General features: G+C 39.0%; 4 protein-coding genes across 7 annotated transcripts; 3 read left to right on the top strand and 1 right to left on the bottom strand.

The window, feature by feature from the left end:
• Window positions 1-28,480: 28,480 nt before the first annotated feature.
• On the top strand, window positions 28,481-39,982 carry chrna1 (cholinergic receptor, nicotinic, alpha 1 (muscle)). Of its 2 annotated transcripts, none has more exons than XM_029520766.1 (10): window positions 28,481-28,695; window positions 33,880-34,022; window positions 35,584-35,628; window positions 36,382-36,491; window positions 36,599-36,794; window positions 37,058-37,295; window positions 37,538-37,716; window positions 37,825-37,939; window positions 38,100-38,224; window positions 38,582-39,982. In XM_029520766.1, the coding sequence occupies exons 1-10, from the start codon at window positions 28,641-28,643 to the stop codon at window positions 38,708-38,710; spliced, it is 1,335 nt and encodes a 444-aa protein (XP_029376626.1). In that variant the 5' UTR covers window positions 28,481-28,640; the 3' UTR covers window positions 38,711-39,982. The 2 variants fall into 2 exon arrangements, with proteins under 2 accessions (XP_029376626.1, XP_029376625.1); XM_029520765.1 differs by having other exon boundaries at window positions 37,493-37,716.
• Window positions 39,983-40,220: 238 nt separating this feature from the next.
• Window positions 40,221-50,622, bottom strand: lnpk (lunapark, ER junction formation factor). 3 transcript variants are annotated; one of them, XM_029521576.1, is made up of 16 exons: window positions 50,493-50,622; window positions 48,741-48,809; window positions 48,071-48,112; window positions 47,857-47,907; window positions 47,633-47,769; window positions 47,484-47,542; window positions 47,046-47,086; window positions 46,703-46,786; window positions 46,547-46,598; window positions 46,219-46,335; window positions 45,815-45,925; window positions 45,525-45,630; window positions 45,174-45,244; window positions 44,833-45,003; window positions 44,023-44,112; window positions 40,221-42,888 (listed from the first exon to the last, which is right to left on the bottom strand). In XM_029521576.1, exons 2-16 carry the CDS (start codon window positions 48,765-48,767, stop codon window positions 42,719-42,721), a joined length of 1,329 nt encoding a protein of 442 aa, XP_029377436.1. In that variant the 5' UTR covers window positions 48,768-48,809; window positions 50,493-50,622; the 3' UTR covers window positions 40,221-42,718. The 3 variants fall into 3 exon arrangements, with proteins under 3 accessions (XP_029377436.1, XP_029377437.1, XP_029377438.1); XM_029521577.1 differs by having other exon boundaries at window positions 45,815-45,907; XM_029521578.1 differs by lacking the exon at window positions 44,023-44,112.
• Window positions 50,623-60,538: 9,916 nt separating this feature from the next.
• LOC115055813 (homeobox protein Hox-D11b-like) lies at window positions 60,539-63,547 on the top strand. The gene is made up of 3 exons (XM_029521840.1): window positions 60,539-61,184; window positions 62,222-62,363; window positions 63,454-63,547. Exons 1-3 carry the CDS (start codon window positions 60,539-60,541, stop codon window positions 63,545-63,547), a joined length of 882 nt encoding a protein of 293 aa, XP_029377700.1.
• A 4,734-nt stretch (window positions 63,548-68,281) lies between these two features.
• Window positions 68,282-70,642, top strand: LOC115055486 (homeobox protein Hox-D9b-like). The gene is made up of 2 exons (XM_029521333.1): window positions 68,282-68,966; window positions 70,398-70,642. Exons 1-2 carry the CDS (start codon window positions 68,282-68,284, stop codon window positions 70,640-70,642), a joined length of 930 nt encoding a protein of 309 aa, XP_029377193.1.
• The last annotated feature ends 1,447 nt before the right edge of the window (window positions 70,643-72,089 follow it).

Genomic DNA, 72,089 nt, shown 5'->3' with positions numbered 1-72,089 from the left:
GCTACAACAAACTTTTTTAGTTTTATAACGTATTCAGCTTTAGGTTTATCCCTGATGTTGCTCAAAATTAATTTACCTGTACTATCCCAGTGAGGATGTCAGTGCAATTCTCACAACCTATTCAGACAATGGAGTGAGCATTGTGCGGACAGTGTTAACGCGAATCGGGGAGAATGTCTGAGATGCTGAGTCAGAGTTTGAGACACTCAATTGCCGGTGTGAGATGAGTAGGAGGGAATGATCAGCGCTGTCAGCAGATGCATTAAGATCTATAGCTAGAACAACAGTCATTCATCACTTTAAGAAGAGCTGTCTCCAGAGATGTGAAAGCCGGCCCGCACATCTCAAATGATCTAACTAATCTCTAATTTAATGGGTTTTTGCTTCATTTGATGTAACTGAATCTAAATAGACACATACAGCTGTTTGAGCGGGCAATATACTGTCCGATGTTTGAATTGTTTTGAATTGTTGACTGCATGTACGTCTAAAAGTACAAACATTTAGTGGATTACACATTCTAACATTTGCACCGAGGCACCATAAGACGAGATGTTATGATTATTCTAAAAGCTCAAAGATGATTTTACGCCACAGTTTTGAATTTATGACAGCTGTATGGATATTATGATGTGCACTGACAAGGTTTTTTACTGTTACAAGCAATTTTTATTTATGTTTTTTATTTATTTTAATTTTTTTTTACTGCGCTGATGATTCATCCTTGGCAGCTCATTAGTTCAAACAAATTGCTAGTTAAGGCAATAAAAATTTAAGGTCAAAGAAGATTGGACAAAGGTTTGGTCAGATTCAGACTCACAATATTCTTTCAACTTTGATGTCATGCTATATAGCTTTTCATTCTGATTTACTGGTTATTGGGTTGTTTTTTTTTTATGATTTCAAGAATTGTAATTAACTCTGCTAAATAGCATCCTGACACCGTGATTCCATGTTTGAGCAATGCTAAACATGAATATTTAATGTTTTATAATACACATGATTAACGCCCTAGGCAAATGAATTAGACTCTCTACTCGTACATAGTGTGCGTGTGTGTATGTGCAGACACACAAAGCACACTTTCATTTGCTTTCACAAGTATGCACAACACAAGGATATCATATATATGCAATCGATCTTAACCAAATATTTTTTAGCTACAACTATAGATGGATAGTAACACTGCAACCATCTCACATCAGAAGTTGTGTAACTGGTGGATGTCCATAAAACAGTAACTATAAGATCAATGCCTACGATGTGACTGGTTTCTAAATGGAAATGTATATATATATATATATATAATGGAAATAATGAAATATCCATTTGCTTTAAAGGGAATACTCACTTCTATTATTGTATTTTGCGATAAATACTTAGCTCCCACAACTGCATATGACCCCCTCATGGTGTCAAAATAGCCATGGATACAGTGGCTCTGTAACAACCCCTAATAGTGAAGTGGGAATGATGTGACATTTTCTGTGTATTTTTGGAGTTGACATATATGCGCCTTCTAAACTATAAGTTGTCTAATGTGACCTTTTCTTTTTCGCATAGGACTGAATTTGTTATTCTATCAATAACTAGAGTGATATTGCCTGTGTGCTTATGAGGTACAGTAATAATCTTTTGATAATGCCTGTCTCTGTCCTGCAGCCTGTTTGTGTCTGCTTTGTTTCGCTCCCTTTTTATCTCTCCCTGCTACCCCGTGCCCTGTTATAATTCAAGCCTCATCTTAGCCTCAGAAATTAATCTGAAGGTTCCACAATGAGCTTAGATGGCATTACATATGCAAACAAAAGTCTGATATTAAAAATCCAGCTTTGCGGCAGAAGGGGCTGTGGAAGAAAACACTGTATTTATTTTCAGCAGTGCCCTGTTGATTCGCATTTAAAAACACTGGATTTATATTTGGTGAAATGAAATGCTTATGTTTCATGGCTTTCAATATGTGAACAGATGTCCTAGTGCTGGAAAGCATCCCTTCAGTCCTCCAGTTTCCTCTGCAGTTCGATTTTGATATTTTGTCACAGTGAAATCTGCACAAAAGTGCTCAAGAGGGTCTATTTTGGATTTGCAGATAATTCATGGTTGAATTATTATTATTATTATTATTATTTATGCGTTTTCACCAAAATAACAATGTGGAGATTACATTTCTTGGTCACACAATGTAACATTTAATATTACTCTCTCCAGGAAACATGCCATTTTCGATAGAAATCAACCGTGTCACGTGTGAACTTTTACTTACTACATAGTTGTGATTTAATTTTGAAGTACATAGTGCTCATCCCACTTTGCGATTACAGGGCGGTCAGGTGTGTGTGTGTGTGTTTAATAACTGTGTTTAGCGCTGTACTTTGAAGAGATGCTGTTCGTGGTTGAATGTTTTCTCCTCCCCTTTCCACTTAACCACCCAACTGTGCCTTACACTGCTGACTTTTTTCTGTGTTAGATATAGCAGATATGTACAGTAGGTTTGTGTTGTCTGGGCTGGGTGAATGGGAATTTGCTAGCGATGGAGACCAATGTCACCAGGCTCCCCGAGAGTTTTAGCCCAAGCAGGAAGCTATTTATATATTTTTTCTTTTACATGTTTTTACATGTTACATGTTACTTGTTTTATTATTTTATTTTGAGCACATTTTCTTTAAAGAAAACTGCTTGTGACTTTGTGTAGCGTAGCTTTCGGGTCATTTGCACACATTCCCTCATCTACACACCACTGTCAAATATAAGACTATCACTATAGTTGTATTAGCTGAAATCTCGCAAATGAGGCAGGGAAATAACTTCTGGAATCTGTGTCTTTATATTAGGAATAGCAATAATGTACAGTACTGGCCCATCTTGTCACTAGTTTCCTTTTTTTTTTTTTTGTATTACTAGCTCATACTTGCTCTTCCTGTTCTGTGAAGGCATTATTCATTACACCAGATATAGATTCTTTCACTTCAAGACAAAAACACCTGTGCCTTCTCTATAAGTCCAACAATTCTACCCAGGACCACAATTACTCACTGAGACAAAGACAGTGGGATAGCTAGAGAGATGAAGAGACAAAATGAGATGTTTGTAAAAGGTAAGGGAGAGAAGGAAGGAGATAATAACTGATACAGCAAAAAGTAAAGTGCTTAGGGGAGTAAAGGTGGATATAGGGGGGAAGGAGGAAATTTCAAGGGAAGTTTCAAGGCTTTGTGCACTCCATCATGGAGGCATGGAGTGGGGTATGGACAAAGGTCAAAGGATGGATGAATGAAGTTTCAGGTAATGGAGGAGTACAGGGGAAGTGGGAGTCATAAACATAGACAGTGGGTGTAAGGGGATAGATGGATGGATATAGGCAGAGAGAGGGGATCTTAAACAGTGTTTGTTTTTTTTCTATCTGAGAGGATCACACTGATGGCTCATAGTTAGCAAATTTAAATTTAATTCAGCTTTTCTGGATGTTTTTTTTTTTTTTTTTTTGAAACCAAAAAGCATAAGTGACTAACACTGTAATGACTGGTTTGTTGTAATAATTGTAAAGCTCACAAGAACTGAGAAAGCAGAACCATCACCACGGCACTCACTTGTGGTCGACTACTTGGATTCAATATCCGTATGTAAGACTGGTGTACATATCTATTGTTTCAATATTTCTTATATCTTTCCCATAAAACCATATGGATGTGAGGCAGAAAACAGTACTAGCCAACAGGAACAGGATTTGTACAATACTTAGATAAATAAATGAGCCGTGCCTTACTGAAAGTTACTGAATTATCGTATCGTAAATAATCGTATTATTCAACACAGGATTAATGAAATTATAACTTGCATTTGCCTGTTACGGCAACGACTGTTATGGTAATCTGACACGTTTTGAGTATAACATATTCTTATTATAAAGTCAAATGTCTGTTTGTAAAAAGTGTGTAGCTATCCTGGCATAGAGGGCAATGTTTTTGAAAATCCTGTCACGTTCAGACTTCATTCACTGAGAGATAGACGCTTTCAATATGTGCGTGAAGAGCCCCAAAAGTGAGGCCTTTGCTTTTTTTGAGTTCTAAAGTTTATCGAAGGAAACATCAGCACAAATCTTCCCTGGCACTGTAAACCTTTTTGGACAGCCATGAAAACACCAGATTTGAGCCAAACGGTTAGACACAAAGCCAAATGCATTCTCATAGCAGATGCTTTTTTCTTTCTTACATCGCGTGCTTCCCTATGACTGTGATCCAGCGCTACTAGTTGCCCCCTTTCCTGTTAGGGTTAAAGTGATTTGTCCGCTGGCAGATCTGCTGCTCATTTACTTCTATTGGAAGTCGTCCATCTATGGCTAATTAGATGGCTTCTCACTGAGGCTGCTGCTGAAACTCCCATCACAAGGAAAATCCCCAAATAATAAGACAGAGGAGATATTAAAAGAGGAGGTTCCATTTAAGACAAGTGTATCTGATGATTATTTTTACTTGACAATGTCTGTCCAGTTTAGTTTTACAAAGCTTTATAGACTCTGAATGCATAGCTGTGTTGCCAAGAGTCTCCATAACACCTCCTCTTATCACTGCTCAGGAGCCGCAGGGAGGCAGTTAATGCTTTCCTATATTTTGCTGTCATTATGGCAAAGGAAGAATAACTACTATCACAGTAACAGAATAACATAATATCAGGGAGAAAGTAAGAAAGAGAAAATGGAAGAACTCACTGGTGGCTCCTAAAGAAATTCTCAATTGCATCTGAACACAACAGCAACACCAGCACCTGGAGATAAAATTATGAAAGAGCATAAAGGCTAAAATATTAGGGATCTCAGACAGAGATAGTCCATCTTGCGGCATCCCAGTGAGTCACCAGGTGGGGTTATGTCTTACCATAGCAGCCACAGCACCCACCTTTGGCCCTGAGCTGCACACCAAACCAACCCCTACCCCTCAACTTTCCAGTCAATCTTTCTCAAACAATGAATGTAGTAAAGGTCAAAGCTGGAAAAAATAAATAAATAACTTAGAAATGAGAAAAACTAATTTCTTTGGTGCTTGTGTTCGGTCACATCGCTCCATCGATCAGAATTTACATAACAAAATGTGAATAAAGGGAGAAGCTCTGAGTGCTTTCCAAACGCGCTGTCCCAGCTGACATCATTATTGTGGCAGCAATAAACACTTTGTAGCAGTATGTTTGGATGTGTTTAAAAAAGACTGTAAAGATGAACTCAGTGAGAAATACGTTTGTGGAGGTGTTTGAGTCTGAAGCAGGTGGGAATAAGAACGACTTGTCACCTGACAAAGTTTAAAGGAAAAAAAGGGTATAATTGGACAAGATTTCTGAAGAAAACATTTCCATGAAGGCATTTATTTAGCTGGTGACCTTGGGGATGTGGCAAAAGCTTAGAGCAACAGAAACAACATGATAAGAGCTTTTTATTCAGATATGCCTCTCTGTCACTCTCTGTCCTTTTCCCCACTCTGTATAACACTGTACAGTCTACTGGGTGATTTTTCAGCACTCCAAATGGAATAATAACAGTTTCTGCTTTTTGGTGAAAAACACCCTTAATTACCACAACCTTGCGGTGCTGGAAAAAGGGCAAAATACTTACTTAGACTACTTTTGTGCTGAGTACCTCTTGACTTATAAAATTTTTCTGCATGAATTTGCATCCATATTTGCTTGTGAAGCATTGATACCTCGGTTGATAAAATGATGGTCATGGTGTAACAGTTTTAAATTCTGTCATCTTCCCTAAGTCAGTCTTTTAAATGAGGATCTCAAAGAGAGCATAAACCTTTGACACCACCTCCCGGTTAAATTATTGTGAAAAGTTTTTTGCCCCCTCAAAATACAGTGAATCAATGTCAACAAAGTTTTTCACAGTTAAACAGATGTCTTAATGAATATTTTGCTGAATTTCAATTTCTTTGATAGATTGTTTAATGAACCGGAAAATGTTTCATATTCCTGCATTTTTTAAAAGTATTTATTTATTTATTTATTGCCAAATAGTAAGTTATTGTCGCACATTTGTGAAACTGCAATTTGACCTCATTACACTCCTTTGACCTGGCTTCCCTCCGTTTGTCAGAGAACATTTTTTGAACTTGCTTCACTACAGAAGCAGTGATGATCCTCCGAAGCGTGCGCCACACTGCTGTATGAACACTGAAGACAACACGCAAATCACAAAGTTGCTGTGGACTGCTTTGGAGACAGTTGTTACAATCTTTGCTGCATCTTTGTTCTGTTCCTTTCTACATCACCATTCCTGTCTCATTTTTGCTCTCGATGTCTCCCCAGTGTGAACTCTCTTATCTGTCCTCTATTTCTCTTCTTAATGGTTACTGGGAGCATCATGCTCCACTGATGCTGAAGGCCATTACAACTATACAGTGTTTTGTTTCTGTTTGTTTGTTTTTTTTGGCTAAATAATAGTAAATATTGTATTGTTGTTCTCAATGATCTACACAGGCACCAACTTAAATGTACATTCTTCACTGTACGGGTGTGTTAGATTCTTCCTTTTCTTCTTCTTAAATGCTATCGATATTGGTTTTGTCTTGTCTTTATTGACAAACCTGTGATAAAATAAATAATTCAAAAAATGAACGGAAATGTGTCAATTTAAGGTTAACTGCTCACAAATTTTGTTTTCATTATGCCAAGTGGTTATAAAAGGGCTCCTCTGAAAACTCTGTGTGAAGACTGGATAATGGTCTGCTCAAAAGAGTCAAACTAATTTCTCTTGAGTTGATATGAACTGTTCTAAACATGCCACCCACTGACTTGCTTTCACTTCCTCCCGTCATGGTTCTTATTTTTGCTTGCTGTTTTGTTTTGCCTTTCCTGTTGCTCTCTGTGCTCCTGCTTCCCCTCCCCCTCCTTCCTGCATTTTTCCTCGTGGCTGATGACACCTGCCCTGCATTTACCGGCAGTAAACCCACCCATATATACCCTCCTTGGACTTCTCTTCAGTGCCAGAGTATCCTGCCTGTTCGGTGATTGCGTGACTGATATATTTTTTTTGTGTGTGCATTTTCTGATCGTGCCGTTTTTCTGTTTTCATTCAGGTTATGTGGTGTGCTTCAGTCAGCCTCACCTCTGCCTCGCCCTTGGTTCTTCTTGTTATTTTTGATTCACGCTTGTTTGTTCTCTCCCGCTCTTGTTCCTTGGTTAGTATTTTAGAATGCCAAGCTCAGTCTCCATTTGTTCTTTTGGTGATACTGTGCATAGGTTACCGGTGTCTTTGCAGACTATTTCTGTTGGACTTTGTTAGCTGTAAATAAAGACTTTGTTTTACCTGATCTCTTTCTCTTTTGTGATTTTGTGATACCACCCCGACTTGGCCTCTTTCCCTTTATGTCTCTCCATCTATCTTTCATCCACTTGCTGTCTCTCTGGATAATCATAAACTACCACACTGGGCTCATTATAGCATCAAAGAGGGTCTCCATGAAAACACTGATCACTCTGGTGGGAGCTAAGCACTCAGCTTTGATTCCTTGTAACACCCGAATGAAAAGAAACAGCTGAGTAAAAACAAGAAAGAAATCCAGTTCAGAGAATATTCTTCATGAAATTTGTGCTGTCTTTGAACATGATAAAAATTCAACAAAGAAACCAAATGCAAGTCTGGCCAGTTTCAATTGACAGCTGTTTTTGATGTTTGTTTATGATTTTGTCCCTGTCATTCGCAAATAGCGCTTTATTCTGTTTGTGCTGTGATTGTTGTCTCTACTATTGCAAGAGGCTGATTTTATTCTAATCACATTATGCCATGCTTCTGTAATATAATCACTGTACGAAGAATATAATAATTTCTTGGCAAGGTTACATACTCAAGTCAAAACAAGTGAAGCATCTTGAATGCAGGTTCACATGATTAACCTTTTAAATATATGGAAAGCATTGCAAAGAATTGCATTTATTTCTGAGTCTCTTTCATGTACATAGTAATATCACTGACTCAACAAAACAACTTGATCACAGCTAACAGAATTAGAAATTAAGTCTATGAAATTCAAACAGGCATACTATTTTTTTGTTTGTTTGTTTGTTTGTTTGTTTTGATCATAGAACATACATTAATGTGCATTTGGAAGTGACTGAACTAACTTAGACTGGAAAAGCATTAATAAATATTTTTTACCCGTTCCAACAACCAATTTTAACTCTTCTTTGTTAGACATTGACTGGACAGATCATCAAAATAACAGTTGCTCAAACTTTAGCACGCCTTCAAGACAGACAAGTCTGACGGTTGAACCCACCACACTGAAATGGCTGTGAGGGAAGCCAGTGTTCGGTACTCACACACACACAGAAAGAAAAGAAACTGACCAACACTAAGCACGTCTGAATTAGCATGGCTGTTAAACACTGAGGGAGACTAGTTCAGATCACTGTGGGATAAAAAAAATCACCTTCGTTTACAAAGACACAATCACAAACAAAAACAAGTAGTTGTGCTTGTTCCACATGACTGGCCTTTAACACTTTAAACATGGGCACAACAACCACAAAGGCTGATCCAGCCAGCGAGCCAATCCTTCTATCTGCAAGCTGGGTTTATTTCACCATACCAGCATAACCTGTTTTCTTCTTCTTCTGTGGAGTAAGCCCTTGTGGGCCCAACCATCAGTCAAATGCATGTGGTGCTATGCTTTGAATTACCTTCGGTAATGTGCTATGAGAGGAAAAGCCTAGTTCTTTCTTGCGCTTCTAGTTTGTGTGTGTGTGTGTGTGTGTGTGTGTGTGTGTGTGTGTGTGTGTGTGTGTGTGTGTGTGTGTGTGTGTGTGTGTGTTTTACTGAGCACAACAAGTATTATCTCTCCAAAGATGCCATTCATCCTAACCTGTCACCTCAAAAAAATGGGCAAACACTTACAGGTGACTGACAGGCTCATTTGCCAAAATCTTTTTCTCTGAATAACTGCATCATTTGCGGGAAATGCAATTTAAGAAAACAAAAGTATTAAGAAATCAGTGAGGTGAGGAGACGCGCACTTGGCTGTCTTTTGCCATCCGTTCTTGGCCTGTGTCCTCACTGTAAGTAGCTCTGGATAGAACCATCAGTTAAACGCCTGAAACGTCAATTGGAAATGTCTCCAGCCAATAACTGATGTCTTAGGCAACTTGCTATCTACATGTCTGCGTTGTTATTATTACACCGCAGGACCGTTTTATTATGCATGAGAGTGATTATGCTCTCGCAGATTACAACCTGACCCCATTGCCTTTGCTTTACCTGACGTGTAATTTGGATTCAGGAGAGACGGGATGAAATGTTTGTACCATCAATCTCTCTGATGTCTGGGGATTGAATGCAATAGAACAGAATAGAATGGGTCGGCTCTTAATGACGTCCTGATATCATTTTAAAACGGAATGGGACAACAACATGATGAAAATGCTTATTTCCCTTGCTGACAACAAAACCAATACAAATTGTATCCCCCACACACACTCATTCACACACACATTGTCTGACAATGTTTATAGTGGAAATGGAGGCAGTATGTGTGTGCATGCTGCAGTATGATGCATTTCAAAGCTAATGTAACAGGAATGGATTCGGACTGACTCAGAGTACCAATTGGATATGGCTGAGTGAAATTGACCACTGCCCTCGCACTCTCTTAGCAGTCTTATATTTTCAGCCCTTGGACGTCAAACAAAATAAGAGGCTTCCTTCTCCTTTTCTGGTTTACGATTCTGGCAGCATAAGTATCATAACAAGAATTTGAATCTGTAGTCTGCCTCAAGATATGAAAATGCCATTATCCCCCCTGAGTGCCAATAAGAATTTAAAAGATGTTCAAATATACACTCGTATTTTAACTTCTGTTCTTTCTCATTAAAGTGCAAAAAGCAATGTATAATGTTTATTCCTTATTTACTGAGGAGTTCGATTAAATTTCAGACAATATTGTCGCTGCTGATAAACCTCTGTTATTCCATGTGTTCATTGCTTTTCATCACACAGCTTTTAAAGTAGATTTAGTTCACATTGTTTGTAGGCTCATTGTCTTGATTTAGGGTAACATAATTTCTTCATTTCCTGTAAATTATGCCCCAGATTTTAGCAGTAAGCGCCAGGTTCTGTAAAATTTCATCTTTGATTATGCCTGTTTAGACAAAATGCCTGCAGTGTTCCATTGAGATGGTTGAAAAAAAATGTGTTGGTATGAAAACTGACTGCATCGTAGGTGCCTTTGTTTACCCTTCTTTCATGAATGAAGTGAGAGCGAACTGATTTCTTATCAAATCTTTATCATTTCTTCTCCAGAGCTGGTGCTAATTGACTGCAGGAAATACACTGTACAGATAAGCACCTCACGGAATGCCACATTAAGTAACTCAGAAAAAAAATGCTAAATCTTTTCAGTAACTCATATTGAATAAAGCTACTCTTGTGAATTTTGTATCTCCATGTCTTTCCCTCTACAGTCATATTTTTTTATTGTTTTTATCCCCTCCTTTGCAATTGCCACTGAAAAAGACTTGAGGTTTCCAGTTTCAGTGAGCTCTCCACATGGTAACAAACACACGCAGGCTACCCGCGCCCTCTCCTCATTCAAGGTTAGGATGAAAAGGCCATTTCATACCTGTCCCTTTTCTCTCTCAAGTGTGTCTCTTCAATGTGGTACATTCAGAGCAGAAAGCACACAAATTCTCAGTTTCACAGACAAACTGGGTGCCCACACAGGGCGGTCAGATCAAAGGTGCCATGTTTACCTTTTTTCCCTTTGTCTGATCATTCTTTACAGCCACATGTTGACAGAAGAAGGCTGTGTTAGCATGTTAATCAGCTGTTAAAGGACTGCCAAACAACTTTAGCAACAGAGGAGGATTAAAAAAAAAAGAGAGAAAAGATTTGCCATTCAGGTATTTATTTGAATAAACTGATATCTATTCTGAAAATATCAACATTAATCTTCACAAGATGTACAATTGCATTTCAGATTGACGCCCAGTTTATGGGATAACTTTACAACCTATATTTATTTTTCAGGACATGTTGGTTATATTAAATAGAAAGTGCATTAAATTGATAGTTTTCATATATATTTCTTCTATATATTTCTATTTCTTTGTTTCTCTGTGCCTTTTAGATAAATAACAGTTGTTAGCCAGCAGGATGTAGAAGATGTCTTGTCACAACAAGGAGTGTGGCGGGAGTTGCTGGAGCCAATCCCAGCTCCCACTGGGTGAGGGTGGGGTCACCCTGGACAGGTCACCAGTCCATCACAGGGCTGAAATACAGAGAGAGACGGACAATTTAGAGTCACCAATTAACCCAAACATGAGGTCTTAGGACGGTGAGAGGAAACCCACACAGGCACAGGGAGAACATGCAAACTCTGTACAGAAAGGCCCCAGGCCGGGAACCGAACCTGCAACCTTCTTGTTGTGAGGCAACAGCGCTAATCACTATGCGGCCATGGTGCCCCGACTTTCAGTTTTATCAATTGGAAATATGTTTCAAAATAAGCCTATAATACTACACAAACTACACATATGGCTCATTTGTTAACTGAGTGAGCTATGTTGGTTTTTCTCTGATGGAACTATTTCTACTGAATTTAAGAAATCAATTCCAGACACGATGAATTAAAATGTAATCATGATATGGTATGTGGTGTCATTGATCCAGAATCATTCTGCAACAAGTAAATGAAAATGTGTTTCTGGTCTTAAAGACTTACCATCTAATTTTTAAATGGGAACAGCTGGTAAGTGAGTGAATTTGGCGCTGCATTCTGAATCTGAAAGTGGGGCTGAATATGTATGTCTGTCCATTCATGTGAAGATGGGACTGTTTTGTTCCACATGGAGCAATCTGTGTTTGACAGTTAGTGAACTGTCCAAACCCGGAGTGCCCGCATATGCACGGATGAATGCTGCTGTGGTAAAATTATTCTAAAGCATAAATTACACTTACAGCAATTTCTCATTCCTTCCCATCCGGCTAAATTGAAAGGGCCTAGAGGGAGGAGCAGCTGTGAATGGAGCAGCGTCCCTACAGAGAGTAAGGATAAATACGCTGAGAGGCTTGGGCCATCAGTGACTGCTGATGGATGAACACACACACATGCCAACAGAGACAAAACAAGTGTGGCACGCACAGACGACAGTCAAGTTTGGCTGTCAATCTTTAAGTATTAATTATCTCTGAGTTTCAAGTACACACATTGGCAGAGGCCTTTCCCAATGATCAACAGGTTACATTAGTCTAAAGGAGATATGGATAGACAGGGAAAATGACTTCCAGGGTCAATGCATTGCACAAAGTACCGGAATCAAAAATAATGTGTGACGTTAATGTGGTGGCCAACATGAAGTAAATCTTGTGTGACTCCAGCTCCAAAAATGCTAAATGCAAAATTTCCTTTCATTTACCTTTATTTTTTCTCTTGAACAAATTGTTAAAGCCTAGTAAAGCCACGCCTGAGATTGTAATACAAGCTTTCATTAAAAAAAAATATCTCCATAGCAAGTCTCATGGCATCAAATGAATGCTTCTCATGAAAATAGCCGGGGATGAAAAAACACTTTAAAGGAATATCAAAATGGATACCCAACCAACCGAACCACAACCTTCTTGTTGTGGGGCGACAGCGCTAACCACTATGCCGCCATGCTGCCTGCGAAATGCTTTAAAAGAGAAGAAAAGCTTAAAATGGAAAGATGAGAAACTAATTTGAGAAGGGGACATACACAAAACCTGAAGGGCTTCTAAAAATACCTGAAGCTCATACCAAACAAAACAAGCAATCAACGCATTGCCGTAGGAGAATTGATATCAGAGATTGCAGGCACTGTTAGCAGAAAAAGGCAAAGGAATTCAAAAGGGTGTGGGTGACACACATAATGGGGTCGCAACAATCTATTCAAAATAACCGGATGCCTGCTTTAAAAGAAGAGTTAATGCGCTATGTTTATGATATTGTCAATGCAGTCATGATCTCAAAAGGACCTTGTGATCATAAATATTTACATTATTCCCATTTTAATACTATTAATATTCATTTCTGAAGTTTGTCTACAAAATTGGGAATTGACATTGGATTTCAAATAAACATCTGGTAGATGAAATCTTAGCTCTGGATTTCTCGGCCCTTTGTGTGAAGGTCTGGCTGGGTGCCAGCTGCGAGGATGGCTGTGTCCACCGCAGCCCAGTGTCCCCTGTCTCCAAACTAATTGTCAGGGACAGCCTGGTAATTCGACAGGTAATAGCAAAGCAGCCCTCTGCTAATGGATTCCTGCCCAGGAAATGAGACCTTGGAACTACTATGACAAGATGACTGACAGTTAGATTAGAGCACAGACAGGGAGAGGAGGGGGGGAAGAGAGAGAGAGAAAACAGTATGCAAACAAAAAGAGTGAGCAGAGAAGAGAAGGGAGGAAAGCAAGGAAAAAAATGTAGCTCACAAACTTAAGCTTTCAATCTGCATTCCGGATTTAGAAACACCTGAATGTAGAGCTGGGTGACGAGTCAAATTACATTTTCGATCACAATTTGGGCTTTAGCATTTATGAAAAATAAATAAATAAATAACTAAAATAATTGAGACAAAACTATTGTTCAGGTTGGATTTCTGCTGTGGAGTGCACAACAAATCTGTCAAGAGTGAACAACACACTCGCAAGAGAACATTTGTGCCTGTGTGAGTATGCAGCTGTGACTCTTGAGCCTCTCTACCAGAAACTGTAGTGAAAGTTTTTACAGTTTTCCTACATGAAAAGTGCGTTCACATTTGCAAGGGGTTATGATTTTAGTCGAGGGGAGAAAGTTTCATCTTCAGTTACTTCATCAATGTCAGTGCTAAAATGGCCACTATTGAATAGCATGGTTCTCAATTTATTAATCATTTTTATATATTTAACTATATATAAATGATGAGCTCATCAGTTCTATAATTTATTATATGATTATATATTTTTATAGATTTTATTTATTCATCTCACTTTCATTGTGTTTGTTTTTCCATTCCATTGTCCAATGTCAAAGAGACACTGTTCGCCTCAGTAAGTGTTTGGTGGTTTCAGTCAAGTCAATGAAAAGTTGTGTTAAATAATCATGATCTCAACACGGATTGAAATACTTGTGACTTTGATTAAGATTATGACTTTTCCCATAATCAAGCAGTCCGATCTGCACAGCTCCTTATTGAATACAGCTATCCAATCAGCCGCAGCAGAGCAATGTGTAAAATGTCAATGCATCAGAGGCAGAAGTGCTCTGAATGTCTAATTACACGATACACACTAGATTTGTGCAGTTATGAGCTTTTAAACTTAGGTGTCCAAATCTTCAACAGTCTTCTAATGCGAGGGGAACTAATAAGTGAATAAAGAACCCTTCATCTGAGCCTGCTTGCAACAACAAAAACTATTATTTTCAAGAAATTCCAGTTTAACAGTTTAAAGTAGCTTGTGGATAAAAGAGGCTAACATGGCATTAGCTTTTTGCAACCTACACACTCAAACACAGATAAATAAAGGTTATGTAAAAAGCTTCAGAACGCAAATATTTTACCAGCATATTCAAGAGGTGATGGAAAATCAGAGAATCACGACCGGGAAGGTCAAACATCTCAATAAACTCCAGATCTTCTGATCAGTCTTTACTGAGGAAAAAGCAAACAATGATGGGGATAAGGTAAAATGCATACTGAAATAAAGAAACTGAAAGCAAACAGGGAGTCACTGATAGAATGCATTAAACACTGGGCCCCAGAAATGTGAATGAAATGTAAGGGTAAACCTGGATTAACAAAAGAAGATAAACTGATTAAAAAAAATCCTTCATACAAAAGTCTGCCATAAGAAATTATTCAAAATACTGACTTTGGGGGTCTGAGGTTCCTGGGCTGAGATGCATGCAGTATAGTAGCTGAGGAGCCGAGGTGGCCCCATCTGGGTTTGACATCTGGGCTGAACATCAGGAGCAGTCTGATCAAATGTTAGAAATGTGACCAGACTCAAGAATTTACTGATAACTTCTGATGCTTGTGTGATTCAGTGATTAGACACTAGGATGCCATTCTTGTCTCGCAGAATAAGTTAAAAGCAAAGCAGGTGCATTTTGTTTCAGTTTTCGGAGACATTGTACTGAAGTAGAGATCATGTTGCGGGAGGCATGTTTGAACTGATAGTCACTGGAATATATGACTGCACAGGGCTATTTGCTCTGAACTACAAAACTACTCTGTTTGAAAAAGTAGTGATTCGGGCACCATACATAAATTAAAAATAGTGTGATGCTTAATATTAAGTTATTATTCCAGGAGGCTTTTCCTCACTGTCAAGGCAACATCACAGTGTTAGACAAGGCGGTACCAAATCTGCCAAAGGATTTTCCTCCATTGAGTGCATCCTTCTTCCCGACAGCAGAAGAGTGTCTGCCAGTGGCAGCTCGATGTTTCTGTTCAAGCACGTGAACATGATTTTATTATTTCTTCTGGATCCAAAAAAAAAAAGAAAAGCTTCTTTTATTAATGTTACGTCCCAATCCACACCATATTGTACACTACTTTCTGTGACCTGAAACAATTTGAACTGCTCTTTGTTGTATTGGCTCTTCCTTTTCCACAGTTTTTTATTTATTTTTTTATTTTTTTGCACTCAAGGCCAACATGTCAGCATACCCTTTAAAAGCATCATTCAGCATGAAAAGCAACATGATGCATGTGTTTCTTCTGAAACCTCCTTGCTTATTATGTCCATGTTAATGTTTTATTAATAATCTGGCCTTTAAAAGTGAGTGTGTTTGATTTCAGTTCTCATGAGTCAACGTGCTGTCCCCTCAGAGGCACTGAGAGGCATTTTTTCAAACACGCCATCACCCCAAAAAAAAGGAGGGGGAGGGGTGCGGGGGTTTTCTGACTGAGCTTCAGGGGGTAAACACTATTACTGCTGGGACATCATTTGACAGCAGCGGATGGAACAAGCATTACAGTGTGACTCACTACATGGTTTGACCTGGGTAGGTGTGGTGTAACCGTGATTGGGGCTTGATTGCGTCCGTTCCCACTACAAAGGAAATGACAGAAGCAGCTGTACATCAAGGAAATCAAATATGGTTTCTTTCAGATCAAATCCCCATTGCACAAAAGGTCTGTTACAAGCACGTGGAAAAATAATCCAGTTTTTATCACGTATTTGTGTCTGAACTCTCCTCTCCAGGCATATGTTGCCTCTCTTTACTTTTTTCATCTCTATTACTCCTCCCCTTTTCCCCTTCCAGTGCATCTTTTCTGCTGTGCTCTCCTCCCCCTCATCTTTTCCCTTTTAAAGATCAGATTAAATTGTCTCTTGTTATCTTTCAAGTCCTGTTTTTTTGGCCCCCACTCTGTTTTGTCTCTGTTCACATCTGTCTCTCTTTTCCTCTTTCCTCTCACTTAACTCCCTCGCACTTTCAACTCTCTTTTTTTCTCGACAAGAATAAGAGGATATGTTGTTTGTTTCCCTGTTCATCACCAGGCTGTCTTGACTTTTTTCCCTCCCATGCTTTGGAGTCTGATTTCTGTCTCTGTTCTCTCCCTTGCTCTTTCTGGTCTTCTATGGTAAGATGAAAAAGATCACTCTTGGCTGCTATTTGTTGTCTTCGCTCTGAGTTTTTTCTTTTTTTCCTCTGGTTCTTTCCCACATGCTGCTCGTCTGATGGCTTGGGTCAAACGAACTGACCCACTGTGCATTGCTAATGTGCTCTGAGGGAATCAGTTAAATTATGCTCACTGCGGGGGTGAAGACATACATAACGCTGGCATCAAACTCCTCAAGGTTACACGCTATTTAGCCCTACAGCGTCCAGCTGTTTACAGAAGATGAGGCATGTTTTGCCAAACTGACAAACACATCCATGTCCATGTTGGCCATGAGACAGACCGAGGGCAAACCTCAAAGTGGTCTCAGCAATGATGTGAGATGACACACAGATAAACCACACAGCCATAGATATCTAAATGGGTTTTGTCATGAAAGCTATAACCAAATATGAGCCATATCAAAACAATGTGGATATTTCCTTATTTTGTCTCCAGCGTCAGGAGTTTTGACTCTGTATGAGCCTGGTTTTGGAAGAGGAGATAGACTCATTCATTCATTCATCTTCAGCCATTTCTGGGTCCAGCGTGGTGATAAATTTCATATTTAAACAAAGCTTTAAAGGTCTATGTTTTTACTATGTACTGAAACAAGCAGGTTTTATATCATAAGATATTCATCTATTCACCATCTTCATATAAGATTAGCCAGTTTGGAAACAATGATATCAGAGATTTTCATCTTTAGTATTAGATTTTTGCTGCCCTATTGAAGAAAACAACCATAATTTGATAAAGTAATTATAATATGACCATATAAATAACATTTGGAAACATGCTGAGATCTCTGACTGAATAAGACTCACCTCCCACACACAATAGTAAGAAAAAAGGCAGGTGGATGAGCAGAAAGATTAGCAGGCCCACAAGTGGCAAGCAAACATGGAAAGCCCCAGGGAGATGCTGTGTCAAGGAGAGGTTTTACACCGTGCAACATCACAGTGCATCCATATCAAACATCAAGAGCTTTTTTACAGTAACTATCACCTGTCATTTCAGTTTTCCTTTTTCACAAAAATCTTTCTGCAGCAAGCCCATCTGCCACCTTTTGCTCACACCGGTCCTCTTATCCAGGACGGATGGACAGATAAGTGCTTCTCTTTGGAACAAAAGTGCTGACCTCAGTCTGAACAGCCATGCAATCCCATGTTGTACAACTATTAAGTCACTGTAGATCAACAGTCGTCATAATTGCACACAGGCGGGAGTCACAAAACATCAAAGAAACAACAAAACATCACATAATTAAGAACACTAAACCAATGGTGGGAAGAAAGAGAGGAGACTGGTGACCCTCTCACAAGCATAGAAATGCTCCAAAGCTAGCGGCTCCCCCCACCTTCACAGCCACCTAAGGCGCACATGGCACCGCACCGATAATCGCATCCTACACCTTCATCCCAGGGACGTCTGGCGCATGGGCCATACCTCATGTCTCTCTATATATGTGATCATCCGTTCACTTTTAACACTTATTTATGAGTGTCCTTGAAGTCTTTTCCTCCTGTTTCCAAACAGAGAAAGAGACAGAAAAGCAGCACTGTCAGGTGTACTTAGCTCGGAGTCCAGTGATGAGTCCTCCACTGTGGTTGGAGGAGTCACAACCCCATTATACACAGGTCACACGCTGCCCTCATAGATGTGTGAGAGTGTAGGGAAGTGAAAGTCCTGTAGTGGTCTGCTGTGTGTACATCATGGCTTACATAAATATACACACGCGCACACACACACGCATACACACATATATATATATATATATATATATGTGTGTGCGTGTGTGTGTTTGTGTTGTGTGAGACACGTAAATGTAAGAAAAAAGTAGAAGTTCAGTTTGTCGAAGCACGTACAGCATATAATTTCAGTTTGAGAAAGAGTACATAATGTATACTAGATAAAGTGTAAAACATAATAAGGCTTTTTTTTCCTCAGAGGCCATTTGAGAAAAGAACTACGCAACAGAACTAAAAAACTGTACACAGTGTCATTGTCTTACAAATTCGTCAGTGACAGCAAGTTATCCAACAATTTGTGCACACCATGAAACTAAATCATCATCCACCCTTCCTTGTTGTGAAATATTCTTTCTCCTTTTATTTTGGTCTCCTCTACCTCCTGAGGAAAAGGGCTGTCTCCTACAGCTGCTGGCCATTGGACTGTCTTCACCACCTTGTTGCTAACTTTATCAGCTGTCTGCTGCTTGAAGCAACTTTAGTCAGAACAGTGAGACTGACCTAAAATTAAACAGTCGGGTGATAAAGCTATGTGGGAAGTGACCTCTTTTTCACGAGCAGGACAAACTGCCCAATTTCTGCCCTCGCAGTCACTGAAACAATGTCAATTTCATCCATATAGCGTTTGTCATGTTCCGCTTTCTCTCTAATTCCACAATTTTACCTCTTATTGTTGTTGTTGTTTTGGCTTTTTAACAAACCCAACGTTATGTTGGTATCACCAAACCAGGTAAAACCTTGCTGTGCTTCCAGACCCAGTCACAGTAACTCTTATGCATTAGGGACCAAAACTTAGTAAATGTAGGTAAATTAAAAACACATCATTGCTCTCATCATACAAGGACTTAATGTATGTAAATATAGTACCTAGACCAAGAATCCAGGTCAATTAAAATATATTAAGACTCTTTGGGGACTTACTCTAAGTAATCATCTCTCACCTGAGGCTAGTTCAAGGGGACATTTCTGTTTTGAATTCCCCACTCATTTAAACAGCAGAGCAGGTAACACTTTGTTGCTCAGGAAAATCATTTCCAAAGGGGAATAGCAGGAGGATTGGGGGGGTGCCCTCAAACAAAAACAAATTACACCTCTGTTCCTGTATGTCACTTTTTTCCATCTTCTTCTACTTTCATTCTGTGTTTCAGCCAACACTTCATGCTGAGGACTGAGACTGCTGGGCTGCTGAAAAACTTTCTAACAGAGTCCGCATTATTTGCTCTCCTAGAATATAAACACATAACACCTAAAAACACATTCTCAAGTTCATGGATGCAGCCCCTTTACAATGTTGCTTCCACCTGGACCCCAACTATCTATTTGTGTGTGTGTGTGGGTGTGTTCGTGTGTTGTCAATAGCAATACATCACATAATATTTTCAGAGCGGAAAATAAACAATTAATTTAGTTTATTAGTTTATTAGAATTAATTCAGAAAGATACGAAGTCAAGGAGGGCTTCATGAACCAAACCTTCATGTTGTCTTCACTATATTCAGTGTGGTTTATAAAACTACTGCAAAAACACAGAGAAAAGTAGGAGCAAGCAATACATTCATGCTTTTAAGATTTTGGTCAAAATGTTCTTGAAGCATATATTTTTTGAAATTCTATGTAAGATACAGCATCATCACATTTGCGATATGAGCTGTCAGACCCAAACAATCAGGCAACGGTTTTTCATGGTCCATTTCTCTGTTAGATCTAACACCTAGTTAGTCCCATTTTATTTCAATTAACTTATTTTGGATACCAGTATTCCAAAATAATGAATTCAGGGTCACATGGTTTGACGTACATCTTGTCCAAACAACATGACACGAAACTTTTAGAGGTGGCTCAGACATTTTTGTAAGAATTATTGCCAGGGAAAAACATTTGAAAGAACACATCCAAGCCAGGCATAGCTCAGATCCAAGAAAATCATTTCAAAGGCACAAGGATGTAAGGGTGTTCCCATAAATGCAATGTGATAACATAATAGTTGAGTCGTCAGAAAAAATTCTATCCTTCACAGAGAAGTCAGTAGTCCAGAATGAAGAAAAAGAAAAATCTCAATTTTATTCAATTTTTCAACATCCAGTACTCATCAAGACATATTCCTATCTTTACTTATAACTATCCTCGCAAAGCAAATCTACAAAACTGCATTTACAAAGACCATAATATGAAATAGATCTTTTTCGTCTCCTAAAGACTCAAATTCTCTTGGGGAAATTTCACAACAATAATAATTTTACAAAAAACACCTGTTGTAAGTTTTGATTCTGAAAATCTCAGGCTGTGCTCACCCACGGGGCTTGTTCTAGTTCAGGATCTAAACCAGTCCAAATCTTTTCTGCGCCTGCCTCTTTCTCTTTTTTTTTTTTTTTTTTTTGCTTGCTATTGTGATATCTATTATGTATAAATTGTTCTTTACTGTAAATATGTTTTCACTTATCCTATGTTGTTTGATGTCTCTGTGTGTAATGCTGCTGCTACACTGTGATTTCCCAGCCTGGGATGAATAAAGTATATCTATCTATCTATCTATCTTTTTTGGCTGTTATTAAAATCCACACAATAATCGATTTCTTTTCAAGGTAAAGTACACCGATCAGGCGGAACATTGTGACCACTGACAGGTAAAGGGAATAACACTGATAATCTCTTCATCATGGCTCCTTATAGTGGGCTGGATATATTAGGCAGCAAGTGATAATTTTGTGCTCAAAGGTTTTGAGTGAGTTTGAGGGTCATGGCTAATTGTTGTGCGTGGAGAGCGGAGGCTGGCCTGTGTGGTCTGTTCCAACAGATGTGCTGCTGTTGTTCATATTGATGAAGAAGTTAATGATGATTCTCACAGAAAGGTGTCAGAATACACACAGCATCGCAGTTTGTTGCACATGAGGCTGCATTGCCACAGGCCGGTCAGGGTGCACATGCTGACCACCGTGCGCCACTGAACTTAGAAAAGGGTGGCCTGGTCTGATTGATCATGTTTTCTTTTACATCATATGGATGGCCAGGTGTGTGTCCATCGCATTCGTGGCACCAGGATCTGCTATGTGATGCTTTGGTCAGTGTTCTGCTGGGACATTTTGGGTCCATCCATGTGGAACTTAGTTTGACATGTACCACCTACAGGAGCATCGTTGGAGACCATGTTCTGCCTTTCATGGAAACGATATTCCCTGATGGCTGTGGCCTCTTTAAGCAGGATAATGCGTTGTGCCGTGCATGTTGCGGACAAGCTGGTCAAATCAACACAGGCCCCACCTCCGTTTACAGGATCTGCTGCTGGCATCTTGGTACCAGATGCCAGTGGAGTCCATGGCTTGGCATGTCAGGGCTACTTCGGCAGCAAAATAGGAATCAGCACAACATTAGGCAGGTGGTCATAATGTTATGCCTGATCAGTGTATATGAAGGCAAGGATAATCCGACTGCACTGGCCAAAACACATTTCTTTATTAATCAGATTGGAATGTGAGCTCTTCACCCGTCATCTTTCAGCCAGCTGGAGAGTTTTGCCCTTTCTAATGTGAAAGTATTTGAGCCATTACATCCACCTCCAGCGTTTCAGTCTGATCAGCAACCATGAGCATCAGCACTTCTTTTTACTGAAATTATACATTTAACTATATATCCTAGCAATTAATTAATTCATAAAAAGTACATTCAGGAATTTGAAGTCACTGCTTGGCCCCTTTCCAGGCCACAAATTAATTTGAATTGCATCTTCAAGTGTAAGTATCTCAGTTAACCATAAAGCCAAGTCATAGATGCGAGAACAACAAAGTTAACAAATAAAAAACTGTGGAAATTCATTTCTCTTTTCAGATGTTGCATGGTGTAAAGAGTAGTCTGATAACAATGGTTACAGACATTGCATTCTCTGTTACAATACAGTAGTTTGACTCTAAAATCCATCATTTATTCGAACAATTCCTCTTCTTTGACAGTTAGCTGTATTCATAAAGGATAAATGTCAGACTAGCGAAGACTTATGCTGCCATATTTCAGTCAGCGAAGAGGTGCCTTCAAAGTCGGAGTGGCATTCAAAACTGGAGCAAAGAAGTGTTGCTTGAGCATATTTTTCACAATTTTTGTTGGCAAAGCTGCTACCAGTACCGTAAATGTGCAGTCAAAGGTTTTCCAGCGTATCGTTGGGCGGGCATGCCAGCTTCCAGGTCGTAGCAAGCATGTGAGCATGATATCTATAAAATAAAGAGTATTTCCAATCAATGTGAATTCGTCTTGCACCAACAATGTATGAGACCTTCTGTGTCTGCATACAAACAAAGCTCTTTTCATTCTCAAATTCAACTACAGCAAGGGGTGAGACACGGCACTGGCCTACTGTACGCTTCAGAAGGATAGTTAATTGGCAAAAAGACAAGATGGATTTAAAGGATGAGATGAGCAGCCAAAGGCTTAAAAGCCATACAAAGTCATGAACAACTTGCAGCACTTCAAATCTCACTTCAAATTGCAGTATGAAAAGTGAGTTCAACTTTGTGCTGCCACTGTTGCAAGCATCACCGCAAAATCTTTACAGCCTGAAAATATTGTGGATGGGGAAATTTTCAACGCAGGGTTGTTGTTGAGTCCGGCCTTTATTTAAATGGGATATTTAAAAATAAAACAGTCAAGATGGCGTTGACATTCAGCTACACATTTAGCACACTTTTTTGAAAATACCAAGATATTGTTCAGTTTGTATTCATTGTTTATTGGAGATCCCCATTAGTCACTGCCTCAGCAATGACTATTCTTCCTGGGGTCAGAAATTAAAGTGCAATTAAAAAGATTCACAAGCAAATACTAATAAAAAAAACCATAACATATTGAAGAATAAATATAATATGTACATTCACAAATCCACCAGAGGAAAACAATCCTAAGAGACAAAGAATAATAAATAAAAATATAAGTAATTAGAAGTAAGCAAAAATAGAACATTAATCAACATAGTAACAATATCCTCACTCACTCACACACTAAATTGAAATTAAACAAAATATAAGTATAAAAAAATCAAGCATACATAACTCATAACAGAAGGCAGACAAAAAGACAAAAGTATTTTCCTAAAACAAACTGTGCTGGAAATGAAAACTAAATGCTGCAGTATGTAATTGCCCTGTGCATCACAGTCGTTTTCAGGCATCAGTTTTTGTAGGCAAGATGGCGTGTAGGGCCACAGTTGTGACTATCACGAGCGAGCAGTAGCTGAGACTGGTAGGTTTACGTGAGATATAGATGTTTTTTTTTTTTTCAAAAATACCGCTACAAGCTAGTCCCTAACCAACTGATGAGTTTTTTCTAGATATATATTGTGTATTCAATCTAAAAAAAAAAAAAAAAAAAACTGTGCTCCTTAATGCCCAGCCTTATCTGACCTTCACTGAGTGTACATAGACTAGCCTGACAACTTCTTCTCACAGCAAAATGAATCCCTCGCGATGCACTGGCTGCCCACCATCTTCCCCAGCAATTTAAATCTCTTCTTTCCCAATTACAGCCATGTCTGTGTCTCATTCTCATTTTCAATATGTCGAACTTAATCTCTGGGACCATGTCAAACTGATACCATATATTTGCAAGCAAATCACACACAATACAGTAGCTCTCCCATTTGAGCTTCCGGTAAATGGAGAAAAACACCATTTCTGGTTGTAGAAATAGTTTTTACCATTGTTTTCTCACTTGGTGTGTTTCCTGCTCAGTCTGAGGAAAATATAATCAATACAATAATAATAATAACAATAATAATAATTTTTGAAGAAGTGACACTTAATGTGAATTCAAATTGGATTTTTGAAATTTTGATTATACAACATCTTGAATGACAGTGTCTGGGTGCACTCCATTATTCCAATGTGTTATATACTCAGATTGGAAATCAACAAGGATTTTAGGCCAGAATGTTGTGTAAATTGAAATGATGACATGTCTACATGCTGGTAAAATCTCAATTATAAGTGCATCTTAGAAATGCAAAACAGATGGACAAATAGGCAAACAGCCTGAGCACCCCTGAGATGTAGACGCATACAGATTCCCTTATATGTACACATCCATTCTAGTGCAGCCCATAATCTCAGCAAACCCTGAGCCATGTGCTCTGCTTTTTCAGGCTTGTACTGCCATCTAGTGGGATTAGCAGTTGATTCATTCTGTAGTCTTTAAGTAAATTAATTGTGCATGTGTGACTTACAAACTAACAAAACAAGTCTCGTGGCAAGAGTATCCTCAAAGAGTAAAACTTTGACGTTAGAAATGTGATGCCTATATGAACAGCAGAAGGAGCGTGTATCCAAGTGTATCCAGTTTCATAAGTCATGAATGCACAGTACGTTTAAGCATTAGGAATGAGTGTTTACAAAGAGAAACTGGAACGTATGCAGCCTGAAGCCATTAACTAGTACTGAATTGGGTAACTGGGTTGACCTTCACACTGAATGTCCACATTTACATCTCGCATAGAGGAATTTACAAATAGTGCTTCTCCTTTTGCCAAAGAAATTTACACACAAGTGTACGTATTGTATCTGTGCAAAATACTGTCCGTCTTCAGTTTCAACACGGGCCTCCAAAGCCTCTAAGGTTTGAATTTCTAAAAAGAAGACTGATGGATAGTGCACTTATACTTTAACTTATGTAGTAGATTGAATGGTTTCACTCTACCAATCTAATATCAACCCACAAGCCCAAATTCTATACTGTGCATTTTGGTATAGTGAGGCCGAATTTCCTAAAATGTTTCCTACCATCCAGCAGCTAAAAATCGACTTAACAACCTCAGTATTGTTTCAATTTCATTAATATTTTTCTATTAAATTCCTTCACTTGTCACACATTGAAGAAATTCAATTTTTTGACACAAAGAGGATTTTGCCATCACGAATATTCCTCCAAAAAACCGAGGCCCAGATATAAATGACCGACAACCGTTTCTGCAAAACTTAAGATTAAGCTCAACCTTAAACCTTTGCTGTCATTGTGCGATTTATAACTGGTCAGTTGTTCAGTCACAGTCACACACACACACTGGTGAGTTTCCTGTTGGCAGGGTGGTGGGTACCGTGTGTGTGAGCATGTGCAGACATGTTTCTCATTCCATTAGTGACAGCCCTCAGCTGTCCTCCTGTCTGCCTTCCTGTCTCTGTCTGTCTCCCTTTCTCCTACTCCCCACAGTCTCTTTTCGTGTCTCTCCCTGTGCCCTATGCTGGTGACAGGATAGGATGTTTGATGTGAAGAAAATCTTGTGCACTAAGGGGAAAAGGTTTTGAAGAGATGGCAGCTGTCTTAAACAGAGGCATTTATTGCAGTTCCTCCTTGACTTTGCCTTATTGAAGAAAGGCACTGTCCCCAAGACTCTTTGACGCAGCATACCTTTCTTTGATTGTCTACCACTCCCCACAGATATTTTGCTATATGCCTGGGTCACTATTGCTACTGCTGATGGAAACAGAGTAGCTCATACAGGCTCCTTCTTGGCCACTGGAAGGAATATTGCCGTCCCTGAATGTGACGCAAATCAGAGGCTGCTGTCTCTGGTGACCAAACAGAACACCTCCTCGCTATTCGGGCTGGGTGATTTGGGGAAAATATCTTATTGCGATTTCATTTGCAATTTAATTCTGTGCTTTTCCAAGTGCTGGTGGAGGTTTGCTGTATTTAGGTCATTCCTGGCATTTGTCATCTGATTCCCCGTGCCATTATACAGTATAATTTGTGTGAAAATGGACTCACACATTTCACTGAAGATATTTCTTACAGCTCTTCTACAATAGAACTAAATCACACGTGTGCAGGATTTATAAAATTAAAATTCTTCAGAATTTTTTTTTTTTTTTTTTTATTATTATTATTATTATTCTTGCATTTTCAAGTGCTGGTGTCGGTTTGTTGTATTTCCTCTGACATGACTCCCAGTTATTAGATCACTGAATAATAAAGCTGGCAAGATCGCAGTGCATTTCAGACATGAAGAGAATTTTTCAAAAGAGTAACTCGATCTGCTCTACAGAGACACAGCTCCACGAGGACAACACAGACACTTTAGATAGATACTGACCTACAGACCAGAAAAACCCCACAAGATCGGTGTATATTCGCATACACTGAGTCCATGAGGTCCGCCAACAACACAACTTGACAAATAGGCTACAGCCTAAATTGGACAAATGAATAGAAGTTAAACACATCACTCAAGGTGAAATGCAACTCGGTTACAGCTGCCAGGAAGGCAGGGAGGGATTGGTAGTTTTTTTCTATAATTTTTATTAATCGGGTTAAGTGAGTCAGCGACACTGCCTCACCACACAGAACAAGTGAGGTCCACAACCTGCTCTCCCCCAGCATTATCAGTCTTTACTTTTCCTGTTCTTCTTCCCTCACCCTCACCGCTGAACAAGCACACCACTCCTCAGGGACAATTCCAGCCATTCTCTAATAGTCTCTGTTGTTAGATTTCTCAGTTATCAGTGACTTATTCACTTGACGAAAAATGAAATGGTCCACTGCCAAGCAGTGCCAATTTTTGATGATTTAATATTAACAATGTATTTGCCCTCTCTGATCCTTGTGCTATCAATCTAATAATGTTGATTAAAGTGTTAATTCTCGGACTGAAACGATTGCTAGAACAATTTGATGAAAAAAAATGATCGAGGCCCTGAGATGGACCCTGCCCTAGCCTGCCCTTGACCAGAACGTTGGCTGGGATGAGAAAAGAAAATGATGAAGGCATTTTTCCTTGAATCAAAGCTTCATTTAATTTGCTTCACTGGCATTATACATGCTAAACTTGTGCTTCACACAGATGGCTATTACTGATGCACAATGTTTCCAAAATCACTGGGGCAACCATAGATGAGATGGAGCAAAGAAAATGTCAAAGGTGCGGGACCATTTCATACTGTAAAACAACAAAAGCACTGTGCAGTGCAGCCACGGCAAAATGGAAACTGGAACTTGCAGACCATAACAGCATGTCTTCAATGATGTAGCTCTTACTTCAATGATGCAACAAAATGCAATAAAGTCTACAGAGCAGAGTAGAAGCAAGGTGACACAAGCATGTTCATATAATTGGTTTTTCTTTTCCATTGCTATTTAATAAAGCAGAAGAATGCTTTTGATTACTCCATTAATGGATGAAATCATTGATAGAATACTCAATTCCAAAAATAATCGATCACAGCAGTTATTTCTATTACACAAGCCACTAGATCTGTGAATTTCCTGGTATAATGCCAGGTTTTGCACTGGAACACAGTCTCAATGACAGTTTAGAATTAACTAAAAGTCATATTTCATCCCGGGAAAGATCTCTATGTCCAAAACAAATTTTCTATTGTCCTTTGGTCTCAAACACATGCCTTTAGAGCTTATAAGATCAGTCATTGTCGGATGATGAAAACAGTCTACAAAAGTACAATTAAAACCATTTTGTTATTGCTTGGAGCCAAACAAATCAAAACAACAACAAAAAAAGACATGAAGAGAGGAGGGAGCCATCCTGCAGGTGCAGATCCCTGTTGGCAGAATAATTAGGGCTGTCCCATAAAGGAAGGGATAGAAGTGGGAGTCTCTTCAGACCCTACAGGGTTTGTCTCAAATTAACCCATTGGCTTGTTAATACAACATTTATATATACACTAATAATTATTGAGAGGGCAGCATATATCTACTGAAGCTAGCATGCCACACCTGCAACACACAGCTGAAAAAGCTGATGCTTGGGTAACTCCCACCTACGAGAGTCTATATCCAATCAGTTATAAAAACTTAACTTGCCCTTCAGTGAAGAGACTGTCAAAGTCCAAACACTCCACAAGTGATGAGGCCATTTTCAAATTGATTGGTCAGGAAGAGGGGGCTTTTATACACACTGAGGAGCAGGTTTGAGCATAAGTGAAGCATAAGTTAAGATAAGCGCCTACGTAAACCCCTGAGAAGAAAATGTATTTATGAGTGTTCGAGAAATGATGGCATTGTGCATGTGTGTATTTTGGAAATGCTCTACTCCCACACACACACACTCTCTCACTCCCAGCTGTCTCTTGTGCCTTGATGTGTGCTGAGAGGTTGGGATGTTGTTGGGTGGGGGAGGTGAAATAGAGTTTGCCATGAGAAACCAGAGCTCAGAGTTCACATGCTGTCCAATCCACCTTCCCACGATTCACTTTAACTCCAAAGTAGCTGCTAAGACTTTAGTTGTGTGCCTGAGTAAAGTCTGTTATTGCGTTAGCTTGCGATCTGATTCACAACAAATCATCAAACGGATGCTGTAGATTTCAGTGCTCTTCTCACAAAGAGATATGAACCTTCGTAAGATCCAAATCTCACTTGCATGGATTCTCAGTGTATTTGCTGGTAAGTTCTCTATTTTGTGTGCGTGTGTCTGGATGCAAGTGTGAGAGAGAGTTGGTTATGTTTTGGATGTGTTGTAGCAGTGCTGTCTAAGAGGAACTGACCTGTTGTTTTGATAAGTCTTAATTAAATCTAAACTACCTATACTATTCAAAGGAAGCTGTACCTCCTTCCTCCTTCAACAAAGTCACTCAGCATTTTATTGTGAACACTGTATGTGTTACGTTTACTGAGGGACAGTATTTATTCTCTATATCAGTTACGAAGTTCCTGACATGTGGCCTGCTAACCAAAAAAGGTTATAAAACACACTGACATAAGAGTCTAAGTACTAAGTAATTGAATCACCATCTTTCTCCTGCAGTCCTACAGCTGGATATTTCAATATGTGGCATCCATCCTGTTGCTTTCTGTCCAATGCATTAATATAAATCTTTGTTAGCATTTGCCCTTCAGGGCCCCTGAAAGAGGTACCTCAGCATTATTAGCATTCATCATTGTATTTATATTTAAGGCTTTTACTGTATTTTAGTATATTCATTTCCAGTGAGCTGGTATGGGATAGTCTTTGTTCAGGAACAATTGGACCCGACACATGTTTGTTGATGCCCAGTTTTGAGAGAATTAGATGGATGACCTTTCAAGTACTAGACAGTTTAACACCTGAGCCTTTGTGGCTCAAACTCTAAATGTAGAGCTTTTTTTCTTCTTCTTCTAGGTTTGATATAAAAATACAAATAACCATAATTTACTTTCTATTTCCATTTGGAAATGAATGAAATGTTTTGCTTCTGAAGTGAATGGTCAACTTACCATCATCCACCCACACACTGAGTACTCTTTTTGTTAAGCAGTGAAAAGTAAATGAAGAGGCTGTGACTTCAATTACTGAAAATATGTGCTTAAATTCAAATTGCATGAGCCACTCATACCTGTTATTAAAAGGCCACATTTTGACAGTATCTTAAAAGGAACATATGATTAACAGAAAAATAAATTGCGCAAGCCAATAAATAAGGCAGGGAACAAAAGGACATTCTTCCCAGTGCCCTCTTTACTGGTGATAAGAGTGGGATTAAGTACAGCTTGCTATATAGAGTTGGAACTGATCCTGATCTACAAAGTTTTGATCAGATCTTATTAGGAAGCCTTAACATTTTGTGAAGCAGCTGTAGTCAGTGTTTTGTGAATAAAATGTTTTACATTTTACCTGCAGCTGCCAGATGGAACATTAATCATGGTAGCTTACCTGATTTTCGATGCTCCTGCACTGAATCAATGGCAATTTCAACATTTCACTGTCAATATCAAACATTCTGTGTCTGCAAATCTCTTCGTTTCAAAAGAAATTGCTTTTATTAATGCTTTACAAATGAGTAAAGCTTTACAATTTCTTTTGAAATGAACAGTCAGAGTGCTGGCACATTTTAGGATACACAAATAGACGTGATAGTGAGATAGAGCTGGTGTGCCAAAATGAGTCAGTGTTGCCTGTTAGCTACCAGATAAACATTATATGCATCACCACAGATGCGCAGTAAAAATGGCGTGCACTAAATCATTTTAAGTATTTTATTCCCAGATGGCATGCATAGCTTTTGAAAAATATTTACTAGTCGAAAGTTGTATGTCAGTATATCAAACAGATTATCCAAGCCTCCAAACATGATTGTTTTGTTTAAGGCTGAATAAATCAAGACCCTCAGATGGCATAGCATTAAAAGGAAGCCATATCGCAGGCTTTAGGGGCCATATTTAATGATTTTTTGACACCTTATTTTTCAAGTTGAACTTAATCAAATTCAAATCACTCATGTGGTCAGCTAAGCTTACCTTGCCATTACCTAAGCATTATTCTGCAGTGTGAAAATCATCAAGCCAAAAACATCAGGACACTTTTTCTGCTTACATTAACAATATTTGTACATGGTTCAGACAACTGACCGGGCATGCTGCATCAAACAGACCCTGAACAATGATATTAGCCCATATCTGTTGTAGCAGCATCTCTCTCTAACACAGTACAGATACAGGTTTCAATGATATGAGCTTAAGGGCATGTAATCGAGATCCCAGGCTTATCCCTGTGTGATATGCATCATCTGAAGTGGACTAATGCAAATCCTTTGTATCCCAGAAAGGAAAAAAAAACTCACCAAGAGCAAGCAGCAGCAAAAAACCACGTTTGCAGTTTACTGGCTAAAACTAACCAACTTCTTAATCTCAGCAAAAGTAAAATGAGCTGGTCAGTTTGTACAATCTGTACTTTTTGCCTGCCTGTAGCAGGTCCAAATGTAGATTCAATGAGAACTGTAGTGTCACATGGCTGCTAAAAAAAAAAAACAAAACAAAACTGTGTGATAGGTGAAGGCTAAATTTACAAATGTAACAAATTTGCAGTCTCACAGTAAAGATGCAGTTTGGTGGTTTTGGAGAGGAAAACAGACATATACAGACATACAGGTAATTGCAGCGACTAACTGCTGGATTTCAACTACAGAAATGTGTGTTAAACTGCAGCAGGAGGAAATGCCACATAGAATTACCTCACACAGCCAACTTCTTACACTGAAAATACTGTAATAGTTTCATGATTCTGTTAACTAATATGTGTATAATGATTTAAAGGATGTATCTAAAAGATTATCTTTGGCAGATAATGTTGGCTAAAAGATGTGACGAAAAAAAATCAGGTTTTTATTTTATCCACAAACATAAAATGCAATACTACTGCCACAAGAAATTACTTGTTTTGCATAGGTCATCAAATGCAATGCCATGATCAAAGCAACTATACTCAACTATACTCAACCTTAGCCAACCATATTTGGCTGAACGCAACATATAAAGTCTTTTTCCTCAGGATGACAAGGAAAACAGACACAGCAAGATGAGACTAAGTGGAAATTGTCCGCCCACAATGTTCTGCTAAAAAGTAGCAGGAAAATGAAGAGCTGGAGTTGTGGCTCTGGCACTTCAGTGTCATGGGGAGCTGAACCTGGGAAATGATTGACAGCTCCATGTGGCTCCTCTGTCCCGCCTCCGTTCTATTTTTGTAAGCAGCCAGATCAAAGCATGTTAGGAGGACAACGGAGAGATAATATGACACAACCAGCAAAATGAACATCAGTGTCTGAATGCAACCACACTTACCATGATCTAAAACAAACCCTGACCCTGTGTGTGTGTGTTTCCTCTGCTCTTGTTGGCTAAATGAAACATGATCCACATCTTCAATTCAGGCAGAGTGTTGATCACTAGCAGATTCCAGAAATAACATCCAAAGGCTGTCACTTCGGTCCCAACCTGACAAGTAATGTGTGTATGTTATATTTTCCTAATATGTATGTAAAAATTATTAAAATGTCCATATATAGTTATGTAATTATAAAGTTATCTTGGTATCTTTCTCTGCCATTGAACTAGCTAACCTCTCTGTCACCATCAGAATGACAACATGGGCCATCAAACCATCCTGCACGGTGTAAATTCATGGTTTTCTTGAGTGTGTTGAGGCTCATGATGAGGTTGCAGCTGTGAAACAGTGGAGGCTCCCTCAGCATAACATAACGTGTGGTCTTATCACACCAATACACCAAACTTTACCGATGCTCATTCATTCATTCATCTTCTACCGCTTATCTGTTTCTGTGTCGTGGGGGGTGCTGGAGCCAATCCCAGCTCACTCTGGGTGAGGGCAGGATGCACCCTGGACAGGTCACCAGTCCATCACAGGGCCAACACACAGAGACAGACAGAGATCAACAACCACTCACACTCACACAGTTAACCCAAACCCAAACATGATGTCTTTGGACAGTGGGAGGAAACCGGAGTACCCGGAGGAAACCCACACAGGTACGAGGAGAACATGCAATCTCCACACAGCCCCAAGCCAGGAACCAAACCTGTGACCTTATCATTGTGGGGCAGCAGCACTAACCACAATGCCGCCGTGCTACCCCACCGATACTCACCGATACTCATGTTGGTTACTATACTACTATCTAAAAAGAATCAACTTTATAAGAGGTTTAGAATACAAAGAATATGTTGCTAGAGCAGCAGCAAATTTACTTTTATTTATTAAGGTCTATTTGTAAACTGATAGAAATTGTCAATAAACTATAAATAATAATTCTGAGATGAAAACACTGAGCCAAGCTGAATGGTGAACACCAAATGACCAATCACCAATCACTGTCAGTCATCTTAAAAAAACCCTTACTGAATCTTCTTCCCTTGAAGATTTGAAGGCTGCCAACATCTAGACATCAGTTTCAGGAAACAATTTGATATACAAACATTACAACCTGGTTCTTGAAGAGAGGGAAAAAAATATGCTTTTAAAGAATGATGTAATGTTATTGCAATGAACACGACATAACACCGAGTTCATCAGCATGCTGGAAAACATTAACAACATAATATACAATTTTTAGCACTGTATTGAAAACACTGAACTGCCAAAGAATCATATACCATTAAAGTTTCTTATGTAAGTCAGCTAGTATAAACACAAAATTATTAAAACCTTTCATTATTTGTTTTTTTTTTTCTCTCACTGACACTAAGAAAATCTGTGAAGTGAGGGGAGTGGCTCTTGGTGATAGTGGGGTCATCATACATAATTTACAGCTAAATAAATGTATGTCTTTGGTAAGTCTGTGAGCTGGAAACACATTTTGCATGAGGAGGCGTTAACTCTGACTGATCCAGCCTTAATGTCAAGTGGAATTGCCATGGCGAGTTTTCCCAAACAGCCTGTTAGCACCCAGATTAGGTTTGCTCCAAGGACATGCAGAGAGACTTGATTGCAGGGCTTAGTCTGTCTGTCTCTGCCTCTCCCTCTCCCTCCCAGTAACAGTAGATCGTTTCAGGTGGCTGGTTGTTAGCCAGGGAAATGTTTGATGTGTGAATCATGGTTACATGCAATCTGTTGGCTTTCCTGTCATTTGGCCTATGATTTCATTTCCGGTCTAAAGACCTTTGTGGGACACTGGCGACAGCTGGATATGACAACATGTCATACTCACTATGTGCTTCTGCCAAGATGCACCAGAAATAAGCATTAATGTGTCTATCAATGTGTGTGTACAACACGAAACTCGCAAACCTCATTGTGCTATTCATCGACTAAAGACTACCAAAAACACCAAATCCTTAAGTACGCCTTGTGTGCCCTAGGTCCAATATGCTGCTCAGAAGATGAGACCCGTCTGGTGAAAACCCTGTTTACTGGTTACAACAAAGTGGTTCGTCCCGTGAACCACTTCAGTGAAGCCGTTGAAGTCACAGTGGGACTGCAGCTAATACAGCTTATCAGTGTGGTAAGTGAGCAGGAATGACATTGCACTGACGAACGCAAATTGTAAAGAAAGGAAATGAATGACTTAAGTTACATAGCGTGACATTACACCCTATATATTTGCATACGAGCCTTTCGGGTTTCCTCCATATTAGGTTCGGCCTTTTGTTTCTATAGAAACAAAACAGTGCCTGCTAAGAACGATATAGATGAAGCAATTTCTTTTTTACTGTCAGAACCACTTTCTCCATCCCTCCTTAATCCGAACGGCAAGCATGTGAAAACCATCCCCAAATTGAAGAGTGCTACAATATGGAGAGTCAGGGCTTATTCTCAAGGACTTGTCCTAAGCAGCACAATTCTATGAGTCAGTCAAAAAACTGCTTATTAAAAATACTGTAGTACAATCTTTTTTTTTTTTTTTTCACTATTTCAAATTAGCACTTAAAAATAGACAATTACTCATAATTTACTGACTTACTGCCAAAACATGACGCACACATTATATGAAGGAACACACAAGAAATCCAACACTTTACGAGAGGGGCCCTCCATACCATGCTGTGTAAATCACTGTTTTAAGGATTAGGATTGCATCATCTGGAAACACGGTAGAGACTTGAAGTAAAGCTGTGCTGCCAGCAAGTCTTAAATAAGATATGAGGTTTATGAAATAGATAGGAAACACATAAAAGTATAAGCAGACAGTCCCACTGACGAGAGAAAAAGTCACAACAAACAACAGATCATAAAAAGTAAACCTATCCAACTGTCCTTGGCACTAACCTAAACAAAGCAAGTCTGACAACCTCATCAGTCAACACTAAAAGGACAACATGCACAATGCTACAATAAAGCAAAAATACCATTAATGTGGGTGGTTAGATACACCGTTAGGACCAACGCCACTTCACACAAATCCAGTCACACTTCCTGAGAACATAATGTAACAAGATGCCAGTGAACTAAAAGACAACAAGCTGTTGCCTTCAGGTCACGTCCCCACACAATAGGAAGTTACAGCATGTATGTTGGTTTAGTGATGGCATGGCAGCCACACAACACCAGCAACGTAACACAAGCAGCACATGAGCCACACAACACCAGCAACATAACACAAGCAGCACATGAGCCACATAACACCAACAGCACATCAGAAGCACAGTTTAGTCCTTCTGTTGCTCTGGAAGCTGGTGCCCGGGCCCTTCATTACTCCATGATGATCCTCTCTGAGTGTCACTAGTGGACAACAATTAACCAACATTGGCATAAAAATACTGCTGCTGTGGCTGTAGCATTTACATTAGCTAGCATCCACCTAATAGTTTCAACTGACACTGGAACAGACCTTTCATCTTTCCGATAAGCTGGGGCTGTTCTCTTCATCTCCAAAAGCTTGCGTTTACCTCACATAGTTCACATTCATTCCACAAAAATGTAAGCCGGTTCAACATGAGGGGAAAAAATGCCTGGATGACTTTACTTAGGATTTGTTTGTCAAACGCCTCTTGAAAAGTCAATTAACAGAATATCTCAAGGATTAAACTCCATTTAATCATGAAATCTGTTTGCTGTCTTCGTAGGATGAAGTTAACCAGATTGTGACCAGTAATGTGCGTCTCAGACAGGTAAATGTGACCTGAATATTTGTGGAAATAAACTTTCAACTATGCCAGATTGTTATGCCACAATGAAGAATTATTGTATAACAAATACAAGTCCTGTCTTCATTTCATTAAAATATCATCATCATATATTGTTTCATTGTTTTTTGAACAACTTTTAACAACTTATGGGTGTCTGTCTGATTACCCAGCGTCTGCACTGTAAAATACTGATTTGAGAAGGAGGTCAAATGAATGTTTGCAGAGTAGTATAAGTATAATGTTTCTATTTGAAAAGGTGGAGTATAAACTTGAAGTTGATAGTTGCAGAAAGTGTCTTGACTAGGCCACACTTATCAAAACTGCATTTTTTATGCAGTATTTTTTAACAATGGCTGATAGCGCACAAAAATGTTGATTTCACTGGGTTCACTACATTGGAAGTTGGTAGATTCATCAATATGCACAGCTTAGAGGCTCCATATAAAATATCTAGATTATCTAGATTATCTTTTACTGTATTAGTACAGTAAAGTGGGTTAGGGTTAGGGTTAGTAAAGTACTGTAATAGAAGGCCCTTCATGCAATGTTTAGTTTTGCTCATAGCTCTTGGAGTTTTTACGAACAAACACTATTGGTGGTCATTTTTATTTATTTACTTATTTTATAAATATTTGCATACTGTATCTGTACTGTGCATGACTGGACCTAAACCATGCTTCTTTATCAGTGTATTATCAAACCAAATAATCTAAGGTTTTCCAAATTGTAACCCAGAAATGGATAGATGTGAACTTGAAGTGGAATCCAGATGACTATGGAGGCATCAGAAAGATCAGAGTTCCTTCAACTGACATATGGAAACCTGACCTGGTGCTGTACAACAAGTAAACACACATTTGTTGTATTTGCAACTTATACTGAAAAACATGCACACATTTAGGATTCCTTTTAAGTCTCTCTGCTCTTAGCTGATTTTCCTTCTCTTCTGCAGTGCTGACGGTGACTTTGCTATCATTCATGAGACTAAAGTCCTGCTGGAGCACACTGGGAAGATAACATGGAACCCCCCAGCCATCTTTAAGAGTTACTGTGAGATTATTGTCCTCCATTTCCCGTTCGATCTGCAGAACTGTAGCATGAAACTGGGTACCTGGACATATGATGGACTGCTGGTTGTTATCAACCCGGTGAGTCTAGCATTTTCTTTTGACAATGCTCGGGGTCAGACAGTGGCGATAATTAACATAAGTGGTCATTATAAACAGCAGTTACAGTGCAAAACAAGTGTCATAAAAAAATAACCTTCCTCATCTCTTCAATCAAATTAGAACAGCCAAAACATATTAGATGATAAACTACAAACCTCCAATTCCTAATGTCCATACCATTATATTTGTTTTAATAGTCATCTATATTACATTAGCTCATTTTGTCCTTCTCTGCTTTTTAGGACAGTGACCGACCAGACCTCAGTAACTTCATGGAGTCAGGAGAGTGGGTGTTAAAGGATTACAGGAGCTGGAAGCACTGGGTTTATTACACCTGCTGTCCTGACACACCGTACCTGGACATCACCTACCATTTCTTAATGCTGCGGCTGCCTCTTTATTTCATCGTCAATGTCATCATTCCCTGTATGCTGTTTTCATTTCTCACCGGACTGGTCTTCTACTTGCCCACCGACTCTGGTACTTAGATCCTGCACAGTTTTTGAACATTTTAGGAATTCAAATTAGTGTAACCATGGCACACATTAGGCATGTATTATGAATGTGGAAACTGTGAAAAAGAACATCCACACATTATCAACACCATTTATCCATCAAGTTTTGGGGTGTAAAAGTAGCCTGACTGTTTGGCTTTATGTGTCCATCTCTGTCCTTAGGTGAAAAGATGACTCTCTCCATCTCTGTCCTGCTGTCTCTGACAGTCTTCCTGCTGGTTATTGTGGAGCTGATCCCCTCCACCTCCAGTGCTGTTCCTCTCATTGGGAAATACATGCTCTTCACCATGGTGTTTGTCATCGCCTCCATCATCATCACCGTCATTGTCATTAACACACACCACCGCTCGCCAAGCACACACACCATGCCTGCGTGGATCCGCAAGGTTCATATGGATAGTATATCATATCTGTAATGATTATCAGTTGTTGAAATATGTGATTGATTTTTTTTTTCTAAAGGAATATAAGTAATACCTTTCTGTCTGCCTCAGGTGTTCATTGAAACCATTCCCAACATGATGTTCTTCTCAACAATGAAACGCCCCAGCCAGGAGATCCGACAGAAGAGACTATTTCCCACTGACATGGACATCTCTGACATCTCAGGCAGGACCACATGTTAAAAAACACAATTTTATATCCTGTAGGCTTGTTAGTTCAAAAACATGTTAGCATAAAATCAGTCAGTAATGGAACAACTATTGGGGATGTAGTTATTGAGGATGTTGTATCTCTCACCAGCTTGTCCCTACTTACCTCTCTGCAGGTAACCCCACCCCTACAAGTGTCACCTACCAGTCTCCCATCACGAAAAACCCAGACGTCCGCAGCGCTATCGAAGGGGTGAAGTACATCGCTGAGACCATGAAATCAGACGAGGAATCTAACAATGTAAGACAGAGCCCACATCAGTAATAGATACCAGGTTGGCAATCCGCACAAGTTTACAAAATGCATTTAGTGCTCTGGAAATCAGCTGGTCAACCTTCCATGTTTTTAAAAACTTAAAACAAGTGCACCACGGTTACCCTGTTTGTATATCTTAGTTTTGATTAAGAAATTCTCTTTAGATCTGAATCTGCAGCTGTATTCCAAAATAATAGCAGACAATTAAATTAATTGAATCAAAATGAATTCAATGGACCGTTTGTAAATGGCATCACTAATATATGAAATACCTTAATTATGGGCATCCAAAGTCAGAGGTCTTCACATGTTTTCTCTCTCCCTAATCTTGTCTCATCCCAGGCAGCAGAAGAGTGGAAGTTTGTTGCCATGGTCCTCGACCATATCCTGCTCTGTGTGTTCATGGCCGTGTGCATCATCGGGACGCTTGCCGTCTTTGCCGGGAGACTCATTGAGCTCAACATGCTGTAGGACTACGCTTGTCATCACGCTTGGAGCTGCATGTTTCCATCAGTTAGGGTACTTCAGGTTGTGTTTGTACTCTTTCTCCCTCCGTCTCTCAGAAGCACTCAAGACACACTTTGAGCTGATTGTGTCAATTTGTTTGTTTGCCGAAGGTTAGGAGGCTGCAGTTGAAGATGAATCCATTCATCTTATGCATGAATCTGGAGATCTAAATGGGTCATACTTGAAGTCACTAACAATTGGTGTATTGTTTAAATGTTTTTCTCCAGTGTTTTATTGCTGCCATAATTCTTGTAGGCTCTATGAGTATAATTTAACACTCTTTTGGAAATGCCCTTTACAGGTGAAGTGAGTTTGTTTGTTCAGGGTGTTTTTTTTTTGGCAGCTTGATTAAAGGTCTTTGTCAGAGGATTGTCTGGAGTGATAAAACTTCAAGATGTTTTTATGTCCAATATACTGAGAATTTATGTTATATCTTGTAATATTGTGAAAAAACTCAACCGTCTCCATCGCATTATGGTGGCTTTGCAAAGGGCTTCAACCACCACCACTGCAGGAGAAATGTGGATTTTATAGGGACTGGTAGAGGATCCATTCAGCTTGTTTGGAGCTAAACTTCTCATCAACAGTATTCCAGTCCAGAGTCTGATCATTGACATTGTCTTGGCCTTTGAGTGCAAGTAAGATCATTTCCCTGTAAGGAAATTTTATTGGTTTGTTTTGCCTGACACTCAACTCATTTTTGATCGTTTAATTTATATTTATGTGTGAAACCCAGATCACAAGTGTTGATTCAGTTATAGAAAACTACTTCATATATTTATGGGTTAGTGGCAATGCTTGCAGCCATCTATAAGTTGATGTGCTGCTCTTCAACCAGTGATTACAGCAAATAATAAAATCATCATTTGAATCAATTGAGTCAAACTGTTGTTTCTCACATGGGCATAATGGGATTATAGCTGCTGAGTAATGCTTTGTTTTCTAGACCTTTAACGGAGACATTGATTATACGACGACTCATGACGTAGCAAAGGATATTTGTTTGATTAAATAGTGGAAAGGAAAGGTTCCATGGACTTCAAACTTGTCTTTCACTGCTGCAATGTTGCTGCCTGTGTTTACATTGACCAGCTGAAGGCAACTTGATTTATTTTGCAGCTATGGTTTCTTATAAGACAAGACTATGTAGTTCAGTTTAATTATACAGTCAAGTTGTGTAAAGTTATATTGCACCAACTCTTTGTGTGTTTTTATATTTGCAGATGTGGAATAGAGTGAAAAATAAAAGTCAATAACCATTTTAGTTTCTTGCCTTTGTATCTTTTTCATTGTTGTTATAATTGATTTGTGATGTAAAGCTCAGATGTCATAGCAGGGCTATAACCTGCATGTGACTGAGCACTACAGAAGATGGGGACAACATTTAAGTACCACAGCACAACTATTGCCTTCATTTGTTGTTTAAAAAAAAAAAAAAAAAACTTTATTTGTGCCATGCACACACTTCACAACCAGCAGTGGCAGGATTGTACCTGATACATTTTGCAGTGCAAAAGAAAAAACACAAATGCAAAGTTGGCAAAGTTTTTTTTTTTTTTTTTTATATGCAAGTGACAGCTCCAGGTGTACAATTCTTCTTGCTTCCACATTTTCATCTCGAGCAGTATAATTGTGCACGAGAAGCTGGTTAACTCTTGTAGCTTCAGCTAAACACATCAACAAGCTGGCACAGGTATTGTGATGTAACATTTAGCAACTCATGGAAAGGCTGCTCCCTGTTGCAGGAAGTTACAGAAAAAAACAAAATGTCAAGCTGCAATCAAGAGGTGGTGTCCAACAACCTTAAATTCAGAGTACTCTGTCCTCAACATTCAAGAAAGGTTTGTCCAAAAGTATTTTTTCTACAGGGTACAGAAAGGTGGTCCTTTATTGTCAGTTTTTTCCAAATGATTCTGAGTAGTGCAAGATTTTAAACTTACATAGACACTATTAATTCTGGTTTCTATTTATTAAGAAAACAAAATGTTGTAAAACGTATTAGGAGTTAGTGGTGTCTAAAGGACTCATGGGAATTAAGTAAGGAAGTAAGTAGACATTGGGAAATTTATACTGTAGAGTAATAAATACAACAAGGCACACATTTTGATGACACCAGATATCTACTGTGAGTTCAATGCAAGCACTCAAGCTTGAAGCATGAAGCTGAACAAGAAAGCACCCAAAAAAAAAAAAAAAAAAACACTCCTGTAATATGGCTAAAAAATATGAGGAGTTTCACATAAACAACAGTACATTTGGCAGATAAAATGGCATTTGTTGATCCAGTGTGTTTTTCTTTTGTTTTGAATGCCAAATGTTTAGCCTTAATGTTGGCTCATCCTCACTAATTTACTCCTCATGGTAACAGGTCACCTTCAGTGAATAGGCTTCATCGGAAAGAAGGATATTTATACAACCACTTAATCTAACTACAGAGGTTGACCCATTCCAAGCCGCGAAAGAAAATCTTCATGGGGAAAAATTAAATGTCAGATTAAGCCTGTAAAATGAATTAATCTAATCTTCCAAATTTGAACTATCCATGGTTTTTAACATAGGCAAAGCAGCAGGGATGTCCAAACAAATAGTGGAAAGAATCCAAATCTACTGTTTCCTTGTTTCAGCTGTACCTGTCTGATAGGAGTTTAGTTATTGGCTGGAGCTCAGCATTCACTTTGCTGGGTAAATTCAGGATGTGACTTTTTGACATAACTAAAAGTATGGCAACAATTATCTTTTGCTCACTGTTGGTATGGAGCCTGGTCTATTTTTCTACTTTGGCCAACAAATGCAGTGACATTGCTCCTTTCAGATCTGAGAGCAATTTGTCTTTAACTGCACAAATGGTTCATTGGATAACATTGCCCATCTCAGATGAGTTGTTTAGACACAATCTTAATAAATAAAAATGGTAAAATATCCACATGTATCACTGTCAAGTAAAATGAAAGTGTATCTTAGTTTTCCTAGTTTCAGTGCTGAGCTAAAAGCTTGTGTGAGGGATTAAAATGGCAATAGGAAAACAGCCACATTCTTTAAACACAATTAATGACACCCTGATTCAAAAAAGGTTTGGCTTATAATACGCACTTTGTTCAAACTTACTGTTTCTCACTAATCTTGGTAGGAAGTAATTACACAACCCATGAAAACAACAAATAACATGTACAGTATGTAATGTGGAAACTGTGGTTGTGTGTGTGTGTGTGTGTGTGTGTGTGTGTGTGTGTGTGTGTGTGTGTGTGCGTGTGTGTGCGCACATAGTAAAATGTGAAATAACCAGAAATAAAGAAAAGACTGACTAAGTAATGACAGTTGGGGAATTCATTTTGATTTATATGTGGGTGTGTACTTCCTGCATCTGACAAACCCTTCGTGAACCAGTGGTTTAATCTAAAACCTTAACACTTAACACTTTCGTTTAAATATATCATGTACAAGCCAACAAATTCAAACTAACAACTGTGAATATTGGAATATTAATCTAAATTAGCTTGTCATAAAATATACCGCAATATCAGCAGCCAACTATTCTATCAAGAGATAGCTTTTAGATAAAAACTACAATCATCAATTTGACACCATCCCACCAATCAAACTAAGGCCATGAATCTTTGGCTGCATTTCAAGCAATACTGTTGGACAATTTATTGATAATAATCATGCAATGGGGTGCGTTTTACTGTAATAATATGCACCATTTACCAAACACATCACCTCCATAATCTCCTTGAGGTGCTTTGTATTTGTATGAAGGTGAAAAATCAATTAAAATTTTTGCTAAATTAAAATTTGGCAAAAAAAAAAAAAGATTGTTGAAATTAATGGCTGTAAATCAGTAATATATTATCAAACTATCCGTGTCCATCTTTACTGCTTTAAAATGTCACCTGGCAGCCATGGCCTGTGCTAACAACTGTTGTTTGGACACAGTGATCACACTTCCCTGTTCCTCATCTGGACACTCTGCAGCTACGATGGCTGAGATGCTGTCTCACAGGGGCCGCTCTGATGCTGCTCTAATTCTTCCTCTGCCTCCTCTAGAACTAATTCTTCTTCCTCTTGATGTGGCTGTTCCTCTGACTGGCTCTCGCTCTCTGCTTCTGTAGTGGGTCCATCATCTTCTCCTATCTCTTTCTCATCTGATGAGAAAGCATGTAGTTAAGACAGCAGCAAAGAGATAGAGAGGAGGGAGAAAGGAGAGAACAAGGAGCATCAAAAAATAGGTATTTTAAATATTTGGAATTCACCTCTTGTTGAGAGTGAAAAATCAGTGATAAATCAGACAAAAAGAGCAGCATTTCTTTAGAATCATTGCTTCCTAATCTAATGATTAGTAAAATTCACTGTTGATTAATAAAAAAAACAAGTTTGATTCAGAATCTAATGACACCATTATTTGCACACTTGATAATTCCTTTGACTCCAGTGAAAAAAGTCCAGACTGTGGCAAGTGTAGGACTTGAGCCCAATTCAGGAAAAAAGTTAACATTACAGGAGTGGATGGGTGATAAATTTCTCTGCATATTTTGCAAAAGGCAGGGATAGTCTGAAGGGAAATCACCTTGTACATGCAACATAGTGAACTGGAAGGAAGTAAAGATACAAGTGTAGATGTGTGAATGTCATACAAATACAAGTTGTCAGTACAGGTGGCACTTTTTAACTCCGGCAAAAACGTATGGATAAAGTAGAAGGGTTTTGCATTTGGCATTGCATTAAAAAGGTGCTCGACTACAAGCCAAGAATGTGTGTATTAAATATTACCAATCTCCTCTGAATGGGCTCAGGTCCCTGACCAGACACAAAAATGTTAGGATTATTGATCAAATCAATATAAGAACTAAGTAAAATGGAGAACAAAATTAGGAGAATAGTCTACATATATTGTACACTGATTGGAGACCAGATCTGGGGCAAACAAGTAATTTTTTTCTACTTCTTTGTTTGACATTTCAGACAACATGTGATCAGTTGTTATAAGAAGCAAGACAACTTTCATGAGGGGGCTCTGGATTTTCTACATTTTCTAGGATGAATCTTCTCTAAATTGTATAAAATATAGTTATACATAGTATTTGACCCAATTCTAGTGTAGACACCATGTAACTGCTAAAACCACTGCTGCTTCACTGTGATTAGAGGTACCAGGTTGGTGCTGTGTTCTACTTGGTTATTGATTTTAAAGTGAAGAAATTGTCAAGTAATCACGGGTAATCAATACAGTTCAAATTAAGCCAGATGAGACTGTGCACAGAGAAGAGGTGCTGGGGAACCTGGACTCTGCAGAGATCGGGTCTGAGGGTTCTTTGGACTCTGCTGGATGTGGAAACTGTGGACCAAATGCCATGGAGCTGGAGCCTTAGCTAGAGGCAAGATCACACAGTTACTCCTACAGTTGCACCACTCTGGTCACTGATGCTACCATGGAAATGTAACATGGAACATCAAGTAGGAAAAGTAGAATTTGATGAACACACGCAGTCAGAGCCAAATGCCAAGTTGTTGTTGAGCCTATCTTTGCTCTTCAAGCACGGTGATCATTGCTCTCTTCAAGTATTTTAGGCAAAACATGTGATATTTAACCATAATTAAATAGTAGCGCAACTTGTTTGGTTTTTTGTTGGATTGGGTTTGCCCAAGATGACAATAAACAACACAGTAGTCTGCAGCCCCCAGAAAAAATAAACAGTGCAAAGTAGATCAGCATCTGGATTCAACTCTTCAACTGATTTTATCTGATATACAAGATGAATGAAATGCATTTGGGGGAAAAAAAAAAACAAACAAACAAACACAAACAAATTATCAACTGGAGCACTGTGTTAAGAAGCATTTAACCTAAAGTTAGGACATGGAGTGAGTAACACAAAGATCCACAGAGCATTTTAACTGTGTGCATGTGCAGGTCTATCAGGTGTACAACACAGGTACAGGTCTCAAGTCTGAACAAATTCTCTCAGGTTTGACCTAATTTTCTAATTGTGTGATATCACATATTAATTTCCATTGTAAATTATTCAAAAATAATGAAAACATAAGTTTTGTTCTGTGTGTTTTTGTCTGTGCATTTATGTTTTCTGTACCTCCAGAGTGTGGTGCACTCTCCTCTGTTTCTGTACCAGAACGTGGTGTACGTCCAGGGGAACATGATTCTGCTCTTAGCCTCCTCTCAAAGCTGAACTCTGGAAGTCTTGGAGCCTGAGGACGCGTCTTCCTGGCCGGATTCAAGAAGTAGCAATATGCACAACGAAATGCTAATCGAAGCAAGACAGAAATAAGAGAAAAGATTAAATTGGTAGTGAATTTGTCACAAAACTGTATAATTTTTGCTGTCTTCAACACCCTGAAGTTTTCAAAACTTAAAAAAAAAAAAAAAAAAACACATTACTTGTTATTAACTGTAGGTGTGTTGTTCTGTTCTTACCCAAGTATTCAAACTCTTCTTTCAGAGCCATGCCGTTATGAGAAAAACACTGTTGGCAAATCAGTGCATATCTACAGGAAGTAATGAGAATGGAGACAAAGAGAATGAAGAGAGGTTTGTTGATTTTTACAGGGCTGCAGGGATAAAATGCTGCTGGGCTATAAATCCTATAAATCCTGCAGGGTGGGATAGGCACACCTGCTGGTACAATGACTGAACACTAATCCATTGTGGAAAATGTACAAACTGCAAAGTAAGAATGTGAATGAGGGAGAAAGTAAAAAGGTATTTCCATTATGGATTTTTTTCATGAAAAAAAAAAATAAATAAAATTTTTCAGGGAATCATCACCTGTTCTGCGGTCCATCCCCTACCAAGTATTCAATGACTCGATCCACAGCTCCCCTGTCTTTGGGCAGAATGGGTCTTGCTAATGGAGGACCTGGTGGGTGCATGCCTGCAGACAGTCCACAGAGAGATAGGACTACATTAGAAAACAGTTCATAGAATCAGTTTTTTACATTTGACCAGTGGTGCCTTGATCAGCTAAATGGGATTTATAAACTCCAAATTTATATCACATGAACCAGTTACACACACAAAGCAAGTGCTAAGATGCACTCGTTGACTTTACAACATACCTACACCTGGTATAGGAGAGCATGGGGTCCTGGGTACTGCCCCCTGGAGGACAGAGGCAGACATAGCAGATATCTCTGGTGGTCCTCCTGGAGCTGAGAGAGGGACAGGTTCTGGAGGAAGAGCAACATGGGACACAAACACTGATGTCTAAAAGAACCAAGTCAATAGCAACTGGATTGCTATAGTCCATTACAGTCGATTCCAGTTGCGTTTGACTTGGCCTTTCACCCATGACCAGGATGCCTAAGCACTTTCACAGACACACAGATTTGACATGTATGTTACTCTGACAAACATTACAACTAATATTGTTCCACAATCAACTGGATCAAACACAACTAATGTACCTAAAAAATGCGATACTTAATCATTAAGGGTGAAGTATCACTGTGCCTCCTCTTACCCACAGGCATGCCCCCTGGCCCCAATGGAGGCCGTGCTCCAGGTGTGGGAGTCATGGACAAGGCTTGTGGGGTGCCCATTGGCATGGGTCTCATTGCCACCCCTCTTTGGCGGATCTCTGGGCAGAAGAAAGGAATTTATTGGTCAATTTGCAAATGCAAGAATTTGGCTTTAAGTTATTTTACTGCTGCAGTCTTGTGATGACAAATCACTTTTTGAATTTCTGGTCTCAATCTCAGCACAACTCTGGCCTATGACACCTCCAATACCACTGATCAAAATTCAAATGTGATGCTCTATCTTTCTTTTTGTATTGATATGTGTTGTACCTTGCCCTGGCCTGGGAGTCATCTGTGGACGCACTGGAGTCGACTCCAGCTCCTCCAAAACAAAAAAACAAAGTCAGATAAAACAAAGGTAGTACTAATTAAGACACAACTAAACAAAAATCCACATAAAATAGAAAAGATCTCAACAGCACTCACAGCTTTCTTCTTTGCCTCTGGATCAAAGCGCTCAAGGATTAGTTTGGCATTTTTATATGTCTCTGTTTCCATCACTTCCTCCAGCTGAAAAATCAAACCAAGAAACAAACAATAAATTGCCTTTTGTTGGCAAGAAAGGTAAGAAAAAAAAAAAAACACTGGGAATAAACAAGATCACAAGGATTCATCTGGGACTGTGGTTAGATGCTAGAAGAAAAACTACACATTGAAGAACCAAACAAAAAACGATTTGCTTTCATATCTTAATGGAAAAAATGAGAAGCAGTGCCTCACAATATCCAAATTGTTTTTAAACAAATAGTGTAAAGGACTAGATACTTACAATCTTTTTCTTGGCAGCCTTTAAATCTTCTAGTTTTTCATCTGAAAGCAAAGAAATTAACAACTTCAGCCTGTTCTCATGATCGTCACTCATGACAAACATAACTGAAAGTAGTGTGTACTTAGTTAATTAGTTAGTTTTATTTTTAATCCCTTTGCATTATTAGAATATTATCAAGATATGTTTGTTTTTTGTTTATTTCAATTTTTGTTGTTTTGTTTTTATAGGGAAAGCAATAAAATGGAATGGTTTTAAATACTTTGGTGCTATTCCATGTATTCCAGTCAGACAATTTAGTGTTGAAAAAAAAAGAATAGGGCATAAAAACAGATGTAATAAAATGTTATAATGTCAAGTCAGTATGTTATTTGGTAAATTCAATCTTGTAGCCTTAATAGACATGTTGTGGGTTAACTGGAGGAACAGAGGGAGACTCACTATTTCTCTCAGTGCGTTTAGAGAAGATGAATATCAACAATTTCCTTATGAACCACACTCTGGTGAGGGGAGGGAAGAAAAGAAGAAATCTATCAATTAAATATTAAAATTATATTTTAGGACCTGAGAAAAACTGTGTGGACACTCACAGCACAGGGTATATGAAGAAAGGGAGGGCCATGGCTATTCTCTGAAACCATTGTTCGGGTAGGTAGAGCCAGTAGACAATCAGACAGGTCAAGAGGTAGAGGACTGATGAGTAGAGGAGCAGCCGGCCTACCCACAGCTGCAGGCAGATACGCATAGACCCGTTGATGATAAAGAAACTACACTTCAAGAAAGCCATTGCATGCTGATGTGTTGCTGATTTTACCTTTTGCAGACGTTGGTTTTTGGCTCTGAACTCCTCCAAGTGTTTGATATCCTACAAGGAAAACATGGAGATTACAGTTTATAGTGCAAAGAAACTCAAATAATGAGATGTTCAGCTTTTGATGTGATACTCAAGCATGGTATGAGTTTTTGCTGGCATACATATTCTGTACTTAAAGCATTATATGAGCAGATGAGATACACTTAATCCATACCTTATCCAGGTTCTCCAGCTGCTCAACTGTGGTTGGCTTTGCCTTGATTGGGGGTGAAGATTGGACAATCATCAACAGGTTTATCAAATGAATTAACACTTGGTTTATCATTTACACTTGCATTTAACACATCCAGAGCTGATTGATTTGTCAGTCAACAATCATCACTGTCCCTATGAATACAGTCAGTCCTTACTTTTTATTTTCAACGAGTATGTTCCTGTAAAAGCAAATGCAGATTTGTCTTTATCTCTTCTGATACGTTTCCCACCATCTAAACTTACTTTTGAATCGATACAGACATAATGTGGATACAAAGGTTGTGCTTTTAATGAATGTCTCTTGCAGCCTCTCTATTTGTGTCTCATTCCCTTTGACTTCTCTAGCATGTCTAAAAATAGTGTATGAACTAATTCCAGCTTGGGCCCAGGACTCAGTGTGTTGATGGCTAATGTATCCAAAATGTCTCAAATGATGTCACCATACAGCTGTCAGCTGTTTGATTCCGTTTACAGCAACAACTTTTTGTCTAAAATAGTCATTACAGTTTAAAAAAAAAAAATGACTGGTCAGTCTAGTTAGTCTCTTTGAGATCAAAGAAAATTTGTGTTTTAGCTTTCATCCCATTTTTCTCTTTCACCTTAAACTTAATCTTATTCTCTTCACTTACCTTCCATCTGGATATAAAAGCCCCCATGTCTGTAAGTTGCAGCAGTTGCCTCTTTTTTGCTTTGTTTCACTGTAATACAGACATAATAAATGTCAGTCAAAGATGTTTAAGTTAAGTAAGGCACATAATTCATGTTGCTTAAGTTAGCACAATGTGTGTTGATGTTTAACACCACAATTAAGCCCTACACTATGTGCACAACACCTGTTTAAGGATTTAGAAAGCTGCCTGTAGCATAACTGCACAAAATGACTGCTGTTGTTGTGGATTTACAGAGAAAATATACTTAACATGTTTCCGTTTATGTAATTGCACTCAGTCAGCAGTTCATTGAGAAAACTTAGCTTACAATAAGTTGGTCTGATACAACAGTCCTGCAATAAAGCCTCCTTTCATGAACACAATCTTTCATTTTTGTTAAAACTGATTTGGGAGTGTTTGATGAACTTTTTGTTGAACTTTACAGTCATTTAAGTGTTTTGTCCACCCCATTTATATCAATAAAAGTGGGCTGAACAGGACTTCTTTTCTGTATAATGCAACATATTTAACTGGACAAGCTACATAATTATACAATGGAATGAACAAACCGATGCACCATTAGGGAGGATTTACTGCAAGACTGTTGTAATAAACTAAATTAGTTTTGGCTGGATGAGCCTCATAAACTGTCAACTGAGTGTACAGAGTAAACATAAAACCTCCTAATAGTGACAAATATGCTACAGGATTAGCCTTTTGACGATAATTGTCTGAACACTTATGGACTGGCATATTCTTCATCACTCAATTAGCACGATGGCCAATACAAACCCATTATGAGAAGCCCGTTTTATCTCTCAGGGCAGACGGTACCATCTATTCCCTTATTATGATTACATGTAGGACTGGTTTATCTTTAAATAAATATGACCTGTCACAACATGACTACATCAATTTAAGCATGGCCAACTGTCAGTCAACATGTCGCAGTTGTGATCTCACTGTGATCGCGCCACCTGTCCATTTTACAAAACACCACAGTAGGAGATTAGTATGTCATGTGTAGAGTTTCAAAAAGGGAGGCAGAGACGACAACAATTTATCCAGGATACGATGAGTTGGCAATGAATTAGTAGCTCCCAAAGCTAACTAGCAAGTGTTCTTGCCACACGTTTGGCTTAGCTTGAGTTGCAGAAAATAAAGTATAGCATGTAATGGCTTGCACAATTGGAGAAAACATTTCGAATAGACTACTTGAAACCATACAAAACTAATAAAATGTGTCAGTACCCAGCTCTCTATCCTTTGAAAGCAATGGAGACTAAAGGCTTTAGTCCAACAGTGTTTACCAGACATACATGCATGCATAATATCTTTTCGTTGGTTAGGAGCATAGAGAAGCTCCCTGTTGCTTCCAGTTCCTTCAAATGTTAATTAAACGGTGTTATGAGCACGTGCTAGCAGAAAACGAGCTAACTTTAGCCAATCCATCAAAATACGGGGCTTTTTAGACCGCTACAACCCCGTTATAGTGACGTTAAACAGCTGCCACTGTGCCAGACAGACACACCTTTGATTACACAGGCTTTATTCCGTCTGAAAGATTCATTTCGTTAAACGAAATCTGGATTTCGCTCAGTGTTACCGCGTTAGCTTCTGCTACAAACTAGCTAGGTCCGACGTCAACAGCAGCCTTACGGGCCGTAGTTAACGTTGGTTTTCCTCATCAGGGCTTTTTTCAGTCAGAGCTGAAGTGAAATAAAAACTTACACTGCTTATGTTCCGCTCAGTGAATAAGGACAACGTAGAAAGGAGCAAACAGCGGACTTCGGCTTCTTCCTGTACTGACATCTCAAATGCCAGGAGAGTTTGGCGGCGTGCACACGTAACTGACGTCCCCACAAATGGCGTAATGAAGGAGGCGGGGGGGGGTCTCTCTTCCCAGAGTCCTTTGCGTTATAGAATTTAGTCGGAAGCTGGAAGCAGACAAGAAATGACCCATGTTGGATTTCATTGAAGAAATTATTTGTCTTTGCGTATCTTCTTACTTTGGTTACTATAATTTTAAAACAGTAGTTCCATTCAGCGAATAGATCAACAAGCTTAACACAATACACTCACTTTTTCCTTTTTATTATCATTATGGCAAATTCAACTGTGCAACCAAATTACGCATCTTACTTTCCTTATATTTTTCTCGCATCACATAGCATAGTTGGATTCCTGTAAATATTTTTGCATTCTATTTTATGTTGTACAGTGAGGGTTTTTATGAAAACTTACTGTAAAAATATAATTTTCCAGTTTTGGATGAATAAAATACCTATTTATGTATCTATCTTTCTATCTAAAGGAACGTTCATCTGTTAAAATTACTGAATGACCAGAATGTATAAATATGATACATGTGCTAAAATTATTATATAATATATATTATATAGTAATAAATAAGACAGAAGAGTTAGATATCGTGAATATACTACATATCCAATGGTTAAATTGTAAAATATTTTCAAAAACAGTTATTCAGAGTAGCCCACTAAACATGATATTAAAATATACAACACAACAATACAAATGCAATACAAATAGAAAAATAATATCAAATGACAAGTGTAAAAATGTAAATGAAGTAAGATCGAAGACAAGGACATCCGATTACAACAGCAGAATGCCTGAAGACCTGAGATCCATGCAGTTTGCATTTTAAAATTAACCCCTAGATGTCGCAATTTCATTATTATCATGTGGTCGTTCATTTTTTCGTGCTCCGCTCAGTGTAAGCCGATGTGTCAAATGAACATTCATTCAAATTCTACCGCTTATCTTCGTGTGAGCCCAGATCAATAGACAGGTCCAGTGCATCGCAGGGCCAACACGCAGAGGCAGAGACCAAACACCACTCACGGAAAATTTGGAGCCACCGAGTGACCGGAGGAAACTAACGCGTAAACTGCAGAGAAAGCAGAGACACCCGGGAACCGAACCAACGACCTTTTTGTTGTGGGGCAACAGCGTTAACCATTATGCCGCCCAAGCACAGAACTGGGTTTATAATTTTATTAAGTTGTCAGTAAACTGTCACACTGATGTAGTTAAACAGTTCAGTACATGCATCTCAAGGGAATGCTGACACACATTGCATTTAGATTACATTTAACCTCATTCATAATATACGTTAATACAACGTCTTGTAAAAAATATTTTGAATTAGAAGTTTTTCCTTTCAGGGTGAAGTTTCTTACTATATTAACAGGTGAGGCAGCCCTGTACCTCAAACATACATATTGAGTTTAATTCTTTCATATCCTCATCAAATTGTTTATTCCAACAACAAATAAATATGCAAAATATCACAAAATTGCATAATAACAAAGTCGGGCCCGGTTCAGCTTCTAAAACTCACAAGTGTTAACTCATTATTGAGCATGTAAGATTGTGGCATCTTTCTAATAATCAGCAGCATGTTCTTCAGTCCCGTCAGAGCTGTTTCAGATTAAGCTGCCGTGTGCAGAGATCTGGCCTTCAGTTTTAATGCTTACAGCTTCCTCTGGAGTCTGAAGAATTATGGGCCTAATAAAACTCTCTCTCCCTCTCTCCCTCTCTCTCTCGTCTGCCTCTACCCTCTTTCTGCCCGACACACACACATACATTCGCATACACAATATGTTGATGTATATTATGATGAGTAATCCCGATGCTGATGTTATTTCCGATTCATTAACCCGTAATAAATTAAACACTGAATGGAAATGAACATCGGGGACCTTTCCCACTCCCTCTTACCCCACTTACACAGAGTACATACACAAGCGTTGTAGCGTGGGTGCGGTGGGGCAAATGGATGGTTGCAAAGCCACAGGACACCGACCAGTAATCACATCATGTCGGCTATCAGAAAAAATTAAATACAATAAAATAAAGGAGGCCAATTATTGGATTATTCTTCTAAAATGTCTGTCCATTAAATTAAAAAATTAAATATACTATCGGTGGGTGATTTTCAAATTCAGAAGCGACGAGACCATTTCGAGATTACGCTCTTTTTGTATTTAATGGTTCACAAATTTTCATTTTCTCTCATATTTGCCGTTAAGCACCCTTCATCAGCCCGGTGTGTCCAAACACAAGGCCGGCTACACGTCGGCTCTGCAGTAGCTTTTGTTCCGCAGTGTGTCAAAGTTCAATTTCAAACAGCGCATCAGAAAAATAAGGCGATAAAACGCAAACACGTAGAATTAACACAGTAACCTTCTCCGACATATCTGTTCGTTTTAATAAATATATTTAACAACAAATAGATGATTCAATCTGGGTCTCTTGTTTGTTTGGAGCGCAGCTTTACTTCAGGTTAACGTGTTTATTGAGTTGATTAAATTCGTTGGAAGACTGTGGAGCCGCAGCAGTTAGACGTCAGTCTGGTCGTTGTCTCATCAGGTTCCTCACAGGCCGCAGTGAGAGTGAAAGGCCACATGTCACCATTTGCTGTCTGGACCTTTGAAGACGGGACACGGTCCAAAGACGCTTAAGGTCTTTTTTGGGGAAGAAGGGGTGCCATTTATTGGACTTGACAGTCAGTCTGTGTCTGTCATAAAACGGGGCTCCTGCTTTGGGACAGATGTCCAGGTGGACTCAGAGACTGTGAATGAGGTCTGGACATATTGCTGCTCGGCCTTACAGTAACAAAAAGGTAATTCTCCATAACAGCCCTGTTTGTTTCCTCACTCCGTCATTCACACCCGCTGCTATTTCTCTCTCACGTCTTTGTGTTGTGTTCTTCCTTTGATGGCTGTGTTTGCTGGTGTTTGTCTCCATCCCAGCGCTTCGGGCGCTCTCTCTAAATACTCATCTTCACTCTTTCATTCGCCTTCAGCAGATCATCGCTATAGGCAGAGGATTTCCACTAAACCCTGGAATGCATTAAATTCTACCTTTGGCATAAAAAATACAAAGTTGCTGAAAACGATTTTGATTCGTTAATTTTACATGAAAAAAAAATATCATTCTAATAATAATTACACAGCTATATGACATAGTAGTACTAAATAACGTGACAGCAAAAAACAAATCAGCTAAAAGAAAAAAAGAAGAAAGCTCTCAGAAGTTTGGGTTAGGGTTAGGGTTAGGGTTAGGGTTTCTTTATTTAAGAATGTTTAACACGTGGAAATTTAATGGTTATTTAAAAGTTAAAGATGTGAAAGAAGATACTTTGGATTAATCTAATACTGAATAGTTGATGATTTGATTGGAATAATGAAAGGAGTTGATTTTTAGCTTCCAATAATGTGAATGTTGGTTTCACTTGTACCTCTAAAAATATAAATGGATAAATGTGTTTATGTATATGCACAACCAGTGTTGATAAGAATAATTATGATAATACTAAAAATAATGATGATGCTCATATTTTAGTAATAGACTGAATAAGAGAAAAAGGAATTGTGGTCATTTTTAAAGGTGCATGTGTTATTTATTCACAAACATTTAAAATAACACAAAGACAGAATTTATGGTCTAAATCCGCCCATTTATCGGGCTAGATCAAATATTCAACGAGTCCAACAATGCATGGTTTACCTCGTGACATGGCCTTTATTCGTTCTTCATGGTATTCTCTGGAAGCCTGCCGAAAACAAGCAAAAAATTAGCTAAAACACAAAAACATTTGACTATATTGTCCCATGCTGTGTTTCCTTTAACTTTGTTGGTATATTCATTTGGAACACAACAAGTTATCATGTGCTGTCCAGCACTAGCAGAGCTCAGGCTGACTGCAAAGGCAGCCCTCGTCCTCATCACGGTTTCCTGGGATGAGCAGCAGTGATGAGCTCCAGTGTGGAGACCAGAGACAGGGCAGCTGTTGAAGTAGATGCCTTTGACATTAGCACAGTACGTGTTTCCTTCAGTTTCCCTTGTGCTTCTTTTAATCAGACAAGAGTATTTGCATGTAATAAATGGGAAAGTCCCCGCATACCACTAAGATCTTTATAGGGCAGGAAGATCGTAACCTCTCTTTCCTGAGGGCTTGCTGGTGTAGCTCATGAAGGATCTGTCTATGATATGTAATGCCCTAAAAGTCCACAAGTCACCTGAAGGTTAGTGCTAGAAGTCTGAAATATTACACAGAAAAGTTCACTCTCACTAGATTGCTGTGGGCTGCACTGTGATCACAGTCTAAAGAAACGGTGACTGCTCATTTCTGGTTTGACTGTATCTGTGGGGCCTGTGCAGTTCAAGTCTGCAAATGACTGACTGATCTTCATAGCTTCAGCACTGACTAGTTGGATGTCTTGTGACTGAGTTGGGCTTTTCCCATTGGCTGCTGATCTTTCAAAATAAACTAGCAAACAATTTCTATTGGGTGGTGTTTATCTGCAGCGTTTTCTGGCATGATTCACTTACAGCCTTGATAGATTTAGGGATTTTTTAAGACACATATACAGTCAAAGCTAAATCTAGAGCATTTATGGAGAACCTTGGCTACTCAGAAGAAAATCATCAGTAGTTAGGGAGAGACAGACTAAGAGAGTGATCATTTTAGAGGTACGTTATTTTACAATTTCGTAAGATGATGTCCTGGTTATAAAATCAGGATTTTAGCAGTGCAGAGCAGCAGCTTGGAGATGACCTGGAACAGTTGACTGTCAAATAAATTGGACATTGATCCAATGGCCAAAAAGTGAAGTAAATGCAGAGGAGCCCAAAAACTGCATTCTGTCTAATGACAACAGGGCTGGACTCCAGCTGTTGCAAACAGAAGTTAGGTGGAACTGAAGTCAATGGAAAAATGGACCTGCTGGCTCAGTAAAAATTTTCCTTTAGAGTTTATGGTCTCAGTCTCTAGTTTTTTCTTCAAAACAACCTGATACTCATTTCTAAACGATGTTCCCATTTTGAGGAAAATAGACCATAAAGACGGGTATTCATGAGGGCGTGGCTACTGTATGCCAGACCAAAAACAGGGACAGAGCAGGTCAGAGCCACCCTCACTGCTCCTCAGCTTCACCTTCATCCTCTTTTTTTTTTTTTAAACAACAAAACACAAAACAGGATGGCCCAAATTACAAACTCCGGCTTCCACAAACCACCGGGTGACCTCATGCAGGGTTGCCACTTGCTTGAAAGTTGCCATGTTGTCTTAATTACATGCACTTCAGTTACTATTTGAAACTCGTTTCATCATCTGTAGCATGTGCACATGCGACATAATAGAATGTGAATGAGAACAGCTTTTATTGGGAAATGGGCTATATTAAAATATGGGAATGGGAGCAGAGACGGTTGGAGAAGCAAACGAATGATCCCCTGTGTAGTATTAGACACTGTCCATTCAAGTTGTCTCCTAAATGCTGCATTTAAATATCTGAATTGGTGTAGACTATTTTAAAAAGGCCATATTTGGTGCAAGTTCACCGCTCATGTGTCTCAGTCAGGGTGACCAGTTATGGAGAAGTAAAGTTCAACAGCACCATCAGGCACTACTGGTGGTGAAAGGCTTTAGCATAAATTGCAATAAGCTGACACCCCAAACATCTGCATATACCAACCAACACAGTCATAATTTCATTGTTGGCATCTGCGTTTGCCCAAACATTTCCTGTTACAAAAGCCTATTAGTTGACGGGGACATTGGTTTTGGAAATGATCTAGCAGTCATGAAAAACTAACTACAAAAATACATACAGCCGCACATATGTAACTATACATGCTGTCAATGTGCACAATATTTCATGACAGTAGCTTGTAGTCCTGCAACACTACATCAGTGAGGCAGTGATTTACATCCCCAACACATTTACGGTCGCTAATGAAATATGTTGACAGGTTACACGAGGAGGAGGGGAAAGAGAGAATTCAGCTCCTCACCTCCACAAAGCCTTTTGTCACATTATAATTAATACAGAGCATTTACAAAGTAGTCAGCCTCCTTCACCTTTTTCACATTTTGTTATTTTCCACTCTCAAAAGCCCATAAAGGAAAAAAATGCTGAAATATCACATTGGCACAAGTATTCAGACCCTTTAGTTAAAGTACCTTTGGCAGCGATTACAGCTTTGAGAGTTCATGGCTATGACGCATCCAGAATTTATGCAATTCCCTGCAGATCCTCACCAGCTCTGTCAGGTTCTTGGTGATCTCTTACAGGCTCCTGTTCAGTGATTACTCGACCAGTTCTACAGAGGTCTGGTTGTTCCAGACTTCTTCCATCTAAAAATTATGAAGGCCAATGTGGATATTTCAGCGGTGCAGAAATATTTTTGCAGCCTTCCACGTGAACACAATCCTGTCTGAAGTCAGCAGGTAGCTCTCAAATTCCATGGTTTGGTTTATGTATTTTCATCTGCAAAACTTTAAAATGCATAGGGCTGTCCCTTTCTGAAATCATAACCAACTTACCACAAAAGGACTCCCAACAAAGATGTAGAATCATCTCAGAGGTGATCAAGAGGCAGCCACCTCAGCTAAATTTGAAGTGTCATCACAAAGGGTCTGGATATTCATGTCAGTGTGATATTTAAGTTGCTCAGTTTTTTAATGGATCTGAAAAATATTCCAAAATCCCTTTTTTTTTTATTTTGGAAATTGTAATGTATTTAGTACTGAGTGTGTAATAACCCGAAGAGAATGGTGGTCCTTCAGCAAAGGAGCCTGATGGCTGACAGCTCTAAGGCGATATGAAGCACAAGTACACTTGCATTCTGGGAGGCCTGTGTTCCAACGGGTCTATTACAATGAGCTCTTTAAGATCTGACGGTGTCTGACCACTTTGCAGGATTCCTTTGGGTTTAAAAGATTTTACATTTATTTTCTATACATCACAAATAAGAAGGAATTGCAATAGGAGTTATATAACATCCTGGTCAAAGATGAATATGAGATTCCTAATGATAGTGCTGAAGGGCAGGACAATAAGATATAGAATAATTATGCCATTAAATAATGTGCTTGTGGCTATAATGTGTTGTCCAGGCTCTTATGTCTTTCAGGAAACCAATTGTCTGCTGTATTTCTTTTCACTGTAGTGGATTAGTTTTGTTTGTTTTTTTCAAACACAACCTGACATAACCCTCTGCATATTAAAAACAAGGCTGCACATGGTACCTCAAGGCTTAAATGCTGAGGAAGAGACAGCAGTTGCCTTCTGAAACAGTATATTTATTTGAGGCCATCATGGGTTTTCTGGGATGAATCGCGGGGATATGCTCAAGTGATAAGTGTATGCCATGTTCAATAAGATAATAGAATCAGAACCAGAAGGGGTTTTTGAAATGCGTTAAAGTAGATTGCCTATCCATCAGGACAGCACATGTTTCATCTAGCTGTGAAACAGTGTTTTGATCTGGCATAAAAATTTTCATGTAATAAATAGGAAAATCCCCATAGATTACTAAAATATTTATAGCTCTCGAGGCCTAAGAGGTTTCTAATGTAGTTCATCTAAAATTAGTGCTAAATGCTGAGCAGAAAAGTTCATATCCTTGCTTTGATTTATGCTGCAGTGCGCTTACACCCTTATTTATGAGACATGACCACAAACAACAACACTATACAGAGAGGAGTCAGTTTTAATTTTATCAGTTATACTTATACTATATACTGCCATGACACACCAGCATTTGTTACAGATGCAATGCTGCCATAGATATATAGCTAGATAGATAGATGTGATGTATTTGTCATGGCATTGGTTTGTATCCAGTAACAGAATATCACGAATGGCAATTGAAGTCATGATTTATGTCCCTAGCACATTTACAGCATGTGTTGAAATATGTTCACAGGCTATACAAAGTAGAAAGGAAAGAGAGTCCAGCTCCTCACAACACAAAGCCTTTTGTCATGTTATGATTAATATGCAGTTCATTTATTTATTTTGACTTCAGTTAGGAGTCCAGTTTTCTGCTTTTGTTTAAAGGCTTGTGGGTTTGTGTGATATTGAAAGCTATTGCACCATTTGGATTCGCTCGTTAGATGGTCCTGGGTTCTTTCGATCCTTCTTTTATGTGGTAGGTTGTGAGAACATATTATATATTATGACCTTCAATATGGTGAGTGTGTATCTGCGTGTGTGTGTACTTGCGCACATGTTAAAACACTTTAATCCGCTTCAAAGAGGCATTTCTTTTCTGTTGCATTTCTGTCACAGCCGCCACACTCGCATTCAATCAGCAGTGTACATGAGCCAATCAAATGGTGCATCAGACTTGAACACATCATAGGGTCTATTGGGAACATCAAAAAGACAACATAGAGTGTCTTTGACCTTCCCATCAGGACAGCACACAGATGTGTGTCTGTTAAATATCCTTGTAATGAATTAAGGAAATGGCTTCCGGAGTGACACATATTCATAGACAGTAATTGGGAACTTCCCCTTCGAGCGTAGAGCTGTTATATAGGCCACAGTACCTCATTAAGACAGAAGGCAATGTACCACTACCTCTGATCAATAACTTATCTGTTACCTGCACTGGATGTTCTACTGCTGCAACAGTTCTTCCAGAACTACTTTAAATCGGTATTTATTTATGAAGAGTGATGGGCCCCAGTTATGGGGAAATTTATCTGTTCCTACACCAGCTCCTGCTGGGTAGCTGCAGCTACCACTGTTGCTATACGGCTGTTATTATTGATTATGTTATTAACTGTATTTTTTGGATACATTTGAAAACATTTATGTATGCACTTTTACCCTGATACATTTTTATTTAAGCTGCTGCCCAGAAGGTTGTGAGAACATATAATATATTATAGCCATTCTGTTGGGGAACAATATTTCAAGACAATAGGAAGCAAAACAGATGCCAAGCAGCTTTCATTCTTCCAATTGATCTCAGTTGCTGATGCTGATATGTTTCCCTTGAAGTGGACTCAGCTTTTACATATAAGTCAAAAAGGACAATCACAGAGGATCAGAACGTTTTAAAACGTTCTTACCACGTACATTTAGTGCTGCAAAGCCTCTCTGATAAATGCCCAGTCTTTAAAGCATTTCCTTTTTCTGCTTCTTTCTGCTTCTTGTTTGTGTGTCTTTCTTTCCAACAAGCCACCTCTGAAACTGGCTTTGAACATCCAGGCGTGATTATATGAGATGAAAATGTCCAAGATATCCCACGACGGGCACACATCCGCATTCATCCCTCTTCATGCAAGAGAAATGTCCATTTGCTAAAAACCAAAAAAATTACGCTTACATGCTACATGCTACATAAGTCTTTTTGTTTTTCCCTCCAAGATTCAAATTGTGATGTTAACTTCAGAAAATGTATTCATATTTTATTGGGCATACCATAAAGGATTAACTGTAGCACTAACTGTAGGTTGTGCTTGGTTGTGTGTGTGTGTGTGTGAGAGAGAGTGTGTTTGTGTGTGTGTATCCGGGGCTGGCCAGGCTTGGATTTGACATGGCCTGACTACAAAACCATGCAGCCCAGCCTTTAGGTTGAAGTGTACTCAGCAGATCCAGTTTGGGCAGGCACATGCTCAAAGACAATGTTTTTCTAACTACCGACCCACTTTTCAGGGAGGTTTGCAGAAACCTGGAGTTGGGCTTTGTGTTTATATCCCGTATCTATTGCTTCAACTTTCAGAGCTCGTGCCATGATGTAGAGCTCAGTTTACATGAAGTTTATATTGATTGTTACATAGGGGAACGATTTATTTGCTGTCCCTGGTGTGGACACAGAGGGAGAGTTAAATATAAATTATTTTTTTTTCAAAGCACAGCGTGGGAAAATTGCAAAAAAAAAACAACAACAACAACAACAACAAAAAACAAACAAACAAACAAAAAAAAAAACTGTCGCCATCCTCCATGTATTTACCAAGCTGCACATACACGTCAAAGCCTGACTTTGGCTCCATCACTCCAGCCTTTTTAACGGAGAGCGGCTCCGCTCCGGGGAGAGGACTGTCGGAGTACCGGGGCCACTGCTGCCACGACCCGCTCCAGCAGTATCCTCCTCCGGGTAAATGGACCTTCTACCAGACGGCCCGCCCCATCACCTCCTGGGAAGCTGTTTACCCCGAGTTCCAGGGCTTACCTTCCCCCTCAGAAAGCATTCTCAGCGGCGGCAAAGACTACTTTCCGTACGGAGGGGACGCCTACGGTGCGTCCGATCACCGCTTTCACTCGCAAGCTTTCGGCGGAGACCCGCGGAGTTTCCCCGGTAGATACGCGGCGTGCGACGCGGACTCACGTCACGTTTTCCCGGCGGGACGGAGCAGGATCCTCCCGCCGGGCTTCGACCGCTTCTTCGAATACGCCGGAGACGCAGAGAGTCCAAGAGCCGGGGCCACCGCCGAGGACCAGCGGGAGAGAGAGACGGGCCGAACCGGCTGGGTCAGCGGACAGAGCAGCGACGTGAGGGCGGGGTCAGCGTCACCTTTGGCCGGGAAGGAGGACGAGGAGGATGCGCCGTCATCCAGCGGCAGCGGAGGAGACAGCGGGCAGGAGCAGAGTGAGTGTATAAATGGTTTTAATTCTTAGAGGAACCACACAGAGCTTTAGCAAAAATGAACTATGTGGAGCCAACAGATTCCTTAGACTAGATCTGATTTGAGATCATTCAATAAGCATATTATCATCCGTCGCTTTAGTCGTTTGGTCGAATTATTCTCAGTGTTGTGAAATAGGCCTAAACTCTAGGCGGCACTTCGGTGTCCAAAAAAACATTTTACCTGCCATGAATATCAAAATAGAAGTTCTCTACATGAAATATAGTCAAAAGCCTGAAAATCAACCCACTTTTGATAGCCAAAGGTTGATTTTTGCAGACTGTAAAACGATTTTTCTTTTTTTTTATTATTATTATTATTATTCCCCAAAATATACAGGATGCAGGATGCTGGAATAAATATTGGCCTGCAACCTAGCCATAAAAAATAGCCAAGCAAAATAAATAAATAAGATATTTAAATTCATATATCCCTATTGGATATTTTCTCCCAGTTGGTTAGATTGCAATTTTATCTGCTGAAATAAAAAAGAAACACAGCCACAGGCTACGAAAAATACATTCCAGGTGTGATAAGCCTGGCTTCCCCCAATTTTATGGGATGCAAATCTACAGATAGGCTACATGGAAAATAACCAAACTGAACATGTTTTACAGACAGCCTCAATAAAACCAGCCTCACTATGCAGATGTACGACATGAAGGTCTCACCTTCTTGAACTCCCCAGTTTTGATTTAGACCTTGACATTCACCTTAGATTAAAAGTTTAAATTGAACCAGATCCATTTTAAGTAAGTCAGATTTACATGGGTTTTATTTTTGTGTGTCAGTTTAATTTCTGTTGGACCTTTTCGGCCTGCACTCTGACCCCTGCTCCAAAAAACTGGAAATTACCCCAGACTTATTTCACTGCATTAACTTTTTGAATCTATTTTCTGGTCTTTTTATGTCACATTCTTTTAGCATTACATATGTCAAGATGCTGTTCTCTTCAACTTCATCTTCGTCCGTTTTTTTTTTTTTTATCTCCTTTCTATAGCAGAACCTTCTCTGAAGAGGAAGAAGCGCTGTCCTTACACCAAGCAGCAGATCAGAGAGCTGGAGAGAGAGTTTCTATTCAACATTTACATCAACAAAGACAGACGCATGCAACTGTCCCGCCTGCTGCTCCTGACAGACCGGTGTGTGCTTACCATAATGTTTTCTCATTTAAGAATTTTTCAAGGAAAACATATTTGCTTGATTGTAAAAACGGCTACGCCTGGATACAAGTTCAGACTGACACACAGAAATGGGAATAGCGTAAAATACAAGCTGCTGACAAGGACACTGCAACACATCTAACCTCACGTCAGTTATGGCATGATTAGGGTGAACTCGGTATTGTGTAATGTTGAGCCCCTAAGCCTCTGGCTGCACTAACAAACTTTTTGAATTCCATTCCTGTACAATGCAACTGTGAAGGCAATGGCAGAATGATTAGCATCAGTGCTATTTTTGGCTTTCGATTTTCTCTGTTTTACATGGCAGGAAGTTAGGGCTTTTAAATATGGATCAAACCTTTTTATTTGGCTTTGCTTTTTTAATTTTTCTGTATGTGAAGCAACGGCCAGCTCAGAGGTGGAAACCATTAGGACTGCAACAGTAGACAAATAATCGAACAGTTGAGAAATCATAGAAATTATAATAATATCAATGATCAAAAATAATAGAAACTCTAAATAATCAATCACTCATTTAGTCATATCTTAGACAAACATGCCACATGTGTGGTTTTAGCTCCTGTAATGTCTGTTTCTTCCAGCTTTTCTTCTGTTTTATATCATAGTGCGGTGAGTATTTCCAGGAGATTAATATATTAAACTGTAGAAAAAATATTTGCCCAATTTTTCTAAATTAATTATTAATTAAATCATTATAATAGAATTCAGAAAATTCATTTTCTTGATAAGAATTATGAAAAAAAAATTTTCATGTGAATTCAATACATGCAAATAATTAGTTACAGAGGTAGTCCCTTCACTTTTAACTTCAATTCTTTCTCGTCTTGTATGCATGTTTTTAGGGCTAACCAAAAAAAATTGTGACAAATATCATGACTATTGTGTCATGAAAAACAGCAGCATTACTGTATTTTTACATGCAATGGCGTTTATAGATATAGAGTTTTGTTTTGTTTTTTCATTGTTCCTCCGCAGGCTAATGTATTCAAATGAACTCTTTCCCACCCAGTGGAACAACATGTCCTTATTATGTACTTTGCTTTCACAGACAGGTGAAAATTTGGTTCCAGAACAGAAGGATGAAAGAGAAGAAGCTGAAAAGAGAGAGACTGCAGTACTACACACGATACCACCTGTTCTGATGGATGGATGGGGATGAAGGAAGTAAAAAACTGTCCCAACCTACCTGTGCCATGTCGCTGTCACAGCACTGTCTGTAGAACCAACATACCATCAGAAACAAATATTCTGTCTTGTGCCTGATTTCTTGATCTTTCACCCCCCACCCAAAAAAAAAAAAAAAATCATTTTGCCTTATTTAAATCCGACTTCCCCCCGAGGTCATGTGGCCCACTGTGAAGAAACTTCCTGCCTGAGGTCTTCGTGTTCCATAAACGCTAAGAAATATGAACATACGTTGTTCAAAAGCCTAAATAGAGACACATTGGATGCCTGTATTTTTATCTGTGGTCTCTGCTTGGACTTTACATTTCTGATAATGTCCATTGTTTTTTTGTGTTTACTTGCACTGCTGACAATCTAAAGGTGTCTGTACATAAGTAGAGTTGTGAGCTTCTAAAGCAAACGGTTTTCTATCTTTTTGTCTGTTCATGGAAATGTGTTTCTAACTGATGTCCATTAATAACTAATGACAATACAATTACCTCATAAAACCAAATGTAACTGGGCTCACAATGATAATCATTGAAAAATTTGAGATCATTTTTTATATTGGTATCCGCTACTTTTTCTGTGATGTGTGTACTCTGATATTGTCGTATCTTGATACATGAGCACTCCAAAAAATTAAACACATTAAAATGTTTGACAACCAGATGAGAGGGTGTTTCTTCAAGCAACCAACTTGTAACTTGTAATGTAATCCTTCAAGTTGTGAAATTTACAAACCAGTTTAGACACTTTCTCAAAATGTGTAGCACTAATGTTCTTTGGGAAATGAAGGTTTGCCGCAGAGCACACAGGGTGTCTGAGTCTGAGTGTTTTATGTCAGTCATATGACGACACAAATGTCATGTGTGATCATTTCTGAAACCAAACATTTATGCCTGCTCACATTTTAAATGCATGATGTCTGAATAGTAAACACCAGCCCACCAACTGAAGAGCAGGTGATTCTGCCCCAGGGTAAGGATAAAATTCGGCAGTAAAGAGAAGTATGGATGTGTCAAACTAAATTTAAAAAGAAAAAAAAAAAAAAAAAGCAGAAAATAGGTTTTGTCTCATCATCTCTCTTTTTCTCACTTTGGGGTCCCGACCCAGACTTTGAACAACACGGGACCAGACAACAGAAACACACAATGAGTCCAAGGCTGCTAATGAACCTTGAACCGCAAACCGGTCACAACACCCCACACCGTCACAACCACCATTTCCTCAGCCTAATGACTTTTATTGGGGCAATTCAGACAGTCTGCTGTCTCTCTTTTTCTTTGTCTCACACACTCACTGTCTGTGTGTGAGTGGGCTTGTGCGTGAGTGTGTATTTGTGTGCAAAGCAAAAAGAAAGACAGGAAGATGAAAGGAGAGATTGTGTTTCTGTTTGGAACTAAAGGCATTCAGCCTGATAGCCCACAATAAAACCTGAGTACAAACCTGTTCAAGACTGTTTTTTTAAGCAGCAGATATGTCTCAAACTGATTTATTTATAAATATTTTCATTATTGTGAACCATCGTGTTTGTTTGTTTTGGTTTTTTTTTTATTATTATTGAATTACTTTTTTGTCTGAAAGGACGATTGTGGTAGTTAGTACAGCAATAGATCTATTAGAATCTATTAGAAGATATATATATATATCATATATCATATATATAATGCCCTGCTAATTACAGAAGACACAGTTTGGATATTATAATAATATCTGTCAATATCAATGGCTGTATTAATGTAGCAGCTGTAGCAACAGCTATTTCATTAGAGGGACAGTGGTAGTAATGGAAGTACTGCAGTGTAGTGTTAACATTAACCAGAATGTATAAATGGTTCATAACACACTATAATCTAACTGTAAGCAAATGTAACCTCTGAACAAGTGTGTCAACAACTATAATGTGTGCACTCCTATAGGGGAAGGCTGCTGTGGATAATTAATAACACGAATAAAACTACAGCTGTAATAATATAAACAAAGTCTTCATGGAAAGATGATGTTATTGACAGATTATTTATTTAAACGAATTCTTCCTAATTTCTTTATAGCAGCTCATATTTACATTAGTAAATCAGAGGCAGCAGGCAGCAGAGAGGGAGTTGCAACTGTAGAACAAATAAAATCAACGGCAATGTAAAAGTAGAAGTGATGCCAATACCTAGTAACAACAATAAAGAGATGATACACATCATGTAATTCAATTAAAAAGACATATATACACACACGTCTATATAAATATGAAATCATGCATTAGTAAAGTAGTACAGGAAAGTAATGTTAAAATATTGTTATTTTCAGATTTTTTTATTTTATTTCATAAATGAATCTTTAAAACTTTTCAATGGCAATGAACCATGGCAAACTCTGCTATCAGCTTTCATTACATATCATAGGCTGTTATATAAATGTATATAGGAGCTTGCATAACCTTTACACAGCAAACATTTAAGATCCTTTAACAGCTTAATTCTCCTCCACTAGAGCAGCAAAAATGTCTTAAATGAGATTTCAGCTCAGTCTCTGCGTTGCTACACACTACTGGCCCGGATCCTTAAGGGTCCAGATAAATTCAGTAATAGGAACTGATTCATGAATTTTTTCATTTCAATTTAATCAGCTGCCAGAAATTATATCAACTTGACAATTTCTTAAATGAGAAGACATTAAAGTGTCTTACATGCTAATAGTATACTTCCAGAGGATGAGATTGTGTTAAATCCAATCTGTGATGTGAAGTCAGTTGTGATTTATGTGTTCAAATCTTTTTTTCATGTGAGAAATATCATGTGAGAAATACACCATTATATGTTTTAGAAATTAAAAAAAAAAAAAAGAAATCAGGCAGATTCTAAAAGGATTAAAAAAATCTGATTAGATTCAATGGTGTTGTCTATATAAATGCATTTAACAAATGCAAAAGAAATAATAATAATAACAATATTGATTCATATTTACAATTAGAGGGGAAGTGTGACTAAGTACAGCAGAATAAGTTATTCCGCATCAGCAGCAGCATGTACAGCAGTGCTTTATATGCAATATAAACAAATGTTTATATACAGAGAATTAACTGGAATATGGGAAACATGGAGTGCAAATATGTTATTACATGTGTGATAAATAACTGAGCAAAAACCCTAAGTATGTGGATCAGTCTGCAAAATGAAGGGAAACTTTAGAAAATACTTACAACTGGGTTGAAGAAAAAGGTTTAAACTTTTGCCGTGCTACTGAATTAGTCTATATTTACTGATTTATCTATATGACTGAAGAATATACTTTAAAAGTTTCAATTAAAAACTGAAATGGCAACGTAAGTTTATTTAAAAGCAGAAAATCCTTCGCTTAAGAGCAGCCTCTAAATTAAGTTTGATATCTGCCTGTATTATATAACTCGTGAAATAGAATCCTAACACGAACATGGAAATACTCTATTTCTACAATTATGCTGAAGTCCGACAGGCCAACTTCATGTCGAGCTGTTGGTGTCAATCCTTCGCATGGCGAAGTTTGGGAAGTTGCTGCCTGTTGCTACTCTTCAAAGCAGCAGATGGCGCTGGCAACGCACAGGAGACAGGGATCAAGGTCTAAGTTCGAGGTCTGGGACATTTTCTCTTTCTGAAGGAGCTCAGTTCATTTGTGTCTCCAGCCAATGTACGTTCACTTTCACGCACAGACACACGCAAAAAAAGTATGCGAAGACGAACGGTGTTTCACTTGGTATTTTGGCATGAAGTCAGATATAAGAACTTCTTTTAAATTTCAAAGATTTAAGAAGTCACATAAACGCAGAAACTTCAGTATGGTCAAATAACTCGAGTCTGCTGGAGCCAATAACCGATTAGACAAATAAAAACCAAGAAAGATAGAAAGGATTTCCCCAGTCCTATTACAAGAACAATTACTCCTCAGTATAAAAACGCGCGAGTTACCCAAATGTGGTAATCATGTTTCCTTCACCAGCATAAAATCTAATTAAAGGAAAGCATACAGAAGTAGCTGAGAAGAGAAATAGGCCATGGCAATAAGGAGGCAAGTCAGCAGCATAAAGGAAAAAATTACACGGCATTGCAATTTGCAGGGAGACCCAACAGAAAGTCTTTGCACACAAATCCACTGATGACAACTGACCTAGTGTGATTTTGGGCGCCAGTCCCAGGAGACCTATATGCAAAAAATAAATTAATTAATAAATTAAAAAAAGCTCACTTTGCGCCATTCATGGTGAGTCTGTTCAGTTCAGTCCTCTAAGGACTGAACCCTAAGGACAATAAAACTATTGTCTCTTATTAGAAATATTAGAAATAAAAGAATAAGTTATTCATTATCAAGCTCTGTCAGAAGGAACACACACACTTTAAACAGCCTTGTAAACAGCTTGCTCCCTTTTATCCAGCTTGTGAAACGGTGGTTCGAGTCCCAGTTTTAAAAACCTATATGCTACAACCTCGTCCTTCTGGCAGCAGACTACAAGGCCCATACTATCACATTTCTGAACACAAAAGAATGACTTGATTTATTTGCCATTCTGGGTAAATACAGTCTAACCATGTGGTCCACAGTTGAACCAATGGGCAGCCGAGGAGAAGGTAAGGGCTGGAAAAAAATTACTACCATTTTTGGGGAGGATGTAAGCCACTATACCAGCCCATCCAACGTTTTACAGTCGCACTTAAGTGTCTTTTTATTGAAATAATAAAATAAACATGTCGCTAACGAATTATTATTCCATGATGGGGCTCCAGACCGAGGAGCCGTACGGTGCACATTTCATCCCGGGAAGCTTGCAGGGTTCGACAGCCGGCTGCGCAAAGCCAGCCCGGGGAGCGGAGGAGGAGGGGACTCCCGGCTCACATATTCCGGATTTCTCACATTTTTCCAACAAACAAAGCAGCTTAAATGGCTTTTCTCCGTGGACAAACACCTCCACTTCCTCCCAGTCTTCTTCTCCGCAGCTGCAGTCCGCCCCCGGTGCCTCCATCCCCGGCCTTTTTCATCCACATCACCTCCTGAGTCACCACCATCCCTATTACGGCCCGCAGGCTCAGACACACGCCGACCACCTCGCATCCTCGGCCGCTCCGGAGAGCAGGTTCGTCCGCTGCTGGGAGGGGGCCACTCCCGCCCCGGAGACCGCTCTGCCTCAAGCCCCGGCCGGTTTCCCCGGGTGTCTCCCCCCAGCTCAGGGGGACCTCTCCGACCCCAGCCCGAGGTACGAGGCGGTGAAGCCGGAGAGCTCGCCACCGTCACACGGCAGTCCCGGGGACTCCAGCTTCGCCAGCCCGACAGAGGTGGTCTTGGAGCGGCTCGGCACAGTGGAGGAGCTGGGCAGAAAGCCGGAGCCCAAAGAGGAGGAGGAGGAGAGGAAGACACAGCAGCGGCTTGACCCGGGTAAAGACAGACCAAACTCAGGAATGTTATTAGTGTTAAAGTAGTGTCCGTACACAGGTGTGTGTGTCTGTGTGTGTGTGTGTGTGTGTGTGTATGTATGTGTGTGTGTGTGTGTGTGTGTGTGTGAAAGCGAGGGAGAATGTGGCCCAAGAAAGTAAGTAACTGTGTGCGACTTTTATAGCCCTATAAATGTCTTGTAAACGGTAAAATATAAAACTTTATTGTCCATTAAAATAATTAAGGAGCTATTGCTGTTATTTAGCAATTTGTCACTATGGGGAAAAACGCAGGTAGGCTGATATTGTATTTTTCTCTGATTGTATTCGTCCACCAAGTGAGGGGGCCTTTTTTTTATTTTGGGGGTGGAAAAATACGCAAAATGTTTAAAATAAGGATGCATAAACAGGTGAACTGTAACAAAAAAAATATATTTTGAAATAAATGGTCGAACATTGCTGAATTATATTCGTTGCACATTTTTAGTCTTAATGCTACACTTTTTTTTTTCCTTTTGATAATCGTTCATCAGATTACAATCTCCGCCTGGAAATCAGCACTTTTGGTTCATTGTTTAACAGGCTAAAAATCTTTGAACTTCTATTCCACTTTTGATGTCAGAAATTTGGATTAATACATTTAACATGACTTTTTTTTTTCCAAAATCTTAATGGGATTAATTTAAAAGGCCGACTTACTGGTAAATGCAGGCAACTTGAAAATCCACTTCATGAGTGATAAATAAATAATTCAAGAAGAATGCCCTGTATTGTAAGAAGACATGAGTGAATGGCTGCAAAAGCATATACTTGTTGCTGTATGTGTGACCACATTGCAATCTGTAGCTGCTTCATTTTTTTAAGTGGCCAATAAAACATTTCATATCAGCCAAAGGTTCAAATATCCCTCCCTCCCCAACTGCAGTTTAATAATTCTAAAAATGAGGCTCAGTTTGGCAGTTAATCAACGCTGCCTTAGATCAGGCAGCGATTTAGACTATTTTTATTGGTTATACAATGCTGTATTTATCACTGCTTCCTGTCCTTCCAGGCCATTTTCATCTTAAATGATCTATTAGCCACAAAAGAAACTGCTAACATAATTTAACACATTGTCACATTATGCTAAATTATTGAAATGAAGTAAGGGTGAAATGTCGTCATATACAACCTAGAGCTGAAACTCTGTGGATGTTTTATCTCTGCTCACAGAAACCATCGAGCACGGTCTTCGTAGGAGTGTGTTTTCTTTTTCTAATGAGCCAGAAGTTGCAAGCTCATAAAATCTGTTTCTGAGAATGTCTTTGAACTGTTTACAGCCTACAGACAGACACACACATGCATGGACGGACACACAGATACACACTAACCTGCAGAGAGCAAATATGGTAATGTGGTTAAAGTTAAACTTTACACCACTGTGTCTCTTCTGCAGAAAATCCATCAGCTAGTTGGATCCACGCCAAGTCAACTCGGAAAAAGAGGTGTCCCTACACCAAACACCAGACCTTGGAGCTGGAGAAGGAGTTTCTCTACAACATGTACCTGACCAGAGACCGGCGCCTGGAGGTAGCAGGACTCTTAAATCTGACAGAGAGACAAGTCAAAATCTGGTTCCAGAACAGACGGATGAAAATGAAGAAGCTGATGATCCGTGAGAGAAGGAGTATGAATGAATGATGGATTGAGAGGAGACGCTGGGGTTGTCTTTTTTTTTTTTTTTTTTTTTTTTTGGGGGGGTCGACGTTAGGTGAGGGAGTGGTGAGGATACAGCTTGTAAAAGATACGCAGTGCTCCGATGTTAACATCAACTGGCCTCATCAGTTGTTACTGAGCAGTGGATTGTGGGGCCAACATGGCCGCTTCGGAAAACTACAGAGGTGACACCGCAGGGAAGACCAAGATGCATTGTAACATAAAAAAAAAAAAAAAAAATCCTATCAGCCTCTTTTGACCTTTGACCTCACGTTGTAGAATTCTTCCATCTGCATGCTACAAAACGAAGACAGTTAACCTGTAACCTGGGATAGTTGTAAATAATACTCTGAGTAAAATGATTACATTTACACAGAGATCCATAAATTGAAAAAAAAAAAAAAAAAAGAAAACAAGAAAAAAACATACACAAACTCACACACACACATACACAAGTTGATATCAAAGACTCTTCTCATTTTAAAACACATCTGTTTCTGATCAGGTTGTATATCTCACATGTCCAGACTGGAAACACTTGACACATACTTGAGTTCACATAAATTGTCCGTGCTTTCTGCCAAAATGCAATTCATGCTTCGTGATTTAGTGTAAAAACTACTATGGCCATAAAAACTACTTTCACTGTGCAAGGAGAGACTCTGCTATTACTGAAAACTAAACCCCTGAGTGGTCTTGTGAAGAACAGGACATTTATTTGAAGTTAAGATGAAAGAACAGTAACAAACAGAAGCCTGAAACTGAGCTTCAGTGGTAATTGACGTAAACAACAATATGATCAGCTGATGTTCTTTACTGATCTGTTTGTTGGGTTTAACTTAAAAGTTAGCTCTACTAATATTTAACTTTAATATTTAACACTGTAACTTTACGTTTATTGCATGGTAGAATCTGACCAATCCTGAAGATACAAAGCCCATTTAGTTCAGTCTCATTACCGTTAGCTAAGAACACACATGCACATCCAATTATTTGAAAAAACATATTTAAAATAATCACGTGTAAAATGCTGCTCCAGCATGTGATTATCCTCATGTGCCTCATTTGAAATGGTCTTCAACATGTCTCAAATGTGATAAATGAATGTACGCTCCTTTTGGAAGGGAAAGTTTGTTCAAACCAAAGCTGCAGAAGTGTTAAAAATGGACGTCACCGTAACATCTCCTTCAGCATTAAACAATCCAACGAGCTGATTATTCACACACAAAAGGAGAGATGTCAGTGGCTCTGTGTATGTCCATTTCAATCACCTCTCTCTGAGACACATCTGAAGGACTGCCGTTGGCCTTCCCTGGTCCTGGACTGAAATGTGCATCATAATAGTTGATGACTCGACATTAGCTGCGGTTGTATAATATTAGCTTTAAGAAATAGTTTATTCGGCAACAGAACGTTTTGACAAATTGTCAGG

The sequence above is a fragment of the Echeneis naucrates genome, chromosome 15 (assembly GCF_900963305.1).
Source record: "Echeneis naucrates chromosome 15, fEcheNa1.1, whole genome shotgun sequence".
NCBI classification, from domain to species: domain Eukaryota; kingdom Metazoa; phylum Chordata; class Actinopteri; order Carangiformes; family Echeneidae; genus Echeneis; species Echeneis naucrates.
Note: the sequence above shows the minus strand (reverse complement) of the source record. Positions and strands in the feature narration are given on the sequence as shown.

Coding starts and splice junctions, on each gene's coding strand:
- LOC115055813 (XM_029521840.1), top strand. CDS start 60,539: ATGTATTTACCAAGCTGCACATACACGTCAAAGCCTGACTTTGGCTCC. Junction 61,185..62,221: donor AGACAGCGGGCAGGAGCAGA/GTGAGTGTATAA, acceptor TCCTTTCTATAG/CAGAACCTTCTCTGAAGAGG. Junction 62,364..63,453: donor CTGCTGCTCCTGACAGACCG/GTGTGTGCTTAC, acceptor TTGCTTTCACAG/ACAGGTGAAAATTTGGTTCC.
- LOC115055486 (XM_029521333.1), top strand. CDS start 68,282: ATGTCGCTAACGAATTATTATTCCATGATGGGGCTCCAGACCGAGGAG. Junction 68,967..70,397: donor ACAGCAGCGGCTTGACCCGG/GTAAAGACAGAC, acceptor TCTCTTCTGCAG/AAAATCCATCAGCTAGTTGG.
- chrna1 (XM_029520765.1), top strand. CDS start 28,641: ATGAACCTTCGTAAGATCCAAATCTCACTTGCATGGATTCTCAGTGTA. Junction 35,629..36,381: donor GTAATGTGCGTCTCAGACAG/GTAAATGTGACC, acceptor ATTGTAACCCAG/AAATGGATAGATGTGAACTT. Junction 38,225..38,581: donor CAGACGAGGAATCTAACAAT/GTAAGACAGAGC, acceptor GTCTCATCCCAG/GCAGCAGAAGAGTGGAAGTT.
- lnpk (XM_029521576.1), bottom strand. CDS start 48,767: ATGGGGGCTTTTATATCCAGATGGAAG. Junction 47,770..47,856: donor AAAACCAACGTCTGCAAAAG/GTAAAATCAGCA, acceptor ATCTGCCTGCAG/CTGTGGGTAGGCCGGCTGCT. Junction 45,926..46,218: donor GCCAGGGGGCATGCCTGTGG/GTAAGAGGAGGC, acceptor CTCTTCCTCCAG/AACCTGTCCCTCTCTCAGCT.